This window comes from Perca flavescens, chromosome 20 (assembly GCF_004354835.1).
Source record: "Perca flavescens isolate YP-PL-M2 chromosome 20, PFLA_1.0, whole genome shotgun sequence".
Taxonomy (NCBI): Eukaryota; Metazoa; Chordata; class Actinopteri; order Perciformes; family Percidae; genus Perca; species Perca flavescens.
Window position 1 is genome coordinate 28,481,685 of NC_041350.1, and position 72,089 is coordinate 28,553,773.

General features: G+C 39.9%; 2 protein-coding genes across 2 annotated transcripts; both read left to right on the top strand.

Annotated features, from left to right (window-relative positions):
- Positions 1-1,417: 1,417 nt before the first annotated feature.
- On the top strand, positions 1,418-37,587 carry LOC114546421 (neuroblast differentiation-associated protein AHNAK-like). The gene is made up of 15 exons (XM_028565174.1): positions 1,418-1,475; positions 1,746-1,783; positions 1,834-1,914; positions 3,647-3,664; positions 12,415-12,568; positions 12,842-12,993; positions 13,055-13,502; positions 15,171-16,109; positions 16,215-16,400; positions 16,584-24,311; positions 24,735-27,842; positions 28,185-29,254; positions 33,179-33,337; positions 36,294-36,347; positions 37,375-37,587. Exons 1-15 carry the CDS (start codon positions 1,418-1,420, stop codon positions 37,585-37,587), a joined length of 14,406 nt encoding a protein of 4,801 aa, XP_028420975.1.
- Positions 33,222-48,343, top strand: LOC114546873 (protein LBH). Its single transcript, XM_028565998.1, has 4 exons — positions 33,222-33,400; positions 38,693-38,771; positions 41,056-41,311; positions 47,217-48,343. The coding sequence occupies exons 2-4, from the start codon at positions 38,694-38,696 to the stop codon at positions 47,282-47,284; spliced, it is 402 nt and encodes a 133-aa protein (XP_028421799.1). The 5' UTR covers positions 33,222-33,400; position 38,693; the 3' UTR covers positions 47,285-48,343.
- The last annotated feature ends 23,746 nt before the right edge of the window (positions 48,344-72,089 follow it).

The following is a 72,089-nucleotide window of genomic DNA, read 5'->3' on the forward strand; positions in this document are numbered from 1 at the left end:
ATATATATATATATATATATATATATATATATATATATATATATATATATATATATATAGTTTACTATCACATAAGTCAGGCCGCAAATCATCACGTAGATCCCGTAAATCATCACGTAGATCACTAATTTAGGGCTGTAACTCACTAACTTGCTTCTTAAGCCCATTAACTGAATCCGTTAGTTTACCTAAGTTTACAGAATTACCGAAAATGGTGAAAAATGTTTTCAGAACCCAAAGTAGCCCAAAGTAATGTCTTTGAATAGCTTGTTTAGCCTGTTAGTCTCATTTACAATGATATAAGAGAAAAGCAGCAACATCCTCACATTTTAGAAGCTGGAGCCAGAGAATAATTTCAATTGAATGGTTATAGATATTGTTGTCCATTAGTTTTTTGTTAATCGACATTTCAGCACCATATGAATTGAAGTTGACATTTGTGCAGACGTAAATTACAATATCCAATCACAAGGTAACAATGTAAGACAGACTAACGTAGCATTCTTTTTTTCACTGAGAGGTAACTCACAACCTCAGCAGTTTCATTGCTTTCAGGTTGATTCTTTCGGTATTACCACATTGGCATCTACATGTATTTACAGGTTCCACTGTTTATTTATTTATTTATTTTACATGTGGTCACAGTGCAAACTGGATGTTACTGAGCTATGAACATGCTTATCTTTGTGACTGGATTCACTCTTTCTAGAGGCCAGGATGAATTGCTGTACTTCGACTTGTCAAACACCTGCTTGTCCTGACCTAAACACCAAACTTTATCAACCTCACAGGTCAGCATGTCATGTCATGTACTCAATGTAACATGCTGTTTTAGTTTGATTTCTTTTATGGTTTTCATGCGTTCCCAGCTAAAATCTTCCCTTCCTGTCCACAATGAGCGTCAAATTGAGTCATGGCTCCATGTCAATAAACTGTTTCACCCCCTCCCGTCACTGCTGGAACCAGAAGCTGTCATTGTGATTGTCCTTGTCCGATTAGGCCGATCAATGAGACTGAATGGAAGAGAGAGGAAGAGGAGGAGGAGAAGTAGAAAGGAGAAGAGGGGGAGGGGGGGCAGCTCCTCCCATAATTAAGTTAGCGTGCTGCGCTGGAGGTCTATGTTTACTGGGCAGGCGAGGGAGTTTCCTTCACTCAGCGGACACGTCTGAGCTCAGAGAAGGCAGCAGACAGCTCTCTCACTCTCTCTTCTCTCTCTGGTTATTTCTGCAACTCATCCCTCGCCGCGCTGCGACTAGCGACCTGCACACACACACAGGCTGATCCAGGACGAGCCGTGGGGGGGGGGAGCAACAGCAGCAGCACCACCACCTGCATAACCCTCCACCACCACCCTCCCTCCATCTAAACGGCCCAGGACCTTATCTCTGCTGCTGTCGCTACCACCACCGTTGCCATCATGTGCGACTGTTTCCACCTGGCCTTCCCCAACTGGCACGCCGCCTCCTCGGGGACGGGTGAGCATCGCTCTCTCTGCTCTCTCTGCTCTCTCTGTTCTCTCTGTTCTCTCTGCTCTCTCTCTCTTTTCCCTCTCTCTATGACTTTGTCTGTGCTGTGTTCCCCTGAGAACTTTCCCTGATTCAGCAGCAGAGTTCAGTAGTGCGGTGGAAGAGATTATGTGTGTGTGTGTTTTGGTGACGATGAGCGACAGTGAGTGAGCGTGAGGCGGCTGGTGCTGATGCTGAGTTGTGTCGCTGACCTGCAGTGAGCGCTGGGTGTGTCTGCAGAGTGCAGGGTAGTGTCTGAAGATGTCATCATCGACGATGTCAGGCAGCTCTGCTCTTCTCCTGTTTCACTCCCGCTGTGTGTTTGAAGCAGAGGCTGAAAGGCAAACAGACTCGGTTACTGAGGCAGTTCAGCAAAGCAGAAATAGTGATAGGGGATAACTTCCTGGGGGTAAACATGAAAAAGGCTACTGAAATGTGGGAACATAACCACTCCCCACTTAAAAAAACAAACAGATATAAGGTATAAAGCTGCAGTCTTTATGTGAAAGAGGGACGAGCTACTACCTGTAACCTTGCATCACTTTTATTGTAGTAACCTAAAAAACATTTTTGAAAGTTGCGGATGCTGAAAGATCTAAAAATCTACGCAATGCATATCTTACTGCTTACACTGCTCAGTCTTTCTCTTGGTACATCCCATTTTGAATTTTTCATTATAAACGCAAGGTTGAAGGGAATCAGATAGAAAGTAGTCTGGGAAAATGTATTCTATATTTTTTAATTACATGAAATGGATGTTGATTATCTGCTGACATGATTTAACATCTCTACGACGCAATGTAAACAAACCATATCTAATCACGTATGTGTGCATAGAACATAGTTAGGTAGTTTGTGTGGAACTGATTGCATGCTATATTAGTAATGATGCTTGTCATCTTGAAGTTCTGATGGAAAAAAATGTATGTGTTATTATTTATCACAATGAAAGTTTGAACTGAAATCTGTAAAAAGATATGATTTTAATACACTTTTGCAGACTGGTTTCAAAACATATTTTCTGGAAAAGGTTGCTGTACAGGGGCGTAAATATGGACGGTGCAGGCAGTGCGGTTGAGGCCCGTAGAGGGGGCAGGCCCTCCAAAAGTGTGTTTGGTGGAGAACAGGCCCCCGGGAGTGATTCAGATTGCCACTTCGCCTGTGTTTAAAGAAGAACTCAGGTTAAATTAAAACTGGTGCCATTTGCTATATACGCCCTTGAAAAGACAAACCCATCTCTGTCATATTTTTTTTTTCTGGGGGGGTAAAATTGTCGGTAGAAATCTATAACAAATACGATATATGTGTGTGTGTATATATATATATATATATATATATACTACATAAACTATAAAGAAACACTTTATTAAATAATTCCTTATTTTTTTATATTTTTGTCAATTAGCATACAGATTAGCAATGATCATTGCTGGGTAATATATATGTTGATGTTGTCCAAGGATTTATTCAGTTGTTTGCTTTCAGTGGATGTTTTCCGATACACGTGCAACAACTTTATGTACAAATTAACCTCAAAGGTTTGTGCAGGGTAGGAGTTCTTACCGGGGATGAATAAATCAAACTGTAAAACGAGCCAAAGAAAATCGCTGCGTCACCAACATGACAAGTAGATTAGGCTATATAACGACAGGAGACTCTTAATGGAATTTATAATGTTTCTCACTGAACTGTACCTAGAAGTACCTGGGAGAAAAATACAGTTTGATAAGTGGACATCATTGTATTATATGTCACATCAAAGACATATTGTTGTATATTGTTTTTGCTGATGTTGAGGAAAGGGCTCAGGTTGATGTTTGCTGTAAAAAGGAGGTGAATCTGGTGTCTGGTAAATTATTCTTTTTATAATACTTTGTGTGTTTCTATGTTGCTCCTTTCCATTTCCCACAGTTCTCCTTATTTACCTCTGCAGCTACTTTTAATTAAATCTGCCTGAAGATGGAGAGGTTTGTGTTGCTGTGAGAGGCTCCAGGCAACGCTCAAGGTCAGAGAGAGAGAGAGAGATAAGAGAGAGGGAGAAAGAAAAAGAAAGTGAGAGAAAGACAGAGAGAGATGAGAGAGAGAGAGAGAGAGAGAGAGAGAGAGAGAGAGAGAGAGAGAAAAGTTTAGTTTACTGCTAGGAAGTGAACCAGACAGAGGCTGCTCGGCAGTGGAGCCTAAATCAGCTGATCCTGATCCATTAGGAACCAGTCAGCCTCAGTCACACAGATCCTGCTCTTAAATCAATATCACACCACTTGAATAGTTTATATGTGTAGCTGATGTCACTCAGTGCAGACCGGCTTCAGTAAAAAGATCTGAGCATTTGGTATTGTTTTTAACCTGCTTGGAGCCTCAGGTGGACATTGCTTTTATTTATTTATTTACAGTTCTGACAATGGTTGACCAGCTTGGGTTCTAGGAACTCATATTCAATCAATTTCCATCTGGATTTATATTCTTGTAAGGGAAGACAAGAAACATATTTTAGACTATTATAAGACACTAAGGCCTAGACTAAACGCAGACTAGGGGGACTGGGAGTTACTTGGCATCAGTTGTCAAAAACACAAGTGTATTAAATGAAACTGTGGGTTATCTGGACTCTTTTTACATGGCTGTGGTTGTTGTCAGTTAACAACCTTGGCAGTAATCTGTCAGAACCTTCAATCAACCATATAATCACGATTAAATCTGAGTCACTTGGTGCGCCAGGCATGCCAGGCAAAACAAACATCAAGGAGGGTTTGCAAACTATTTTTTGGTGTAATTGCATGTTGTAGCAATACCGGCAGATTAGGATACGAATTCCAGAGCTGTGATTAACTCTGTGAGGAAACTCGCTGTAAATTGCAGCAGATTGACAAATTGAAGGCATGCGCTTTTGCAGTCTCATGTTCATATAATCCATGCAGAGAATCTAATTCTTTTTTTTTTTTCCTTCACTCAAATCTTATTATAATTTGGATACAAACAAACTGTCATCCAGTAAAAGGATCCTGTGTCTGTCTGTTACACAAAAAAATGAGCAGAATCCATATCTTAGAGCACAAATAATGAACAGCATTACTTTATATTAGTTTAGTAAAGAGGGGAGTTTCAGGGAGCCTTCCAGGTGATTTTCAACAGAAAACACAAACTGGAGCAGAAGGTAGTTACGTAAGAGATGAGCGGAGGAAAATCAACACAATACAGTTAGGCTTTTCTGTCAAGAGTAAATCTACAAAACTGATTTATATTTCTACATATGTCATTTTTTACTTGTAAGATCTTGTGATTTGAATCAATGCCAACACAAGCTTCTATGAGAGGTTCACTGTCACAGCATTGTGTTAGGACAGATGAGTTTAAGTGTCCACATCACTGTTTGCAGTCGCAGTAGTTTATAAGCCTCCTTCTTTGTCCCATCAGCACTGAGGGAGGAGCCACACCCTAATCCAGGGCTGCAGTTGCACCTAAATATGAATCATGCAGGATCTGCACCACAAAAGACTTCAGCATTTCAGTGCTTATACTGTAAATAAGCAAAATATCACCATTAAAGTCAAATTAGAACATCAGGCAGCGGCTTTATGAATATTTACGATATCTAATCGATGATAAGAAAAAACAAGTTAATAGATCTACTATGTGATTTTATTTTTGACAATATTAGTCAGTAGTGAGAGGTGTTATCAGGCCCTCTGCAGCACCCACATGACAAATATTTGAGAAAGGAGTTTCTACATGTGCGGTGCCACTAGTTGGCAGGAATACTGGACATCCGCCTGAATTAACTGGTAAATAACATAAGAAATACATCATCCAGTCCAAGCAGGGCCTGAATCCTTCATAAAGCTCACTGCACACATTGATGCCATGATTCCCTTCTACAGCAGCTGTGTGCTGTAACTGAGACATGGCACATGACAGTTTTCAGCCACTCCGGTTAATTTACAGTAATGAAACTATCTAATTCTGTAGCTGTAAACACACTTTTATACCAGGTTGTGTAAAACAACAACATTTCCTCCGAAACTTGTGGAAAACTTTCTTATGAGATGGTTGGACAGTTGAATGTCAATATCTTCAGAAATACCTCCACGTCTTTCCTTTCTTTTCCACTTAAAAGACCAACCATCATTCAGCAGAGATGGCAAAAGTACTCACTTCCCATACTCAAGTAGAAGTACAGATACTTGTGTTAAACAATATTCTGGTAAAAGTAGAAGTACTGATTTAACTTCTTTACTCAAGTCAAAGTAACAAAGTACAGGCTTGGAAATTTACTTAAAGTATAAAAGTAAAAGTAGCCTTGCAAATGACATTTTTTGTGCAAAACCACCTGGACCACGCTAATGTTACTAGAGTGCAAGCTGAGAAACTTCAGTGGACATGGAAAAAAGGCTCTTCATATGCCATTGCCTACATTTTAAATGGATGCCTGCCAATAGACCTAAAACGTCACATATATGATTATCGTGACAGAGACTGGGACTCCAGGTTAATACGATTCTGACTGAGTAGCAAGATATGAATTCAATTGGGATTGAATATGGCTTCTGGAAAGAAAATAAAGGATAAAATATGAATTACTAAACAGACATTAATTAAGAAGTTCCCCATACTTTTAGAGTTACAATTAACAGACATTCTTGATGCCTACTATGTCAAACATCTCTCTCAGATAAGGCCAAGGATGATTGGGAATGTCTTACTGCTTGTCTGCCGAATCTCTGGGATCTCCGTTTTTCGTCATTTTCAATCATGTTGTCGTCCATACTACTATGTGCTAAAGTTACCGCCATCAAGCCGCTATGATTTGCCGCGAATGAATGCTGCCGAATCTGTCAAGTCACCTTGTAGCGGTGCGTCAAATATTCCCATCCAATTAGACTGAATTTGGTTATTAATAATAACGGTAACTCCACTGAAATGATTTGAAACTAAAGTAACGAGCCAATTTTGTAAAATGTAAGGAGTAGAAAGTACCGATATTCGTGTTAAAAATGTAAGGAGTAAAAGTAAAAAGTCGGCACAAAAATAAATAGTAAAGTAAAAATATCTGAAAAATCTACTAACAAAATATTGGTACTTTGCTTTGGGCTGAATGCTAATATCAGCTGGCTAACATGCTCACATTGACAATGATAAAATGATGCTTTGTGCATGGGTGTGTAAATGAGTTGCAAAATTTTTGTTTAACCAAAGGTTACAAGGTTTTGAGATTAAGGTCGTTTTAATTGTTCCATTTGTAGTTCTTTTGTTATTTTAGTAAAGTAATTAAACAGTCAAAAATGGAGGAGTTGTTTAAGATGGTCTTCCTCCTCATTAATGAATCAAGAAAGCTTAGCAGGGAGTGATATCAATTAATGAGAAATGAATGTAAATATACGGTTATTTTAAGGGATATATGGTGCAATGTCTGTAAACCAAAGTCAACATGAGGACTTAATTCAGTTTGGGATTGAAAGAAGTTCAGGCAAGGTATGACTGCAACCTAAAAGTGTCCCGCCTCCTTTGTCCATCTGAGACTGAACAAATCACTTTTGCCACTTTGGCAGTCACACTCGCACCAGGAATGTTTAAGGGCAGTTTATTTTCACGAGTTAAAGAAAATAACAGCAGCAGGTAGGTGAGTTCTTTGGTTCCACATAATGAGAGGTTTTTGTTTTTGTGACTCCTTTGGGATGAGAAGGTTGGTGCAGGCAGCTGTAGAGACTTCATTATTGTATTTCACAACACGTCTAGACTGTGGTGCGTTCGGAGTTCACAGTGTGAATCTACTTTTCTGTCAGATATATGTTCTCTGATGTTATTTCTGATCCTGTGGTGTCAGGCCAATGTATGTCTACAATGACAGTGCAGGTTGTGTTTCAGGCATATTTTCAGTATCAGAGCTATAATGTCATCTGATAGCTCCTTGAACTCTCTTGAATTATCAACCTTGAGGCAGCAACACACCCTGAAACAGTAGGAGGTTGTTATACAATTAGTCTTTTGCCTTAACAGTCTTCTAACACACTTACACAGGCAGTCAGAGCTCTTCACATGACATACATTAGAGCAGTGGGTGTCTATGTGGTGGTTTGTTGAGAAACTATGCTGCTGCAGTATTGCAAAATTGTTGTGTCACTTTTTAAAAATGCGTTTTAAATAAATATTTAATCCCAAAAAGTTCTGCATCAAATACTTACCAAAAGAGTTTGAAAAGTTTGTTTTCAAATTAATTCACAGAATGTTTGCTATTTTAATACATACAGTTTTGAGACAGAGTTTTGACAGCAATAAATATAAAAAGCTCTTAAATTACTGATAAAATGCTGATTATATCGCAAGCATATTTTTTTCCCTCTAGTAAATTACTTTTTGTGTAACCCTCACTCACTGGCTTCTTATTATTGACATGCTGAGCATACACATGAATATCCAAGCTGTTAGTAACGCTGCATAAGTATTTAGAATTTGTATTTGATGTTTTTTATATTGTTTTTGTTTTAATTGGTCACTGATTAACTTTAATTTTGTAAATGCTTTTGGGAACTCCGTTACTGTGAAAGAATTGAACTACAACTCTTTCTATCCAGCACTGCATGTTATGAGACTTGATGCAAACATTATACATTTTCCTTCAATTTCCTGATTTGAGTTGAGGAGTTTAGTACTTCAGTAAGACTTACAAAGACATCAGTCTTAGTCCGACACCTTATCAGCTGTCCCTCGATACAAAAAGATTAATCAGATGCTTAAAGACCAAAAACATTATTTTATCTGTAAATAATTTGATTCTCCATGTGGAGTGCAACAACATTTATTCAGTATTTATTCCGACAGCATAACATCCGCTAATTGATGGCCTTTTGATGATATGAATTTATTAGCTAATGAGGTTTATAAACCTCAGAAAATGTTTAGCAACACTATTCATCAAGCCTTGATTTAGGCAAACTTTTATATTTGGGAATTTGCTATTTTCTAGCTTAAACAAAAACTACATCCCTAACATCTACTAACAAATGGACTACATCCCTTGGTAGGAATCCTGTTACAATGGCGTAAAGGGGGGGGGGGGGGCACGTTTAAAATGGATTCAAATCAAGTAGAGGTTAGGCATCAGAGCAGGTAATAATAATAATAATGTGAGTAACCATATTCATTTGGAGTCAGACTTTCCCTTTTGGCAGCCTTGAGGGGCTGTGCTGGGAGTCTTATCTGTGGATCAATACAGTGGATCACTTAACAGACGAAGGAGACAGCGTGTCCCTGGGGGAATTATTGCCAGGAAGAACTCTAAATAGGATCATCATCAGCTCCAGTGTCTCTCTGAGCCTCAAAACAACTTTCAGGAGTCAGACTGGGTGAAAGTTTCAGTTTACTGCCTAAAATATAGAAATGCTGATAAACACAAGTGCTGAACTTTTGTTTATTTTTGTGTATTTACATTTTCTGCAAATTCTGTGTTGCATTCCGCTTGATAATTTTTTACAGTGTTCTCTTCATACTTATATAATTTACTACAATAAATCAAGTAATTACATACTTAATATTGTTTAAAAAAAGCTCTACTATTTACTAAAATACTATTATAAAAAGCAGTCGTCAAACCAGATGTTGTTTTGGTATTTATGTTTTGTCTATTTCTGTGTTTTCTTGTGAACAGCTGGTCGAAGGCTGAGAGCACCAGAGCCTGGTACAGAGGACGATTCAGTGAGTGACTTCACTGTGACAGTAAAATTTATATTTTATATTATGTCTGTCTGTTTGATTTCTTCATCAGTCACTAAAGGTTTCAGTCTCAATCAACAGAAAAACAGTATGTTAAAACTGAAAACATGTTATACACATATATATACTAGGGATGTCCCGATCAATTGTCTTTACCTAGTCTGATACGACACTTCTGTGTGTCTGAAACATTCAAATAACAGCTGTAGCCTTCTAAATTTGGCACAGCTTTCCACCCAGTTAATGCAACTTTGGCATAACAAGTTGTTATCACACAATTTGTGAGCCATGTTCTCTGCAGGCGCAGCTACATGATTGTTTTTCAGATGGCTAAAGAACAGAATAAGATGAAAAGTAGTCTGACTAAAAGTGACTCCACAGTCATGATAGCTCTTGAAGAAATGATACAACTGTTTGGGTAAAATGACCATGTGACTGTTTTGATGCTGACTGACCTTGTGTCCACGCAGACATGTGATGAGCCATCTCAGTTCACAGAGAGAGAGAGACCGCGCCCTCAAGGATCGTCTCCCGTCGAGGAGTATCCTGAAAGTGAAAAATACACCGACAGTGACAAAGAGGTACAGAGCATCAAGACACCACTATGTTACACAGACCAAACAAACCAGCTTACAGGGAGAAATCAGGTCAAGGCAATAAATCAGAGAATGTGTTTACATGCTCTTCAATAACCTGGATATGCACTAAAATATAAAAATGATTAAGAAACCAGGTTTCTCCAACAAATATCACTGACTTTCTCTCAACTGGTTAATTAAATACTTGTAAGCCCACTGGGTCATTCAATAGTCTATTTGGGATTCAACAGTCTATGTTTGTTTAGGCCGTAAACAAATGAAGTTAGAAAAAGAAGCTTGTGAGCAAAAGAAGCAAGCTTGTGTATTCGGCTCATTAATGCTAACACATACTGTAACTATTGGTGTCCTGAAATCAAATTTTAAGAAGCATCTGTAATGACTATAACAAAGTGAAACTGATTGGATTGTATCAGTGTCTGGTCCACATGAAACTCTGCTCACACACGCAAATTCTACTATTAGTTTATAATAATGGTAACTATACAAAAGTCACTAGAAATGTCCCATTGTATTCTTGAATACCCCAAACTGTGTTTTATTGAATGCTCTTTACTAAATGTATATAGGGCCCACCCACTGGGGACAATTAAAACATACGTCGCGATTACTGTCACGTCGTAATCACAATGTGTACACATGGTGGTGTAAACAGATGTATGTGTAATTAAGCTTGGTATCTTGCTGTGTTTGGCTGCTACCTTAAAAACTAAAACTTTGATAGAGGAAAACGTTTTGTTGCTGGCTCTTTTGCTTTCTTCACAAGCTTAAAGCAGCTGCAGCCTCAGAGGAAACATGGAGCTGGGCAGTGGAGGGGATTTTCTGATGCCTGAACTGTTCCATCAATTTAATAATTTGTTCTCCCAAATTAAGGTGTTATTAAATTATCACCTTTCATCCATTTATTATTTCCCCATCACTCTCACAATGGAGAGCTTGTATGTCGTACAAACTTCATTTATTTTGATCTTGGCTCTGTATTTGTGCCCAGTCAACACAGTGTGGTGTAAGATGGACTCTCTGTTTTTGTTGTTGCATATATAATATTAATTCAGACTCTAGCTAGCTACTGCCATGTATGAATGCATGTCTACAGTGTATTACACGGTGGCTGACAGGGGCAAACGCCCTGCAATTTAAGAAAACACATGCAAATAGACCAAACACAAGCAAATTAAGAAAACATCTACATTAATTTGACAAAGCAGAATTTAGTAAACACGCTGCAAATACACACAACACAACCAAATACATAAACACGATGCAAAATGAAAAGCACACAAACCCCGAAAACAAATGCAACAGAAAAACGCTGCATCCAGTTTACACAACGGAGGCGAGGTTATGTCAGAGAGAGTGGATCATTTTCCTTCAAGTGTTCTACTTTTCAGTAACATATATGGGCTAACTAGTGTTAGCTAACAAGCTCTTGTAGAAGTCAGTCTCTTAACACGGTAGCTATGTTAACCTGTTGCTCTTTTATAATACTTAAAAAAAAAAAGACTAGGGCCAAAAATGAACCTGCATGTTTTTTTTGTCGCCTCTTTGCTACACATTTCTTCCCGTTTCCAAAACAAACCTCTCTCAATTCAGTTCAATTTTTTCAATTCAAGGGGCTTTATTTGGCATGAAGATTTCAATAAAAAAAGCATCAGACAAAACACAATAAACAGTTATATGAAAATGTACACAATATTAGGATGGGTTTATATCATTTTATAAGAATTATCTGTAGGGCTGGGCGATATGGAGAAAATCAATTATCACGATATCGATACCGCAATGATATTGTAGTGTTGACTATTGGTGCTTTCACAAAATATTTACACAATGAGATTTTTGATAAATAATCATCAGAAAATTTGGATATAATGACTAAGTGGGTAAAGGCAAATAATAAAACTGGTAAGTTAAGAAAATGAAATAACTTTACTGTAATGCAGCCTTTAAAACCAGGAAAAGACAACACTTATGCCATATTACGATATCCAAAATCTAAGACGATATCTAGTCTCATATCACGATATCGATATAATATCGATATATTGCCAAGCTCTAATTGTCTGGCAAATATAAAAACAAGTTATTAAGCCATATGAAATTGATAATGAATCTCTCTCTCTCTCTCTTTTATTTATGTATTTGGTGTTGTTGTGTGTATTTGCAGCGTGTTTGCTAAATGCTGCGCATGTGTTGTCAAATTTATGAAGATGTTTTCTTAATTAGCTTGTGTTTGGTCTATTCTACGTTTTCCCCTGTCGGCCACCGTAGTATAAACCTTCCCTCTCAGTACAAAAACTTTTAAAGCGTGTTGATGAAATATACGTCACCTTTTCTGTTTGAATAAGGTGGAAACTCTTTTTTTTTTTTTGTGAAGCAGAGCATGACCCACACCACAAAAGTGGGAGTGGAAAGAAAATTAAAAAGTCTGGGCTTGGGTCCATGTTTGAAAAACGCTCAACTCCAAAGATGAGTAAACTCAAGGTGAGACATTCCCACCTTCTCCTCTCTGTACTATATATGTGAATCCCTTTAGGCTTTGTTGCAGCAGAAAACAGCACAGCTAAAGGTAAAATTATTTTTTCCTGTCTATTTTAATGTGTTGGCAGGAGGTTCACAGCCCTGAGTCTGGACTGATAGTGAAAACAGCCAAAGATGGATGTGCAGAGGGTCTTGTTTATGGTGGAGGGGGGAAAGAGGGAATATTCATTAAAGAAGTGGTACCAGAGTCACCTGCCTCAAAAAGTCTGAAACTAAAAGAAGGTAAACTAGCAGCTGGAAATGATTAACAATTATAGTGAAATTTCTTTCCGAAGCTACTAACTGATACATTGGTACTTTTACATATTTTGTTTAGGTTTTCAAATACCATTACAAATGTATACTACTAACACACACACAAGTTGCAAAGTCTAATGACTAATCATACTGTATGTGTTATTTTCATGTTTATTGATATAATTACCCTTTATCAGACAGACCCTGAAAGCCTTCTTATCTGTGTGCTTCTGAAATATTTTGCTCTTGTTTACGCAGGTGATCAGATTCTGAGCGCCACTGTATATTTTGACAACGTGTCATATGAGGATGCCATTCAGATTCTGGAGCACGCTCAGGCTTACAGAGTGAAGCTCTGCTTGAAACGCAAACCAGACATCACAGACACTGAAACAGCCATTGAATCTGACGTCATCCCTGTAACTATTTTCAAGTTGTCAGACTCTTTGTGATTTCAAAAAAGCATTGAAGATAAAACTGACATTTCATATTTCTGTTGCTCAACAGGAGGAAGACGTCTATGATCCAGAAATGAGGGAGCAAGGAAAAACCAAAAGGCGTGGTGATGCCCGCTTTTCATGGCCTAAGTTTCCCTCCTTTGGAAAAGGAAAGAAGTCCCGCTTTACAAGGTCTCACAGCACCTCAGAGGCTGATGAGCAAAGAAAGCTTGAGCTTAGCCCCACCACAAGTGACACAGAGTCACCTATAAAATCTCAAGATGCTCTCAAAGGCAAGAAGAAACATAAAATAAAGCTCTCTGTTCTAACAAAGAGAGGCCGCATAAGTTCATCTGAAGACCAGGACACAGACGCACCAACATCTGCGCAGATGGTTTCACCTGAGTGCCTTGAAAGCCCCTCAGGAGAAACACCTCAAATCTATGCGACAGAGGATCTGAAAGTAGTGGAAGACTTAAGACGTGAGCAAAATTATCAAAAACTGACTGAACCTCAAACTGTTCAACACAAGGTGGAACTCATCACTATAGATAGCACTTTGAAAACAGAAGATCTAACCGTGGCTCTGGCAGGTCAAGGTAGCCCCTCTGGTATCAAGTCCCCTGATGGCAAGAAAAAGAAGAAAGAGCGGTCTGAATTAAAAATGAAAATTTTGGGAAAGGATAAATCACACAAGAAAGATGCAAAAGCAAAATCGTCACCAAAAAGGCTGAAAACTCTGGGGGCAAGTATTGAAATAGCAGACCAACCTGGAAATGAAAAATCAGATGTCATCCCAAGTTTTAAGTCACAAACAAAAATACAGGGGGATCAACTTGAACTTAATGCCAATACCCAAATAATCAGCAGTGAGAGTTCAAGGGTAATCTCAGCCAAATCAGGGACAACACAGATGGAAATGAGTGTACCAAAGGTGGAACTTGAAATATCTGATGTTGCATTGATACGCCAATCTCCACAGAAGGGTGAAGAAAAAACAAAGAAAGGCAAGGACGTTAAACAAAAACCAGAAACAAAGACAGGTCCAACATTCAAACTGCCTAAAATAGGCTTTAGTGACATGGCCACTGAGGAAACAATCCCAAAAATGAATGTCAATTTTGAAGAATGTACACCTAAAATTGAGCAGTTTACAACTGAGGGTACAGAAGTGAAAGAAGATCCTTATGAGCGACTGTCAAAAAGCAGTCTTTCCAAAACAGAACTTCCTAAACGTGAAGACATTGTGATTCCAGGTATGGAGGACATGTCTAGGAGGACCACAGCCAAAGGAATTAAAGAGCCTAAAGCTGTTTTTACAGGACATTATGAAGACATTCAAGCTGAAACTGTACAACTGCCATTTGATGTTGACAGTGTGAAAGAGGCTGTTTCAAAATTGCCTGGATTTAAGCTGCCTAAGGTTGACATGAGTGGAGTGCCTATTCCTGAAGAAATTACTGTAATAGATGCAAATGCACAAAGAATATCAGTGAAAACACCCACTAAAACAAAACATGATGCACACTTCAGTAAGTTAGACATAACTGCCTCTCCAGAAATCTCAAAGACAAAAGTCAAACTACCAAAGATCACATCTGCTGATTTAACCTCAGAGGAGCTTTTAATGGAGAGCAAAGTAGATTTAAAAAAACCTGAAAAGGAATACAAAACTGAGCCAAAACAAAGCGACAAAGAACATATTATAATACCTGGAAAAGAAAGTGTTCAAGTAGCCGCCATTTTTCAGACACAAGAAACACAAGGCACAGAGGGCATTAAATCGGAATATGAATCCGCAATAACACTCAAATCAAGGAAGGCAAAGATAACAATGACAAGCTTTGGGATTGCAAAACCAGACATAAGAATCCCTGACATTGGAATTGCCTTGCCAAAACAAAAGCATAAAGGTGACAATGTAAAAGGAGAAAGGACTATATTTCTCGAAGACGAAGACATGTCAAGGACTGAAACAAGGAACAAGATTGGAGAAGTCGTATCAGAGGTCAAAATACCAGAAATTGAAAGCATTGAATACATTGATTCAGTAGATGGTTCACCAGACAAAAAGGATGGTGGCGTTGGTTTGACAGGTTTTGGTGTTAATCTTGATGCTGCAAGCCCAAAGTCTGACATCTCCTTTCCAGAGATCAGAGGTGAAGTAAAAGGTGTTGAATACAAAGAGCACACATTCAAACTGCCTGAATTTGGAGCAGTGACTGAGAACATCAGTATAAATGTCCCTGATGCAGAAAAGGATAAAAACATTGATGGGGCAGATATAAGAACACTTGAAAGAGAGGGAAAAAGTGGCAAGTTTAAAATGCCAACTCTCAGCATCTCTATGCCAAAGGTTAAAGGACCTGAAATTGATTTAAGCCTATCAGAAAAAGATGTAGAGCTCACATTACCAGAAGAAAAAGCTGAGGTTGACCTCCCAGACATTCCTGAGGTTGAGGTTACTCTTGGAAATGTAGATGTTTCTATTCCAAAGAAAATGATGGATGTCAAAAAGCCTGAACTGAATGTCAAACCTTGGCAGACTGTAGGTGAACTTGAGGGACAAGGAAGCAAGTTCAAGGAGCCCAAGTTTGGAATTAAAATGCCTAAATTAAAAGGACCTGAATTTGATTTAAGCTTATCAAAGAAAGATGTAGATGTCAGACTACCAGAGGTTAAATCTGAAGTCAAACTCCCAGAGACCCCTAAAATTGATGCCAGTTTTGGAAAAGCAGAGGTTTTGATTCCAGAAGCAAAGGTGGAAGTTAAAAAACCTGAGGTGAAAATCAAACCTTTGCACACTGACGTTGAACTTGAAAGACAAGGAGGCAAGTTCCAAATGCCAAAGTTTGGAATCATGATGCCAAAAGTAAAAGGACCTGAAATTGATTTGAGCTTATCAAAGAAAGGCGTAGGTGTCACACTACCAGAGGCTAAAGCTGAAGTCAAACTCCCAGAAGCCCCAGAGATTGATGCGACTCTTGGAAAGATAAATGTTTCCATTCCAAAGCAAAAGATGGAAGTTGAAAAACCTGAATTGGAAATCAAACCTCTGAGGACTGAAGGGGAACTTGATGGACAAGGAGGCAAGCTTAAAATGCCAAAACTTGGTGTAAAAATGCCAAAAATTAAAGGGCCTGAATTTAATTTAAGCTTATCAAATAAAGATGTAGATGTCCCATTACCTGAAGCTAAAGCAGAGGTCAAACCTCCTGATGTTGAACAAACAGAACATGGAATTAAAGTAGATGTCAAAGCTCCAGAGACTGCAGTTTACCAACAGGATGTTGAAGGATCATCATCAAAATTTAAGATGCCGACATTTAAACTACCAACATTTGGAGTTGGTACTCCAAATGTCTCTGTGGAAGCACATGATATGGACAAAGACATTAAAGCTGACATTAATAAGCATGTGGTTAATATTGAAGCACCCAGCATTGACGTTAAGGGTCCTTCAATTGATACAAAGGCTATAGGAACTGATCATGAGGGGATAGGAAGCAAGTTTAAAATGCCACATCTTGGATTCTCTATGCCTAAAGTCAAAGGACCTCAACTTAATATAAGTTCATCAAAGAAAGATGTAGATGTCACACTACCAGAGGCCGGTGCTGAAGTCAAACTCCCAGAAACCCCTAAAACTGATGCCAGTCTTGGAAAAGCAGAAGTTTTGTTTCAAGAGGCAAAGATGGAAGTTAAAAAACCTGAAGTGAAAATCAAACCTTTGCACACTGATGTTGAATTTGAAGGACAAGGAGACACATTTCAAATGCCAAAGTTTGGAATCACAATGCCAAAGGTAAAAGGACCTGAAATTCACTTTAGCTTATCAAAGAAAGATGTAGATTTGACACTACCAGAAGCCAAAGCTGATGTAAAAGTCCCTGAAGTTGAACTAAACGAACCCTCTGCTAAAGTGGAAATTAAAGCTCCTGAAATAAAAGTTACAGAAAAAGATACAGAAGGATCACCATCGAAATTTAAGATGCCGACATTCAAACTACCAAAATTTGGAGTTGGTACTCCAGACATTTCTGTAGAAGTATCTGATATGGACAAAGATGTCAAAACCGATGGAGCTGATATTAAAATTCCTGAAGACGCTCTTGCAGTTGACATTGCAGCACCCAGCATTGACATTGAAGGCCCATCAATAGATATTAAAACTACAGGAACTGAACATGAAGGAAAGGGAAGCAAGTTCAAACTGCCAAGTCTCGGTTTTTCTGGACCTCAAATCAAACGGCCTGACATTGATTTAAGCCTATCAAAGAAAGATGTAGATGGGACTTTACCAGTAGCTAAAGCTGATGTCAAATTCCCTGACGTTCACACTGAAGCACCCAGCATTGACATTGAGGGCCTATCAACAGATAGGAAAACTACAGGAATTGAAGAGGATGGGAAAGGAAGCTTTAAAATGCCACATCTTAGTTTCTCCATGCCAAAAGTCAAGGGACCTAACATGGATTTTAGCCTTTCAAACAAAGACGTAGATGTCAAATTAACAGAGACAAAACCTGATGTCAAACTTCCAGAGGTTGATCTTGGAAAAGTGGATGTTTCAATTCCAGAGGCTAAGATGGAGGTTAAAAAACCTGAAGTGGAAAAACAGTTCATGCAGACTAAAGGTGAGCTTGATGGAAAGGGAGAAAAGTTCGAAATGCCAAAGTTTGGAATCAAAATGCCAAAATTAAAAGAGCCAGAATTTGACTTGAGCTTAACAAAGAGAGATATTGATATCCCACTACCAGAGACAAAGGTTGAGGTCAAACACACAGATGCCCCTAAAATTGATGTCAGTCTTGGAAAAGCAGAAGTTTTGATTCCAGAGGCTAAGGCCAAAGTTGAAGAAGCAGAGCTGGACGTTAAACCTTTGCAGACAGAAGTTAAAGGACAAGGAAGCGAGTTGAAAATGCCAAAGTTTGGAATGTCCATGCCACAGGTAAAAGGACCTGAATTTCATCTTGGCTTATCAAAGAAAGATATAGATGTCAGAATACCAGAAGCAAAAGCAGATGTCAACTTCCCTGATATTGAACTAAAAAAACCTTCTGCCGAAGTAGAAATGAAAGCTCCTGTGATTGAGGTTTTAGCTAAAGATACAGAAGGATCACCTTCAAAATTCAAAATGCCAAATCTCAGTTTCTCTATGCCTAAAGTAAAAGGGCCTGATGTAGATGTAAGCTTATCAAAGAAAGACACAGATATCACATTACCAGGGACTAAAGCTGAGATCAAACTCCCAGAGACCCCTAAAATTGATGCCAGTCTTGGAAAAGCAGAGGTTTTGATTACAGAGGCAAAGATGGAGGATAGAAAAACTGAAATGGAAATAAAACCTTTGCAAACTGGCATTGACATTGAAGGACATGGAGGCAAGTTTCAAATGCCAAAGTTTGGAATCAAAATGCCAAAAGTAAAAGGACCTGAAATTGATTTAAGCTTCCCCAAGAAAGATGTAGATGTAACACTACCAGAGGCTAAAGCTGATGTTGAACTCCCAGAAGCTTCTAAAATTGCTGTGGATATGAAACCATCAGAGTGTGAAGCAGAAATTGATGGACAAGGAGGCAAGTTCAAAATACCAAAGTTTGGAATCTCAATGCATAAAGTGAAAGGACCTGATTTTGATTCCAGCTTATCAAAGAAAGATGCAGACATCACACTCCCAGAGGCCAAAGCCGAAGTCAATCTCCCCGATGTTGAACTCAAAGAACCTTCTGCTAAAGTGGAAATTAAAGCTCCTGATATTGAAACTCAATTAAGCAGTGTGAAAGGATCACCATCAAAATTTAAATTGCCAACATTCAAATTCCCAAAATTTGGAGCTGCCACTCCAAATGTCAGCGCTAAACTACCTGATATAGACACAGAAATCAAAATTGATGGAGCTGACATGCACATATCTGTGCCACACACAGATGTTGATGTACCAGAAGTTAAAGCAGAGGTCCATCTGCCAGAGGTTGAAGTCAAAAAGCCTTCAGGCAGTGTTGTGATAGAGCAACAGCAAGGTGTTGAGGTTGATGCCAAACTGAAAAAAACAAGGTTTTCACTGCCCAGATTTTCTTTTTCAAAACCAAGTGTTAAGTCCCCAGAAGTTGATGCCAGACTTCAGGATGCAAAAGTTGCAATTCCAGAGGGAAAGGTGGAAGTGAATGTTTTGATTCCAGAGGCTAAGGCCAAAGTTGAAGAAGCTGAGCTGGATGTTAAACCTTTGCAGACAGAAGTTAAAGGACAAGGAAGCGAGTTGAAAATGCCAAAGTTTGGAATGTCCATGCCAAAGGTAAAAGGACCTGAATTTCATCTTGGCTTATCAAAGAAAGATATAGATGTCAGAATACCAGAAGCAAAAGCAGATGTCAACTTCCCTGATGTTGAACTAAAACAACCTTCTGCCGAAGTAGAAATGAAAGCTCCTGTGATTGAGGTTTTAGCTAAAGATACAGAAGGATCACCTTCAAAATTCAAAATGCCAAATTTCAGTTTCTCTATGCCTAAAGTAAAAGGGCCTGATGTAGATGTAAGCTTATCAAAGAAAGACACAGATATCACACTACCAGGGACTAAAGCTGAGCTCAAACTCCCAGAGACCCCTAAAATTGATGCCAGTCTTGGAAAAGCAGAGATTTTGATTCCAGAGGAAAGGGTGGAGGTTAAAAAACCTGAAGTGAAAATCAAACCTTTGCACACTGACGTTGAACTTGAAGGACACAGAGGCAAGTTTCAAATGCCAAAGTTTGGAATCAAAATGCCAAAAGTAAAAGGACCTGAAATTGATTTAAGCTTCCCCAAGAATGATGTAGATGTAACACTACCAGAGGCTAAAGCTGATGTTGAACTCCCAGAAGCTTCTAAAATTGCTGTGGATATGAAACCATCAGAGTGTGAAGCAGAAATTGATGGGCAAGGAGGCAAGTTCAAAATGCCAAAGTTTGGAATCTCAATGCCAAAAGTGAAAGGACCTGAAATTGATTTCAGCTTATCAAAGAAAGATGTAGACCTCACACTACCAGACGCCAAAGCTGAAGTCAATCTCCCTGATGTTGAACTCAAAGAACCTTCTGCTGAAGTGGAAATTAAAGCTCCTGATATTGAAGCTCAATTAAGCAGTGTAAAAGGATCACCATCAAAATTTCAACTGCCAACATTCAAATTTCCTAAATTTGGAATTGCAACTCCAAATGTCAGCACTGAACTACCTAATATAGACACAGAAATCAAAATTGATGGAGCTGACATGCACATATCTGTGCCACACACAGATGTTGATGTACCAGAAGTTAAAGCAGAGGTCCATCTGCCAGAGGTTGAAGTCAAAAAACCTTCAGGAAGTGTTGTGATAGAGCAACAGCAAGGTGTTGAGGTTGATGCCAAACTGAAAAAAACAAGGTTTTCACTGCCCAGATTTTCTTTTTCAAAACCAAGTGTTAAGTCCCCAGAAGTTGATGCCAGTCTTCAGGATGCAAAAGTGGCAATTCCAGAGGGAAAGGTGGAAGTGAATGTTTTGATTCCAGAGGCTAAGGCCAAAGTTGAAGAAGCTGAGCTGGACGTTAAACCTTTGCAGACAGAAGTTAAAGGACAAGGAAGCGAGTTCAAAATGCCAAAGTTTGGAATGTCCATGCCAAAGGTAAAAGGACCTGAATTTCATCTTGGCTTATCAAAGAAAGATATAGATGTCAGAATACCAGAAGCAAAAGCAGATGTCAACTTCCCTGATGTTGAACTAAAACAACCTTCTGCCGAAGTAGAAATGAAAGCTCCTGTGATTGAGGTTTCAGCTAAAGATACAGAAGGATCACCTTCAAAATTCAAAATGCCAAATTTCAGTTTCTCTCTGCCTAAAGTAAAAGGGCCTGATGTAGATGTAGGTTTATCAGAGAAAGACACAGATATCACACTACCAGGGACTAAAGCTGAGCTCAAACTCCCAGAGACCCCTAAAATTGATGCCAGTCTTGGAAAAGCAGAGGTTTTGATTCCAGAGGAAAGGGTGGAGGTTAAAAAACCTGAAGTGAAAATCAAACCTTTGCACACTGATGTTGAACTTGAAGGACACAGAGGCAAGTTTCAAATGCCAAAGTTTGGAATCAAAATGCCAAAAGTAAAAGGACCTGAAATTGATTTAAGCTTCCCCAAGAAAGATGTAGATGTAACACTACCAGAGGCTAAAGCTGATGTTGAACTCCAAGAAGCTTCTAAAATTGCTGTGGATATGAAACCATCAGAGTGTGAAGCAGAAATTGATGGGCAAGGAGGCAAGTTCAAAATGCCAAAGTTTGGAATCTCAATGCCAAAAATGAAAGGACCTGAAATTGATTTCAGCTTATCAAAGAAAGATGTAGACCTCACACTACCAGACGCCAAAGCTGAAGTCAATCTCCCTGATGTTGAACTCAAAGAACCTTCTGCTGAAGTGGAAATTAAAGCTCCTGATATTGAAGCTCAATTAAGCAGTGTAAAAGGATCACCATCAAAATTTCAACTGCCAACATTCAAATTTCCTAAATTTGGAATTGCAACTCCAAATGTCAGCACTGAACTACCTAATATAGACACAGAAATCAAAATTGATGGAGCTGACATGCACATATCTGTGCCACACACAGATGTTGATGTACCAGAAGTTAAAGCAGAGGTCCATCTGCCAGAGGTTGAAGTCAAAAAACCTTCAGGCAGTGTTGTGATAGAGCAACAGCAAGGTGTTGAGGTTGATGCCAAACTGAAAAAAACAAGGTTTTCACTGCCCAGATTTTCTTTTTCAAAACCAAGTGTTAAGTCCCCAGAAGTTGATGCCAGTCTTCAGGATGCAAAAGTTGCAATTCCAGAGGGAAAGGTGGAAGTGAATGTTTTGATTCCAGAGGCTAAGGCCAAAGTTGAAGAAGCTGAGCTGGACGTTAAACCTTTGCAGACAGAAGTTAAAGGAGAAGGAAGCGAGTTGAAAATGCCAAAGTTTGGAATGTCCATGCCAAAGGTAAAGGGACCTGAATTTCATCTTGGCTTATCAAAGAAAGATATAGATGTCAGAATACCAGAAGCAAAAGCAGATGTCAACTTCCCTGATGTTGAACTAAAACAATCTTCTGCCGAAGTAGAAATGAAAGCTCCTGTGATTGAGGTTTTAGCTAAAGATACAGAAGGATCACCTTCAAAATTCAAAATGCCAAATCTCAGTTTCTCTATGCCTAAAGTAAAAGGGCCTGATGTAGATGTAAGCTTATCAAAGAAAGACACAGATATCACATTACCAGGGACTAAAGCTGAGCTCAAACTCCCAGAGACCCCTAAAATTGATGCCAGTCTTGGAAAAGCAGAGGTTTTGATTCCAGAGGAAAGGCTGGAGGTTAAAAAACCTGAAGTGAAAATCAAACCTTTGCACACTGACGTTGAACTTGAAGGACACAGAGGCAAGTTTCAAATGCCAAAGTTTGGAATCAAAATGCCAAAAGTAAAAGGACCTGAAATTGATTTAAGCTTCCCCAAGAAAGATGTAGATGCAACACTACCAGAGGCTAAAGCTGATGTTGAACTCCCAGAAGCTTCTAAAATTGCTGTGGATATGAAACCATCAGAGTGTGAAGCAGAAATTGATGGGCAAGGAGGCAAGTTCAAAATGCCAAAGTTTGGAATCTCAATGCCAAAAGTGAAAGGACCTGAAATTGATTTCAGCTTATCAAAGAAAGATGTAGACTTCACACTACCAGACACCAAAGCTGAAGTCAATCTCCCTGATGTTGAACTCAAAGAACCTTCTGCTAAAGTGGAAATTAAAGCTCCTGATACTGAAGCTCAATTAAGCAGTGTAAAAGGATCACCATCAAAATTTCAATTGCCAACATTCAAATTTCCTAAATTTGGAGCTGCAACTCCAAATGTCAGCACTGAACTACCTGATATAGACACAGAAATCAAAATTGATGGAGCTGACATGCACATGTCTGTGCCACACACAGATGTTGATGTACCAGAAGTTAAAGCAGAGGTCCATCTGCCAGAGGTTGAAGTCAAAAAGCCTTCAGGCAGTGTTGTGATAGAGCAACAGCAAGGTGTTGAGGTTGATGCCAAACTGAAAAAAACAAGGTTTTCACTGCCCAGATTTTCTTTTTCAAAAACAAGTGTTAAGGTCACAGAAGTTGATGCCAGTCTTCAGGATGCAAATGTTGCAATTCCAGAAGGAGAGGTGGAAGTGAAAGGAACGGAAGTGGATATGAAACTACCAGACTATGAAGCAGAAGTTGACGGGCAAGGAAGTAGGTTTAAAATGCCAAAGTTTGCCATCTCAATGCCAAAGATTAAAGGGCCTGAAATTGATTTGAGCTTATCAAAGAAAGATGTAGATGTCACACTTCCAGAAGCCAAAGCTGAAGTTCAACTTTCAGATGTCAAAATAAAACAACCTGCAGTGGAAATTAAAGCTCCTGAGATTGAAGCTCATACAGGTAATACTGAAGGATCACCGTCAAAACTTAAAATGCCAACATTCACATTACCCATATTTGGAGCTGCTACTCCAAAGGTCATTGAGGAAGTACCTGATGTGGACAAAGATATTAAAATTGAGGGAGCTAAAGTGGATGTCACTGCACCCAGCATTGACACTGAAGGCCTATCTGTAGATGTGAAAGCTAAAGGAAGTGAATTTGAAGGATCAGGAAGCAAGTTTAAAATGCCAAAGTTTGGCATCTCAATGCCCAAGGTAAAAGGGCCTGAAATTGATTTAAGTTTATCAAAGAAAGATGTAGATGTCCCATTACCAGAAGCTAAAGCTAAAATCGAACTTCCCAATGTTGCAGTCAAAGAGTCTGAAGTGGAAATTAAATCTCCTGAGATAAAGGTTGCAGCAAAGGGTTCAGAAGGATCACCATCAAAATTTAAAATGCCGACATTCAAATTACCAAAATTTGGAGTTGGTACTCCAAGTGCCACCGTAGATGTGCCCGATACAGACAGAGACGTCAAAACCAATGGAGCTGACATTAAAATTCCTGAAGAGGTTCTTGCAGTTGACATTGCAGCACCCAGCATTGACACTGAAGGCCCATCAATAGATATTAAAACTACAGGAACTGAACATGAAGGAAAAGGAAGCATGTTTAAACTGCCAAGTCTTGGTTTTTCTGGGCCTCAAATCAAACGGCCTGACATTGATTTAGACTTATCAAAGATAGTTGTAGATGTGACTCTACCAGAAGCCAAAGCTGGAGTCAAACTCCCTCATGTTGAAGTAAAAGAATCTTCTGCCAAAGTAGAAATCAAAGCTCCTGGAATTGATGTTCAGACAAGTAATGTTGAAGGATCACCATCCAAATTAAAAATGCCAACACTCACATTACCCAAAGAGTCTGATGGTTCAATTTCAGTCTCACAGGCACCAATGATAGAGGGTGATGGCAAATTGAGAAAGACAAGCTGGACATTGCCAAGATTTTCATTTTCAAAAACAAACGTTAAAGCCTCTGAGGCTGATGTCAACCTTGATGTCCCAAAAGTAGACAATGCATCACTAGAGGCCAAAACAGACATACAACTTCCAGATATTGATACCAAAGAATCCTCAGGTACTTCAATAGAGGGCGCACCCACTACAGACCTTGATGCCAAATTGAAAAAGCCAAGGTTTTCATTACCCAAATTTTCATTTTCAAAGCAAAGTTCAAAAGAGTCTAAAGATGATGTCAGTCTCTCAGATAATGTTTCTCTTCCAGAAGGAAATGTGGAAGTCAAACAACCTGAAGTGGAGCTTAAGCCACCAGAAGGTGATGTAGAATTAGAGGGGCAGGAAAGCAAGTTTAAAATGCCACTGTTTGGCTTCTCAACGCCCAAAGTAAAAGGGCCTGAAATTGATTTGAGTTTATCAAAGAAAGATGTAGATGTCAAACTCCCAAAAGCCAAAGCTGAAGTTCAATTTCCAGATGTCAAAATAAAACAACAGTCTGCTACAGTGGAAATTAAAGCTCCTGAGATTGAAGCTCAAACAGGTGATGTTGAAGGATCACAATCAAAACTTAAAATGCCAACATTCACATTACCCAAATTTGGAGCTGCTACTCCAAAGGTCAGTGTGGAAGAACTTGATGTGGACAAAGACATTAAAATTGATGGAGCTACAGTGGATGTCAATGCACCCAGCATTGACACTAAAGGCCTATCTGTAGATGTGAAAGCTAAAGGAAGTGAAATTGAAGGATCAGGAAGCAAGTTTAAAATGCCAAAGTTTGGCATCTCCATGCCCAAGGTAAAAGGGCCAGAAATCGATTTGAGCTTATCAAAGAAAGATGTAGATGTCAAACTCCCAGAAGCCAAAGCTGAAGTTCAACTTCCGGATGTCAAAATAAAACAACCGTCTGCTACAGTGGAAATTAAAGCTCCTGAGATTGAAGCTCAAACAGGTAATGTTGAAGGATCACCATCAAAACTTAAAATGCCAACATTCACATTACCCAAATTTGGAGCTGCTACTCCAAAGGTCAGTGTGGAAGTACCTGATGTGGACAAAGACATTAAAATTGATGGAGCTACAGTGGACGCCACTGCACCCAGCATTGACACTAAAGGCCTATCTGTAGATGTGAAAGCTAAAGGAAGTGAATTTGAAGGATCAGGAAGCAAGTTTAAAATGCCAAAGTTTGGCATCTCCATGCCCAAGGTAAAAGGGCCAGAAATCGATTTGAGCTTATCAAAGAAAGATGTAGATGTCAAACTCCCAGAAGCCAAAGCTGAAGTTCAACTTCCGGATGTCAAAATAAAACAACCGTCTGCTACAGTGGAAATTAAAGTTCCTGAGATTGAAGCTCAAACAGGTAATGTTGAAGGATCACCATCAAAACTTAAAATGCCAACATTCACATTACCCAAATTTGGAGCTGCTACTCCAAAGGTCAGTGTGGAAGTACCTGATGTGGACAAAGACATTAAAATTGATGGAGCTACAGTGGATGTCACTGCACCCAGCATTGACACTAAAGGCCTATCTGTAGATGTGAAAGCTAAAGGAAGTGAATTTGAAGGATCAGGAAGCAAGTTTAAAATGCCAAAGTTTGGCATCTCCATGCCCAAGGTAAAAGGGCCAGAAATCGATTTGAGCTTATCAAAGAAAGATGTAGATGTCAAACTCCCAGAAGCCAAAGCTGAAGTTCAACTTCCGGATGTCAAAATAAAACAACCGTCTGCTACAGTGGAAATTAAAGCTCCTGAGATTGAAGCTCAAACAGGTAATGTTGAAGGATCACCATCAAAACTTAAAATGCCAACATTCACATTACCCAAATTTGGAGCTGCTACTCCAAAGGTCAGTGTGGAAGTACCTGATGTGGACAAAGACATTAAAATTGATGGAGCTACAGTGGACGTCACTGCACCCAGCATTGACACTAAAGGCCTATCTGTAGATGTGAAAGCTAAAGGAAGTGAATTTGAAGGATCAGGAAGCAAGTTTAAAATGCCAAAGTTTGGCATCTCCATGCCCAAGGTAAAAGGGCCAGAAATCGATTTGAGCTTATCAAAGAAAGATGTAGATGTCAAACTCCCAGAAGCCAAAGCTGAAGTTCAACTTCCGGATGTCAAAATAAAACAACCGTCTGCTACAGTGGAAATTAAAGTTCCTGAGATTGAAGCTCAAACAGGTAATGTTGAAGGATCACCATCAAAACTTAAAATGCCAACATTCACATTACCCAAATTTGGAGCTGCTACTCCAAAGGTCAGTGTGGAAGTACCTGATGTGGACAAAGACATTAAAATTGATGGAGCTACAGTGGATGTCACTGCACCCAGCATTGACACTAAAGGCCTATCTGTAGATGTGAAAGCTAAAGGAAGTGAATTTGAAGGATCAGGAAGCAAGTTTAAAATGCCAAAGTTTGGCATCTCCATGCCCAAGGTAAAAGGGCCAGAAATCGATTTGAGCTTATCAAAGAAAGATGTAGATGTCAAACTCCCAGAAGCCAAAGCTGAAGTTCAACTTCCGGATGTCAAAATAAAACAACCGTCTGCTACAGTGGAAATTAAAGTTCCTGAGATTGAAGCTCAAACAGGTAATGTTGAAGGATCACCATCAAAACTTAAAATGCCAACATTCACATTACCCAAATTTGGAGCTGCTACTCCAAAGGTCAGTGTGGAAGTACCTGATGTGGACAAAGACATTAAAATTGATGGAGCTACAGTGGATGTCACTGCACCCAGCATTGACACTAAAGGCCTATCTGTAGATGTGAAAGCTAAAGGAAGTGAATTTGAAGGATCAGGAAGCAAGTTTAAAATGCCAAAGTTTGGCATCTCAATGCCCAAGGTAAAAGGGCCAGAAATCGATTTGAGCTTATCAAAGAAAGATGTAGATGTCAAACTCCCAGAAGCCAAAGCTGAAGTTCAACTTCCGGATGTCAAAATAAAACAACCGTCTGCTACAGTGGAAATTAAAGTTCCTGAGATTGAAGCTCAAACAGGTAATGTTGAAGGATCACCATCAAAACTTAAAATGCCAACATTCACATTACCCAAATTTGGAGCTGCTACTCCAAAGGTCAGTGTGGAAGTACCTGATGTGGACAAAGACATTAAAATTGATGGAGCTACAGTGGATGTCACTGCACCCAGCATTGACACTAAAGGCCTATCTGTAGATGTGAAAGCTAAAGGAAGTGAAATTGAAGGATCAGGAAGCAAGTTTAAAATGCCAAAGTTTGGCATCTCAATGCCCAAGGTAAAAGGGCCAGAAATCGATTTGAGTTTATCAAAGAAAGATGTAGATGTCAAACTCCCAGAAGCCAAATCTGAAATCAAACTGCCCAATGTTGAAGTCAAAGAATCTGAAGGTGCTATTTTAATACCAGATGCACCAACAGTTGATGTTGAAAACAAGTTGAAACGACCAAACTGGTCATTTCCAAAATTTTCATTTTCAAGGACAGGTGGGAAAGCCCCTGATGCGGATGTAAACCTTGAAACACCCAAAGTTGATGTTGCATCACCAGAGGCCAAAGCAGAAGTCCAAGGGCTTTCAGGGGCTATTTCAATGGAAGAGCCACCTACTGCAGAACTTAATGAAAACTTGAAAAAAAAAACATTTACACTACCCAGATTTTCTTTTTCAAAGTCAAGTGTTAAAGAACCTGAAGTCAGTGCTGAGCTTCCAGATGTTGATGTTTCTCTTCCAGAAAGAGAAGTGATAGTGAAGCAACCTGAAATTAAAATGAAAGCTCCTGAGCTTGAAGCTGAAAATGATGGACAAGAAAGCAAGTTTAAATTGCCAAAGTACGGTATTGCACTACCAAAAGCAAAAGGACCTGAACAAGATGTAAATGCATCACAGAAAGATGTAGGCATCACACTGCCAGAAGTTAAAGCAGAGGTCAAACTCCCTGAAATTGAAGTCAAAGAATCTTCAGCTAGTGTGGAAATGAAAGCTTCCGAGTCTGAAGCTAAGTCAAAAGGTGTTGGAGGATCAACACTGAAATTTAAAATGCCAACATTGAAAATGCCCAAATTTGGAGTTGCAACCTATGATGTCACAGCAGGAGCACCCGATGCAGACAAAGTTGCTGAAACGGATGGAGCTAAACTAAAGGAGGATGTTACTGTCAATGTCAAAGGTCCAAGTGTTGATATTAAAACGGATGTGTCTAAAGAAGCAATAACAGGTTCTGAAACGCTGAAGACTGAGACTGAAAGTGTTGATATTGGGTCTCCAAGTAAATTCAAACTACCATCATTTAAAATGCCAAAGCTGAGTTTCTCAAGACCCAACCCTGAAGATGAACATGTGCCTGTTGACACAGAATGCAAAGATCAGGTGGAAATGGAAGTCGAGCCAAAAGGAGAGAGTAAATCAGCAAAAGTGACTTTGACATCATTTGGTGAGATCCTCAAGAATATTGATGTTGAATTTGATGTTCCAAAAACAGAAGAAAATCTTGAAACATCAAAGGATGTTCATGAAACAGATAAAACCAGTGGAAAGCAGTTAGAGGCAAAAGAAAAGGAAACTACTACCAAAAGTCCTGAGAGGACAGGTTGGTTTAAATTCCCCAAGTTTGGACTGTCCTCCCCATCAGAACCTGCCAAGATTTCTGAAAAAGACACGCATAAGGATGAAAAGACCCCAGTAGAGGGAACAGTTGAGGAAATAAGCCCCACCTTTTCAGTCCAGTCATCAGACGCCTTTGCTGATATTAGCTCTGCGATGACAAGTGAGCATGTTGGCCTGTCCTTATCTTCTCCAACCAAGGTAACTGTCAAATACTCTGAACCTAACGCTGCTACAGGACTTGGAGAGATGCACAGTAACATTATTACTTCCACCACAAGAACTGAGCTCATCTCGGTTGAGCCCAACTTGCCTGAGAAAATCACCATTCTGTCATCTGGAGTTTCATCTTCATCAGAAGACACGCTCAGACTGGAATCAGGAAAAATACATGTCATTACATCAAATATACAAGCCACCCCAGAGGCACAGCGTGCCAAGCTACTAACTGCTGTCCAAATCCAATCAGCTGAAGGCCTTCCCCTAGAATCAGAGGCTAACGAAGCTGCATCGTGGACTGTCGAGGATTCACAAAGCAGCAAGAAAACGGTCTTCGAGAGGCATTTAGTTAGGGAAACATCAACTGAAAGAAGTGAAAGCAAAGAAACAATTGTAATAACTAAACAAATCACAAGTATGTTTGACTCTTCTGAGCCCATCTTAGGTGAGACAGCTTCATCCATTCAACGACTGAGAGAGTCTGTGCACTCTGACAAAATGAGGTTCTTTGATGGAGCCGACAAGTGAAATAACTTGATGTGAATTATGTCTAAATTTACAATTCCTCATTATCCAGCCTCAGTGGCTGGTGGGTTTCTGAATGTCACTGTGACAGAGAGGTGAGATAGAAAACAGGTTGGCAACTGGAAAGATTGTTTGCAAGTTTAACTTACCAATCACAGGAAACAGTCAGTTAGTGTTCAGGTGTTAACTTCAATCTCTGGTTGCATGTTGTTGACCTATGAAGAGATGGATTAATGTAGGCTAATGTAGGCTAGTTCACTGACAATGTGATTCACTTGGTAATAAACTGTGTAACTCAGTGCCCTTACTGCAAATCCTGACAGGACTTCACCAAATATCCTTGCTTATTGTGGTACAGAACTAAAGTAAGCCATGTATTTTGCTTATCAAAACTTATATTTCTTGTTTCATAGTTTTTATGTACAACAAAAGTGATCCAACTTACTTGTGCTCTTATTTATCAGATGATAATCAGAAGTGCTTTTGATTTTAAAATGCTTATTTGAACAAGACTGTTGCAAAAATCAATTAATGTTACTGACATTCCGAAATATGTTTACAATAATTTCGCTATTAAGTTGACATTAGAGAGCACTTACAACACAATTGGGCAGTATATGACAGAAAATGAATATGTACATGTATCACCGGAATATTCTTGTTGCTGCAAAAGAAAATGTAAAGAAACAATAACAATACAAAGCTGAAATGAAATGCTTATGACCAAACAAAGCAAGTGTACTGCTGCAACTATATTTTGTATTCATATTTTTGCTTAGAACCTAATTTGCTACAGTAAAAATATATCAACAGTATGTTTCAATATCAGTGTACAAACTGGCTGTGTAAATAGCTTTTAATGATCTCTGGATTTGATTACTGCTCCTCTTTGAATTATGATGCAATGTGTTTGCAAATCTATACACAATAAATAAATATTATTATATGTAAACCTGTGGCTGAAGCTGAGAAGTTATGTTCTGGCAGCAATTCATCCGTTTCCTGTTTATTCTGTTGCATTTGATTTACTGAAATAGGTCAAATGTCAGTTTACCAAATTTATACCAGTGGTGGAAGGTAACTACATTTTACATTACTAAGTATGAGGTACTTGAGTATTGCCACTGAATGCTACATTATATTTCTAGTCCACTAGCTACATTTTAGAGGCAAATATTGTACTTTTTTTTACTTCAGTTAATTTATTTTTAAATGCTTTAATTACTAGTTACTTTGCAAAATTAAACTATTAATACAAAATAAAAATCAACTAATGACTTAAAATACATTTTTATAGATTACATTTTATAAAAAAAAATGTAAATTAGCCCCACCTTTACCAGCTACAATAATAAAATGAACACATTTATGAATCAATAATTATAATCCAATAATATAATGTGTATTATTCTGAAATGGGTCATTCTGCATCATGAGTACTTTTACTAATTTATTTTTTTAACCTTTATTTATCCAGGTAAGTCGATTGACAACAATTTCTCATTTGCAACAATGACTTGTCACATTCACACAGTTGCACATTCATACCTGGAAGCTGCCTAGTTACAACCACTGATCTGCTGGCCACTGAGCAGCTCCACTGGAGCCGTTGGAGTTAAGGGCCTTGCTCAAGGGCACCTCAGTGGTGGTGATGAGGGAGGGGGACAAGCGCTGCTCTTTCACTTTCCCCACCCAGATTTTATCCTGCCGGTCTGGAGATTGAACCGGCGACCTCCATGGTCCCAAGCTCGCTTCCGTAACCCCCTACAAATACTACCACTCCCACAATTATATTTTGATGCTTATAGTTTTGTACTTAAGTAAGATTTTGAATGCCTAGCTACTTGTAACAGAGTAAAGTAAAGATCAGAGATCTTCTTCCACCGCTGCTGACAGTAGCCACTCTGCTTTATGAGTAATGTTACTTGGACTGGGAAACTCTCTTAAATATAAAATAATGTTTTACCATAAATGCAAAAAAATAGATGAAGAAATAAATAAATGGTGATGAATAATTAAAAGTAACGTTACATTTCTCAACGTTAGGTTATCATCTCATGACTAAGTTAACGCTAAGTTACACAAAATGGTCATAGGAAGTATTAATACACATAACGTTACAGTATTTGGACACTAGAGGGAGACACAGCTCACAAGTATAGTGTTTATATATTTGTACTAGGTCTGTAACGATTAGAAAAAGGCAAATTATCTGTAGCTACAACACAGTGAAACCTCTGTGTGTTAGCTAGCTAGCTAGCTAGCTTAATGGTAGCAAAGTAACATATTTCATTGCTATTAGTTTGTTGCTGTTAGCATTATAGAATCATTGACTAACTTTACTTAAATGTTCTAAAATTCAACAGGCTTATAAAGAGAGACGACATATTCGTGTGTCTCAAGTTCCAGGGTATACAATGTGGCAGGTTACCTGACAGATTCAGCTAACGTTAATATAAGTGCGAAACGTCGGCAAATTTAAAATCATCAACGGCTGCTCGGTTCACCTCTGATTAGGTGCTGCCAGAGCCATAGAGATATTCTCTATCACTCTGGGTGCTGCCTTAAAGTGCTCTTCGTAAATTCCCCAATTCAAGAATAACCTTTGGCTACTTGTTCTGCCAATTCAATTAAAATTGAAGCTACAACAAGTTTTCTAATGGCTTTGGTTTTATCAAGGAAAGAGATGAATGAAGAGAATGTGCTCACCGCTTACCAAATACAGATTCAGAGTTTAATCAGTTAATTGTCTTAATTTAGCCTGGTAAACCCAAATGCATCACAGTTGCATTGCACATTAGTTGTAGCTTAGCTTTCCTTCAAATTAAAAACACACTTTGTCAGTTAGGATGGTCTTGCAATGCGAGACTAGTAAATTGGCAACCCCAGTAAATCAACCATCCGTGTATAAGCCCCAGCTCTACCAGCTGCAACATTAAATGAACATATTAATGCATCAATAATTATAATCCAGTTATATAATATAAATTATTCTGAAATGGGCCATTCTTCATAAAGAGTACTTGCTTTAAGTATTTTGAATGCAGAAGTTGTACTTGCATATTATATACCATCTAGGCTCACATTTAGCCTACCAACTGCAATCTATATAATAATTATGATCCAATAATATAATATAATGGGCCATTCTACAAAATGAGTAGGCTACTTTTACATCCTTCTTAAAGTAGGCAATATTTTGTAGGCTACTGTTACTTAGGCCTTTTGAATGGAGTACTTTGACTTGTAACAGAGTACTTCTGTAGCGTGGCATTGCTTCTTTTACTTGTGTAATATATCTGAGTAGTAGCACTTCCACCTGTGACAACACGCACACATCGGACGCACTCTCCCCCTCGTAAATTCCAACGTTTCCGACAGTCCTTGAACGCAGCACCGGCCGCGCAGTCTCTGTACACTTCGACACGAGGGGCAACTTCACCGGGAGCCTCCCGCGCCCTCCTCCTGTCGCCCACAATAGCCCGCATCATCACCAGCATCATCATCACTATCCTCATCATCCTCCTCATCAGCATCAGTGTGATGAAGCAGCGGAGGACGGAGACCTTCCTGCTCTGAGACACTGGACCAGCCCGCAGACAGGTAAGGCTACGGAGCTTTTCTTCTACAACCACTCTGGAAAACAATCATTCATTTCAAAACACGCAACTAAAATCCGCTTCTGTTCGGTTTTTATAAAACTAACTGAATGAGTGATGACTTTCATTTAAACTGCACCACAGAGGTTTAGGGAAATTCATCGAACCGTTTTCTGGTGATGCTCAGTGTGTGGGGTCTGTGGGTAAAAAGCACAGACCTGTCTGTAAAAGAGTAGCAGCTGTGTTTTAGAGCTACACACTGCTATTTAAATCTATTTATAGAATCTGCTACCTGCAGTAAACTGGCTACCTGTTGTGTGTGCCATGCAGGTAAATCTGAGCTAACTGCACAGTGTGGACATTTATTAATCATGGGCTATATTATGTCATATAAAAATGCATAAAACTAAGGGTTTTGCACCATTGGAGTTGAAAAATAAAATAAAAAATAGAATAGGAAATGTGAATTTGGGCAAAACAGAGCAGTGGAACATTTCAGAATTGAGGGTATCACTATATTTGGACATGGATTTCATTTATATTCCATGTCCTTGGGCTTTAAAAACTTACTGGGTTTATCGGAGGAAGCTGCAATTGAGGAGGTGGTGCTGGCTCTGATTCAGCAGCAGAATTGGAAAATAAAAATGTTTGAAGTGCAGCTGGGGTGATAAGAGGAGAGAGAGAGAGAGAGAGAGAGAGAGAGAGAGAGAGAGAGAGAGAGAGAGAGAGAGAGAGAGAGTACAGCGGTCGTTCTAGTGAAACATATTGGCATCAATATCCTTTATCTGCAAATAAATTAAATATGGGAATGGAACTGATAGTTAACAGCTCTGGAGAGGATGCACATTTTGGAAATCCGCTGCTCCTTTAAGTGGACCGTCTCCACCATGATGAATCTCATGATGGACAGAAGAAGAGGAGGCATTTTAATCTGTGAGGTCACACCAGATGCACATCTTTCATCTGAAAAAAAAAAACGAATTTTAAATGGAAATGAGACTGCAAGGAGAATTCTTTTTGTTGAGATTTTGGCGTGCTTCGTGAGGAAATGAGCTTTTTCTTTTTTAGGTGCAAGTATCTGGCTTCAAACTCAAAGTCTGTGATGCTGCAGTACATCAAGGTGCTTCTGTTATTTATTAGCCTATACAATCAGAAAACGTAAAATGTCCTAAAACCCAACAGGATGTCTTCAGATGTTGCGTTTTGTAGAATATTCAGATTATTATCAATAAGACAACTTAGAAACTGGTATTTGGTCATTTTAGCTTGAGAAAAGACTTTAACGATAAATCTATTTCTGATTAATATTCTGATCTATTATTTGTCATTTCAGCCCTAGTTGATTTACAGCAGACGTTTAGTTTTTTTTACTAAATTATTAAAGTGCTTTTGCAAGTTTTTGAAAAGATACAACAGATGTTAATGAAGAATAATGGTGCGGAAACAACGGTTTGATTCATCAATTCGTCAATCAGCAGAGAAGTTAATAACTCAAACATTTGCTGGTTGCAGCTTTTTCGTTATACATTTAATACATTTCCATTTGTTGACTATTATAACAATAAATCAGCAATTTTAACACATTGGATGTAATTCTTGCAGTGGTGGGTTAGGGTGGAATGTAACTAAGTACAGTTGCTCAAGGACTGCACTTACCGTAGAATTTTGAGGTACCTTTTACTCCACTACCCTTCAGCGAGAAATATGGTACTTTTTTACTTCACTGCATTTATCTGCCAGCTTTACTTACTTTGTACATTAAGATTTAACAAAAATATGACCAGCCATCCTGCTGCATGACGACTTTTACTTTATATTCTTTAAGTAGCCTACATTCTGCTGATACTTATGGTTTTGAATGCATTTTACAATTTTCTATTACTTTCACTTGAGTAAAATATCTGAATAGATCTTCCAAAAGTAATGAAAAAATTTGAACCTTAAAGGTTACCTTGCACGGACGGCAGCTGGATTCTTGCGAAATCACGAGATAACATGAGAATTGCGGGATCACATATCACGCCAAAATCCATCTTCTCAGGCTTCAAGTTCATGTGTTTGTGTCCGAACAGGAGCGGGCCAAACCAATCGGTGTCTGTAGCTGCCAGTGAGGAGCTGCCGGCAGCTACAGGCGTGGTTTAGGTGTGTGTAGTCTCGCATTGCCAGACCTTTCTCCACAGCGCTGCGGAGGAAGGTCTGGCTAGTCCACACAGCATTCCGGGGAGGGAGAAAAACGTGCTCTGGTTTATTGGCATTTCTTTAAACCAATCACAATCGTCTTAAACTGTGCTAAGCACCGAGTGGAGCCACGGTGCCTCTGCAAAATAGCCTCGGGAAGGAACTTGTTTTGGTGGAACATGTGTACGTTCAAAAGTTGTTTTAGTCGTGCAACAGAAAACTCAGATTGGACAGATAGTCTAGCTGCCAACACAAAGAAATAAGAAGGTAATGGATATCCGGCCCGAAAAGAGTGAAATCCGGCTGAATTTCCGGCAGCACCGGAGCAATCCCGGAAGTGGAACGTCGTGGATATAGACTAAGGTGTGTGTGACGAACGCTCGTCCAAAACAACAATGGCGGAGAGGATAGACAGATGGTTCATCCAATCACCTGACAGGTATTCTTTTGAAAGTGCTTTCCCAAACCAATCCAATGACAGCGTCTCAGATGGTTCTGAAACCATGGGCTCGTCAGGTAACCTTCAAGTTACCCGGTAGAGGTTTTCACCACTAGTGGCGCTATGGAGCAATGTTGGTTAATGTGCAAAGAAGTGCAGCAATTGCGCCAACAAAGGCAATGAAGAAGAAGACTGCTAGAAAGCAAAGATGTACGTCAACAATAGGGGTGGGCGGGGGGAATCGATACGGCAGAATATTTTCTGTGGCAATACTGAATCACGCCAAGTATCAATCTATTATTATATATGTGTTGGTCAGTTTGTCTGCTTGACAATCCCATTTTGCAGCAATACAATTGAAGTGAGATGAACAAACAGAGATAAAACAGATTGCAGAGTCGACAAAGTTTCCTTTTGGGGACATAATTTGAAATTGGGAAAAATTTGAAGTTGGAATAAAGGTATAATTACATATCTGTGTTGTGTGAGTTAAGGATCAATTTCAGTTGTTCAATTGATTCACTGCTTCAATTGAGCAACATCTAATACATCAAGGACTGAGGAGTCTTCACTGCCCTGTTCCCACGGGACCGGTATTACCAGGGGGAGCTCGTGGGATTTAGTAATGACTGTCTGTGTTTAGTGTGCCGCATTCCCACGGGGTAAGCAGAGTCTGTATTTCACTTGAATTTACTGACATTATCCCACACATATGATGCCAAGGCTCTGTAGAAACGCAGCCAACATGACCCTAAATCACAAAGATGCACAGATTCACACGGGACTAATATTATCATACAACCTCTGTTTGGCGAAATATGGTAGGTAATTACTGACATGGCAGATTTGCACATGGATTAAGATCACAGACCATCTCCGTAATTATTACAAAGTACGAGAGGTCCCCAGGTAATACTAGTCCAGCGTGAATAGGGCTGTAGGTGGGATTTACTTTAACACAAGTAAAATCCGAAATAAAACAGGGCTCCAGCGTAAAATAGTTAGTTTAAAGAATGAAGAATTTTACCCTGTGCTCAATTCAACTCAAGGCCTATCATGGACGTATTACATTGCAAATGCACAACGCAAGATATCATGTTTGGAACCACCAGTTATGCAGCTAAAAATGTAAAGAGTCCTGACATTTCATTCTTCTGTTGAGGCAGAAGTGAAGCGGCTTCCCGCGGACTAAACCGGCAGACGTTACCACAGTTGTTCAGGCCTAATGGCTCTAAATAAGACCGTATTACTATTCAGCTGGAGAGAAAAGGAAGAAAGAAAAAGCATGAGAGAAGCTTCACGTCTGGCATCAACGTTTTAAATTCTTGTGTCTGTTCTGCTTCGGTGAATGCACTTCTCAGAGATCAGACGGCGATCATGTGCCGAGCGCCTCTTCTCCAGTTGCTACCTCCGTGAGACCGGCCGGACTGACCGCACACATTCCCTCCAGAGGAACAATACCGGCCTCTGACGAGGAAATAAAGGCTGCATTGTCTCCGCGCTGCTCACGACAAAGGGAGCAGAAGCAATCTGAGGTTTCACAGAGAAAGTCTCACAACAGCAACCAGTCCTGACGGCGGTAATTGCTGCGTAGCGCCACACATGAATACCCCCCAAAATCAGCCCTCGGGCCTCGCTTGTGCATCCAGGCAAAGGGCACTACTCAGACAATCAGAGGCATACTATCTCAAACGCTCGTACCCATGGCAACAGCAAACTGCGGGTCGGATTGTATTAAAAGTGTTTCTGATAACTTGTCACGTGTGAAGTCTAGTGAGCCGGTCCTGTTGGCTGGTTTTTAAAGAGGCAATAATGTTTGTAGTAATATTGGTCCTGATATATAAGAAAAATAATGGATGAGGTGGAGGTGAAGGACCCCCATGATGGCACACTGTGGCATGGCGTCTCCTCTGCTGAGACTCTGGTCATAACATAGTCAAAGCAGCTGTAATCTTTATTTTAAAATGTTCAGTTTGTAAGCTACAGAGAATTATCAGCCGAATCTGCAGCTCCTCTTGGCTTTAAGGAGTTTTATAGTGAGTTTCAGCTCATTTTTTAGCTGTCTGACCCACACAGTACTATCCTATATTATCTCATCAATGCGCCAGCAAAGGCAGTGAAGTAGTAGATCGCAAGCTCGTAAAGATTATCAGAAACAATGCAGGTTTTATGTTCAGAATGTTCAAAACGTCGACGCCGCAAATGTTACTTGAGGACGGAAATGCACGCAGCACAATTTTCAGAGCGCAAGGAGCCACACTGTGAGTTTAAATGAGAAACGCAGAATGTAGCCTAAACAAACGTTTGTCCACAGGGCACCTTTCATTAAAAATTATTTGGGTTGCTAAAATGTGCCAAAACGATGCATGGGAGATTGTACAGAATCCAAAAACAATACTTTCATACAAAATGTCATCAGTGTTTTAATGTGTGATGTATGATGTTTAAATTAGAAAAATATTGTACAAATGTAGTAGTGAAGAAGACTAAGAAGTAGTCATAGTTCTTGGTAGTTTCTCTCCTGATATTGGAACGGTAATTAGAAAGTATTACTGTAAGGAATGATACCCCGGTCACATCAGCCAACTCATGCCAAAAGAAGCCAAAGGAAACCGAGCAGACACACAGAGTGGAGACAGTCGATTGATTGGTGATCAGCAGCATTTGGTTTCCTTCCAGGATGACTGAGGTGATGAACTCTCTGGAGCCCGGTACAGAGGACTTCAGCGGGGGTGGAGCAGGAGCAGATCAGGCCGCAGTATCCTTCCAGGTGTGTGTGTGTGCGTGTGTGTATGTGTGTTTGTTGCAGTCTTGTCTCATTGGAGTAGACAGCACACAGTGGTGAGTCGCAGGAGTAAAATGTGGGTTGACGTGACGAAGGTAATGATGTGGACTCAGTCCTGCTGGGAGCAAATGCAGTGTTCGAATTATACTGCGAGCTTCGGGAGGGGTGGTAGAGCTATTGCGACTGGTGACGTCACTCTCCGTTTTATATAGGCTTACACACATGAGAACCACTAATCTATATGCGAAATTCCCTGAATATTGGCTTAGTTTCACCAAGATACGGACAATATTTGCTTGAACTACCTAGCTAGACTAGGACTTCATTAGGGCTGTGCTCGATTGAAGAAATTCTTAGTCGACTAACTCATTCAATTGTATCGACTAATCGGTTAGTTGATTTAATCGACAGATCTGTAAATCTGAGTTTCTCCGCAAAGAGTCATGTAAAAGCACCACTTTAATTATTGTGTTTACCAGAGATGTGCTCGTACGTTTCTTGGAAATAAGTCATTCAGCATGAAAAAAAGCATCAAACATGACTAATAGACTAAAGAAATCTTAGTTGACTAAGACCAAAACGACAGATTAGTCGACTAATCGACTAAAAGGGAGCAGCACTAGACTTCATTATAGATGAGAGTAACACTATGAGCAACCAAATTAAGAAAGTTTCTGAAAACCTGTTTAGGTTGATGAGCTGCTCGTAACATTTACCACAAAGCACAGCGCATGATGATATACATGGCAGTCAAAACCATAAGCAGAGATTCAAGTTGATTCAGCCACTTACTCTTAATTTTCGCTGACACATCAGCGCCTGTGCCCGTACCCGGTACGTACGTTTTGACAGCTAGTGAAGTGATATCTGATTTGATTTATTTTGGATTTGACAAACAACATAATCCAAAGGATAGCATGTTATTTCCAACATGGTCCTTGGTGTTAGAACATGTAACACATAACAAAGACCTATTGCAGGACAAAGATAATAACATATAATACAGATCATCATCATATATATATATAAAACAAAGAACCAACGTACCAGAGAAATGGTACAGCCCAATGGTGGGTGAGGGTTTGAAAATTGTATTTCATTAGATTATTTTCTGAATGGTTGGTATGTGATGGTAATACTGCATTTAAATACATACAATTTGGGATTGGCTAACATTATAAAAACTTTATTTTTTTTTTTTTTTATAAAATTTTTTTTTTGTATTTTCAAGTCTAATCTAGGGGGGTCGGGGTCTGTTTCCCATTCAAATATAGCAATTCAAATGCAGTTAAAACAATGTTTATAGGTAACTTAGACAGCTAAATAATGTACAGTTTTCCACAAAATTTTTAAATCGAGTAGACCTCTTTATGTCTCTTGTCCTGTAAATAACCAGGGTTGGTATGTATATATACATACATACATATATAACATAATTGATCAAAATGTTCATGCTCATATTAACCATTTCAATATCAGTTGTCAATGTATATTATATCAGCTAAGAGTGTAATATAATGTATAGGAATTCTGTTAAATTTGAAACAAAGTGAATAACAAAACATAAAAAATATAAACCTGCCAGTGCACTTTTCATGGAAATCTCTCTCTTGGAATAACAGAAGAAATGAAACACGCAGTTTGTTAACATTCAAGCATTTTCACTTTCACTTAAAACAGTAACTATATTCTTTTTTTTACTTATTTAAAGTTTTTATGAATACTATCCTTAATAGCATATATTAATATTGCTAAACTAGCATAGGTATATAGTATATACGTGTTTTTGCTTGTTTCAGCATGATAGTGTTAGATATAATGAATATCGAGTAGTCGTAATTATGACGAGGTGTGCATGAACTGTTTTGACAGAAGTAATGCAGCTCTGGCATGTCACCTTTGGAGGCCTGCTATTGGCTGCTTGATGAAAGGCATTTTGGAAAGACCTAATTGTAGTTTTACAAGATGTAGCACCAATGAATCACGCTTTGCTAAATGTTTCTTTCAGCTTCTTTATACAAAGCTTCTAAGTCCCAGATTTATACATCCTAACTAGACCAAGGATGTGAATATTTTGATATTTTGATATCTGATTAGAAAATAGAAAAGCTTATGCACATTTTCAAGTCCAGCTGCAAATCTTTCATCTGATACACAGTTTTCCTAATCCGATTTTTACCGCATTGTTGTTCTTCCACATGTTATGAATAATGATGTTCATAACCCTCCAGTTAAACCTTACATAAGCTTTAAACAGATCTTCCCGGATACCCATGAAAGATATCCAAAGCTGTCCAAGAGGCTTCCCTCCATCGTGGTCGAGCCGATGGATGGAGCCGAGGTAGAGAGCGGCGAGCTCCGCTGGCCGCCGGACGAACCGAGCTCTCCGGACGGCCAAACGGAGAGGCCGAGTGCAGACGAACAAACGGAGAGGCAGAGTGCGGACGAACAAACGGAGAGGCAGAGTGCAGACGAACAAACGGAGAGGCAGAGTGCAGACGAACAAACTGCAGGTGAGGAGGAGGGGGAGGTCACTGAGAGGTTGTTTTATTTGGTGTGATGCCACAGTGGAAAGGTTCCTTTCTGTTATTCATTTATTATTGACCCAGGGCACAAGTACTCAGATCCTTTACTTAAAGCTGTAAAATATAGCCTACTGTAGTGAGTATCACTTCATGATTCAAAGTTGGCCCCTCTGCGTCCTGCATCACCCATGCCATGGATGTATTATAAGGCCTGGATCCTACGTTCATGGTGGAGCCCAGTTCATTCCTGTGAGAGTTGCTCGCCTGGTGTATACGCCAAAAAGATTTCTATGCGTCCAGGTTCAGTTCCGTGGTATGCAGCCCACTGAATATGCGCAGTAGTGTTTCATTGTGGTGATTTCACAGTTCTAAAAGCTTTAGTGCGTAACTTTTTCATATTATTGAACGTCCGTTACATTGAAGCCATTGCCAAATGAGTTGCTACAAAGCTAATTAAGACTATCAGCTCCAAACAACTCTCTCTGGATTTCTCAGCAGGGCTATGTTCAGAAAATGGTGTCGTCCGGCGACTTTTGCGCACAGAAACTCGAGTGAAGATAATGACCTCTTCTGAAGAGTCCATCATGTTCTTTTTTCTTCTTCTTGGTTACAAGTAACTGTGTGGAGGAGGGGTGGGGGTGGTGCAACAGCAGCGGTGTTGTAATGACTTAGAATTCCTCATGGGGGAGGCAGTACTACGTACTATAGCTTTAAGTAGATTTTTCTCGGCTCGAGGGAAGTTTTTCAAATATAAAAAGTCCATGGATTAAAAATTGAGAATAGAAATGGTCACAATCGACACAAGGTGTCATGGCAGCAGTTTTACAAACGTCTCTTTTACAATGCAATACCACTGGACACTGGACAAAATCAGCGGAAAGGCTGTGCGCTGTTCCTGGGGGCCTGACATCCCGCTGTCGGGTATTCTAATTCGCCATAATACCCAGCTGGCTCTACATGATCCCTTACATACATAGCATTTTACTGTTGCAGCTGCTCGAGGCGGAGCTAGTTTTAAGTGCTTCATATACAGTTGGTAAGTTTGGTCCAGAGGCTCCAAACCTTGGCGTCGGGCCCCTCCAAAGGGTCACCTGATAAATTGGGGTTGTTGAACGAGGTTGTGAGATAAATAATGGGGGAGGGACTAATAACAATTTTGTATTTACTTTTGAAGCTGTTGGTGAAATATTGAATCATTTGACCTCTTTAGGCTTCCAATATTTATTTAAAGGTCCAATATGTAATATTTGTACTGTAATAAATCCAAAAATGACACCAGTGCCTTATCAGATATTAAGGACACATGTTAAACTGAAATACTATCTTTTCTGACAACAATGCTAATGTCAGTATTTTTTCTTTTTGAAATTTACATTCCGTGACGGAATTTATGTTTTGATCTGTGTGTTCTTATCAACGGCCCAGTTTGACAGGCAGGCCGGGTTGCCAGATATACCTGTAAAAACGTAAACCCAGCGCGCTACAGCTGTAACGGTAGTACAGCCATGAAAGCAGCAAACAAACGAACAGGATCAACGGAGATAGATTCTACATGACATAAAAAAAAGAAAACAGCATGTTTCTAACAGTTGCGTGACCAGAGACGTAACAACCCCCTGGTAAATATTGGAGATGTATTTGAAAGATGGAGACAGCTTATGGTGCGTTCTTTTTGTCTTGTAATCGCGACTAGTAGCTTGAGTGTGACGTCAAATCCATGTCGGAAATTGAGTAACCGTGGGTTGTTGCGTTCTTTTTGTCACACAATACTACGAGTCGGAGAAAAGATGCATTTTTGTAACATTTTTAGTAACATTTAGGATTCTATTCACCCAGTTATTGACATATTACACACATATATTTCACAGTTTGATACATGAAAATTACGTTTTGATTAACATTAACGTTCGGCTACTGCTCTGCTTTCTGCTCAAGGCTCGGCTTAAGCCGTTGTTGTCATATAGCAACCGAGCGTCTCTAGCCAATTTCAGCTGCACAAGCTACAAAATAACTAATCAGGCGGTATTTAACTCCTAATAAGACTGTAGCAACATGCCTATAGGTAGCAGTATACAGTGCTATGTGTACCACTTCTTCATTTGGTTACAACAAAGACAAAAGTGCTTAAAATTGTAGAAAACCACAATGTTTACTACGTGTGATGCACGACGTAGCCATCTTTGAAAGTGAACTCGGGGTCCTCTGAGTTCAGACGACTTGACGAGTTGTATATACGACCTCGGTGGCGTTCTTTTTGCAACTTCCGGTTCGTAACTCCGGAAAACAACTCGTAAATCGACTTCGGTGGACAAAAAGAACGCACCATTAGATCCCAAAAGGACGCAGAGTTGGCTTATTTTCTCCTGAACAGGTAAGCATTAGCTTCAGGCTAATTTATCACAGCTACTAGGGATGGGCATTTTTTTGTCATTTCAACATTTGTGTACTCACATTGAATTATATAGCTAGAGTACCCGAGTTGGTTACTCGCAAAAACAATTGAGACATAGCCAGTAAAGTGATCCCGACTGGTCCTGGCTAACGCCGCCATGCTAACCCTGCTAACGTTACCGGAGGAAGCAGCCCATGGCTGTTTACAACGTGTAGTTTAGCGGCTGGAGCCGACAACGGTGAGTTATTTTAAGCCACGAGAGGGGGGCTGTAAATCGGAAAGAGAGGACTGTGAGTTTGCAGTGTGTTTAGCGATTGTTGCCGTAATTCTAAGCCAATGAAGTGTGTTCCGTCGGCAAGGTAGTGGTACTTTTAGCGTTTCGTATTGTAATTCTAAGCCGAGGAAGTGTGCCTGACTGGCGTGTGGAGAGGACAGTGAGGTTGTTGTGTTTTTAGCGGTACATATTGTAATTTTAAGCCGAAAAAGTGTGTCTGTCAGTTGGTTACAGAGCTCCGCGTGAGCACAGGCTTTTATGACTGTCAATATAGCCAGCGTGCTGTGGAGTAATGTCTGGTTATGTGAGAAAAGCGTCTAGCAACGTTGTTGTGAATGCTGCGGTCTCAGCCTGGCCACCCCCGTGAACTTCGAGTCTGGGCAGGAGGGGGCGGGGGAAACGACTCTCCAGTATTTTGAATTGGTAGTGCAGTAACTATTTTAACCGCTAGCCGCCAGTATTACACACAATATTACATATTGCACCTTTAAAAGAATCCATCTGACAGGTTTAGAGGGGAAATGATCCTTTGGTGGAACTGACAACAACTGATAGTCATCTGAAATATGACAAGGAGCCCCAACTACACACTGATTTAAAAAAAAAAAAAAAAAAAGCTCACAAGCCAGAACAGTTGTGAGTCACTGGTTTAATTTTGAACACTGTATTTTTTATTTAAAATCACAATACAGTAACTAATAAATATAGCCGTCAAATAATTGTAGTGCAGTGAAAAGTACAATATTTTCCTCTGAAATGTAGTGGGTAGTCAAAATTATACTTAAGTAGAGTACTTGAGTAAATGTATTTAGTTACTTCCCCCCCCCCCCGACTGGTTTCATACAGTCATGCAAGCAGCTGTTGAGTGTCTCTCCAAACATGAGGAGCTTCGTCACCGTCAGAAATAACAAGAACATACATCCGTCTCTTTAAACCCATAAAAGGTTACTTCCTGTAATTACTTCTTTGCGCTAGCGACACACTTCATTCTCACCTGAATGAAGGACGAAAGTATAGTGATATACTGCGGCACAGAAATCTGATGATATGCATGACTGAGATGAAAAATGAATTGTAAAATTGAGTCAGTCGCTGCTGGAGTCGTACAGCTCGGGATTAACGCGATTCTCCACTCAGGGGGACTCATTAGAGGGAACACACTTTTTAGCTCAGTCCATGCCATCCAGTGTGGATCAGCAGCTTTCCTTGAACTTGATCAGCATTCACGCTGCTTCTGAGGACCACGTGATGCTGTGTAATGCAGCTGAACAGCAGCATTCACCACATTTGATACATAGATTTGGGGTTTGTTGCCAACAAAGCTGTAAGAGAATATCAGTTGAATTCAAACTCATTTTAAAAGGCCCATCCTAGCTAGATAGTTTTTGTTATTTTTCCAGGGTTTCCCCCAGTGTACTGCAAGCCTGGTGGCCCACCGGGCCTAAGTTGCCCCCACCCGGGGGGCAACTTACTTTTTTTAATCTACAATTACAGTGAGGCTACTTGATTGGAAACTTTGACGTAGTCATATTTTCAAATCTTGCTTAGCTTTTAGCACTGACTTAAAGGTGCAGTAGGTAAGATTTATAAAACTAACTTTCTGTCATATTTGCTGACACTGACCCTATGTTCCAGTAGAACTACATGAAGCAGGTCATTTAAAAAAAAAAAAATCCGGCTCCTCTGGCACCACCTACAGCCTGTAGTGGGATTTGCAAAAATCCACAGCTCCCTGTTCAGATGCACCAATCAGGGCCAGGGGGGGTGTCTAACTGCGTGTCAATCACTGCTCATGCACATGCATTCATTCTCCCTTGTGGGGGGAGGGGATTAGGAGACCGTTTTGGGCCTTAGTGGAAAAAGTGAAGTGAAAAAATGTTTGGCTAGGTCCTGGATCTTCGCAATCCTACCTACGGCACCTTAAATGTTGGTCCCTATTGAATCTGTCTTATAGCTTTTTAAAAGTCCATATTTCTGTTTTCACCGAAACTTTTTGGCTCTACATTAATGCTGCCATCAGTGTTGTGACAGGCCCCAGAGGAACCCTCCTCCAAAATAAAGACACTTGCCACTGGGCTAAACAACTTTTCTGGGGGAAACACTGTTTTCTATTCAGTTTGAGCTTATTAAGGATCTGGGGCCTTTTTAATTAAAGTTGCAAAATGAGATTATTTCCTCTCCTATTGATTCTTACACAATAAACTAACCAGAACCAACTGCATACAATGACCACTGTGCATGAGCATGCAGGAGCCCTGTAGTCACTCAGAAATATAACTACAATTTGAAAGCGACAATCATTTAAAAGAAATGTGTTGCCACTGTTTCTTGTATACTCGTAAATGGCTCCTGATTTTCAGATCCATCAGAAATAAGACGATGAAAAGACAAGAATGTTAAAGCTTGAAAACACTTGTGTGTAGCATATTTAAAGTATTTAGTGTACAGGGATCACAGTACAGCTTACTTACTTTCCCTCTAGCGCCGACATGAGGTTCCATTAGTGGTTTTGAGTGAAATGTGTCAACATCAATTGAATGGATTACTGTGAAATTTAGTACAGACATTCATGTTCCCCTCAGGATCAACTTTGGTGATCAACAACACTTCTAATTTGTCTAATGCTTTGGTTTATGACCAAATACCTGCAAAAGTATTGTCAGCCTCAGCTGTACTAATTGGCAAATGTTACCATGCTAACCAAGACATTCTCACTCCCATCGCGTCAAATATGGGCGCTTGGGCATGTGCATTTGGCGTTGTAAAGTCTCCTTTAGTGTCATATTTAGACATGCTTGGTCATCACTTTTGATGCTCTGGGTCGGGACGTACGTTTAACTGACATACGGCGCAAGAACGGGACAGTTAGCTTTAGGAAAAGGTCGCGGGTGGGGTACCGTTGTCGCTCTTAATATTGCGTCATCTCAAAGCGCCACGGAGCTACTGCTCTGCCCGGTGCGTCCCGTACACACACTGAATGGTGCTTTTTCTATCTATAATCTATTTTTATAGCATCTCTGTGTCCGAGTACAGTCTCACAGAGCTGCTGGCATGGCTGCAGAGTCTTGTTTTTGTGTTGTTGAATGTGCAGACTACCGTAACACAAGTCCTGTTAAAGTACCTGCAGTGGTAGTTGGATCCGGAGAAGGGTTTCGAACTCAGCTTCATATCTCGTTGAAAGATTGGGGAATGATCCACCATCTGCATGTCTGTTTTTTATTCTCCAGATGAGGACCAGTCGAATGTCGACGCGGACCAAGAGGCTTCAGGGGCGGAGATTCAGGACTCGAACTGAACAAACGCTCCTCCTGCGTAATCCACTGTGAGTGTGTTACTGTGAGTGTGTCCAGACTCGGATGGATGAAAAGGAGTCCATTAGAAGAGCACGTTGCATTGATAGAAAGATCACGGAGACATTTTAGAGAGGGTAGAGAAACAGATTTCCAAACCCCAGCTCACGGGCTTGGATCCAGAGTCATGTTAAATACATTTACAGAAGGTGTTTAGGTTTTTTCGTGCACGCTTCTTCCTCTGACGGAGGAGGTTATTCTGACACATGTAAGATTATAAAGATGATTGAAGGGATCACATTCCAGTTTGCCTTTTGGCTACTTTCATTTCACGAGAAGCTGCCTTGAAATGAAGAAAATATACTCTTGGCAGAAGACAAAGTTTTTAATGTCAGAATTCAAGCACCTATTCTCCAGTTTAAATATTTGAGGGTTTTGTCGTCTAATAAGACTGTTGTCATATTTCCAGCTTTGTGATTTTGATGTTTTTAATTTGAATAAACAAAATGTTCTCTCTCTGGCTCCAAGCCCTCATCGTCCACGATATCATCTGGTCTGGACAGATGTTTCTAAATGCTGTCTTAAGTATTTAGCTCATGTGTGCCATATTACTACTACTACTTATGGTAGCTACTGTATTTTGTGCACAGTTTTTACAATAACTCTAGACGTAAATGACATCACTGTATGGTAAGTGCTGACTATGTAGTTTTGGTGATGCTTGGTCTCACTAGTCACTTTGTAATAATAGCTAGGATGTTTTAAAGAACAGTGTTTGATGAAGAACACCTTCATCGCTTTATTCGATGTTATTAAGACACATTATTTAATAAATTATAATATGTCGTCTTCATACAGTTGGTGTTAAAGAGAATGTAATTGTGTTCTGTTTTACTTATTGGAGCAATATGTTCACAGGACTTTTAAAGGCAGTCAATTTTGTTACAGAAGTTAAAAATAACCAGTATATTTTAGATGTGTGTCGCTTGTCACAGACATGATATTTTTTAAATTATTGGAAGCCTAAAATATTGCACAAGTAATAAACCTTTTCAAAATTCTTAAACTGCTCTTTCATTTACTGTCCCTGTGGTTTGTGATGGTCAAAGGGAAGGTAAGGTTTACTCTGACTGGTTGGGATTCCTGTATTCAAAAACTGCCTACTATACTAGGGCTACATACTGATTTGGTCCAAATGTAGCGTATAGCAAGCAGTATGCAAACAAAAGCTATGCAGTTAATTCAATTTTTCCGATTTTGGCTCCTAACAATCACAAAAACAATGTAATCGAGAAAAACTATTTTGCACATTACAGTTTTTCAAGTAAACTCTTAATTATCTTGTGTTCTGAAGAACAGCCAATAGTCAGCGAGGTCCTGTTTGTGGTATCTGGTAGCATTTCAAAATCAGCGCGAGTGAAGATGGCAGAGGAAAAGAAACAGTAGTTTGGTGAGCAACAAGGGGACAACCAATTCCACTGTCTGGTAAAGGTTCGGATTTGAAGTCAACAAATAATCATATTAAAGGTCCCATGACATGGTGCTCTTTGGATGCTTTTATATAGACCTTAGTCGTCCCCTAAAACTGTATCTGAAGTCTCTTTTATATAGACCTTAGTGGTCCCTAATACTGTATCTGAAGTCTCTTTTATATAAACCTTAGTGGTCCCTAATACTGTATCTGAAGTCTCTTATATATAGGCCTTAATGGTCCCCTAATACTGTATCTGAAGTCTCTTTTATATAGACCTTAGTGGTCCCCTAATACTGTATCTGAAGTCTCTTATATATAGACCTTACTGGTCCCCTAATACTGTATCTGAAGTCTCTTTTATATAGGCCTTAGTGGTCCCCTAATACTGTATCTGAAGTCTCTTTTATATAGACCTTAGTGGTCCCCTAATACTGTATCTGAAGTCTCTTTTATATAGGCCTTAGTGGTCCCCTAATACTGTATCTGAAGTCTCTTTTATATAGACCTTAGTGGTCCCCTAATACTGTATCTGAAGTCTCTTTTATATAGGCCTTAGTGGTCCCCTAATACTGTATCTGAAGTCTCTTTTATATAGGCCTTAGTGGTCCCCTAAGACTGTATCGGAAGTCTCTTTTATATAGGCCTTAGTGGTCCCCTAATACTGTATCTGAAGTCTCTTTTATATAGGCCTTAGTGGTCCCCTAATACTGTATCTGAAGTCTCTTTTATATAGACCTTAGTGGTCCCCTAATACTGTATCTGAAGTCTCTTTTATATAGACCTTAGTGGTCCCCTAATACTGTATCTGAAGTCTCTTTTATATAGACCTTAGTGGTACCCTAATACTGTATCTGAAGTCTCTTTTATATAGACCTTAGTGGTCCCCTAATACTGTATCTGAAGTCTCTTTTATATAGACCTTAGTGGTCCCCTAATACTGTATCTGAAGTCTCTTTTATACCTTAGTGGTCCCCTAATACTGTATCTGAAGTCTCTTTCCCAAAATTCAGCCTTGGTGCAGAATTACAGCCACTAGAGCCAGTCCCACAATGAGCTTTCCTTAGGATGTGCCATTTCTGTGTCTGTAGCTATTGAGGAGGAGAGGGGGGGGGCAAGGTGGAAGGTGGGGGTGTGGCCTTGACCAAATGCCACTTTGCTCGTTTCAAAGCCATGATGTCTCTCTCTCTCTCTCTCATGGGTGGGCCAAATTCTCTGGGTGGGCAAAGCAGAGAAAGGGGAGGTAACCTTGCTCCTTATGACCTCATAAGGAGAACATTCCAGATCGGCCCATCTGAGCTTTCATTTTCTCAAAGGCAGAGCAGGATACCCAGGGCTCGGTTTACACCTATCACCATTTCCAGCCGCAGGGGGACCATAGGCAGGCTGGGGGAACTCATATTAAGGTACAAAAAACCCTCATAAAGTGAAATTTTCATGCCATGGGACCTTTAAATAATCATAATTTAATTATTGACCAAAATAATTGTGATTATGATTTTTTTTCCATAATCGAGCAGCCCTAGGACCAGTCTACCTCGCGGACTATGTCCCACAATGCAAAGCGCTGGAACGGTCACAACAAGCCGTGCAATTGCTTACTTTCGCTTTCCAAAACTGGAAAGCGGCCAAGCCTGGCCTAGCATACTTAAAAAAACATCCTGCAAAAATCAGATAAGAAAAGAGTTGAAATACAGATACACACTACATGTAGCATATACGAGGGACACTTGAAGGTGCCGTAGGTATGATTGTGAAGATCCAGGACTTAGCCAAAAAATGTGAACATCGACAACTTCTCAGTCCCTCCCCCCTTTTCCACTAAAACGGTCTCCTAAGCCCCTCCCCCCACAAGGGAGAATGAATGCATTTGCATGAGCAGTGATTGACACGCAGTTAGACACCCCCCTGGCCCTGATTGGTGGATCTGAACAGGGAGTGTTTTTTTTTTGCAAATCCCACTACAGGCTGTAGGTGGTGCCAGAGGAGCTTCATCTACTGGAACAAAGGGTCAGTTTCAGCAAATATGACAGAAAGTTAGTTTCATAAGGCTTACCTACTGCACCTTTAATGGTGATGCACACGGCTAGAACAAGCTAGTTGTTGCCATGGTTTGGGAAGTTATTAAAGACGTCTGTCTGTACAGTAGGTGGGGTTGGAAAATTAGCTAAATTGCAATTTTTTTTTTGGTGGGACAACAACAATACCAGGACCACCGTACTCAAGGGAGAGGAGCTTCTGCTTTATACTGATGCTGAGACACATCTGGATCCAACCATGTTATCTAGAAATGAAGTGACTTTTGATCACTAGGGGAAAGAAAAACTAAGTTGTAGTAAGAAAAACATCTGCTGATCAAGTGTTGAAGTCCAAGTGAGATGAAAATGATTTTTTATTAATTGTAGTGAAATAAAAACCACAATATTTCCCTCTGAAATGTAATGGAGTAGAAGTGAAAGTACAGTACTTGAGTAAATGTACTTAGTTACATTCCACCACTGGAAACCTCTGCTTTAATGCACTGTAAGGATAAAAACATCCACCAAATAAATGACCAACAATGATTGATTTACAAGATTGATATAAAGAACTAACTAGATATATGTAGATATTATTTATTGCACTGTTTCATTGAAAGTATTTTCCCTTGTAAAAAGAAAGATACAGCCCTACAGTATGTCTCTTCCTCTAGCTTTTCAGTGAAGGAAGCTCAGGTGTGTTTCTCCCCCTCTGTGCTGGAGGCTGCACCATGAATCCAAACTCTGTTCTTATTTTAGTTTCTGATTTATGTTTCCTGCTTCACAGTTATTATTCAAGGGAAGTAAACCCCAACATCTGCTGTTGCCACTGCTGCATGTCACGTCATGGAAGGAAAGATTCAACGGATGCTTGTTGGATGCCCTCAATCTTCATTGCTCTCATCACTCTATAGAGGCTGATTTATATCTGAATATTCTGGCATTTTCAGACTGTTTTGGTCAGATAAAACATGCAATTTCAAGACATTACCTTGGTTTTTTTGGGGGAAATTGTGATGCACAGTTTTTACTGTTTTATGACATTTTAAAGACTCTATCAAAAAAATAATCAACAGATTAATCGTTAGTGAAAATAATTGTTAGTTCCAGCCACAGTTAAGAATGTTTTGAATTGTTTAATTTTCGCCCCACAGGTTTGACAACACTCAATTTCAAGGGCAAGACGTGCTTCAAGTCAGCCTGTTCTCATGAACAATGCGATCGAAAAGCTACAAAAAGTTAAGCACTGTGATTCGTATTATTTTTTTTGTTGTTGTTGTTGCCGTATGTACCACATTGACTGCTGCTGTATAAGAACATGGCTGGCCGCGTAAGGAGGTGAATGGTTGGGTGTTAAAACAAAGGACTTTCAAGCCAGGGAAAAGGTTTGGGAGTTCGCTTCCCGAAAAAAAAAAAAAGACTTTCACTCAGGAAATGCGTGTTCCTTGCGAGTATTTTAATCCAAACCACGATCTTTTCCTAAACTTAGCTTACTTACTACTTATCTCAGGTAACTGAACCACCAACTACCGCTAACCTGACAGAGCACCACGCGGCTGAAAAACATCTACTAACCGACGAGCTGTGACGGAGGTCTGTAGCCGGCGGCAGGAAGCTCTGTATTGGCTTAAAGGTCCCATGACATGGTGCTCTTTGGATGCTTTTATATAGACCTTAGTGGTCCCTATCTGAAGTCTCTTTTATATAGACCTTAGTGGTCCCCTAATACTGTATCTGAAGTCTCTTTTATATAGGCCTTAGTGGTCCCCTAATACTGTATCTGAAGTCTCTTTTATATAGACATATTAATGTTAAAAAACATATTAATATTAATGTTAAAAAACTTCATAAAGTGAAATTTTCATGCCATGGGACCTTTAAAGAACTAGCAACTGCCGCTCGCCGTCACGGAGCTCTGTAGCCAATGTCACGTCTTCACACTGGCGCCTTTGCACTGGCACTTAAAACTACACCACTGAAAGCGTCAGAAGCCAGTAGCAAAAAAATGGCGGAGAGACTAGAACGACTCATTCTGTCAGTGTCCGATTGTCCAATTCTCTATGACCTCTCACCTGAGGGCTATGGAGATGTAAACAGAAAGGCTGCTGCGTGGAGAAAAGTTGCCCAGGATGTTGATATAGCGGTATAATGTCAATAGTTTGATGTCTGTTGCTAACCAACTTAGCCATAGCAGGTATCCTATGCATTGTTTCTGCACGGAGGAACTTTTCTTATACTCTGAAATCATTATTTATTTTATTAAAAGGTATGGAATTCAGGTTTGTTTATCAGTACCATAGCAACGCTAACTTCTGCTCGGATTGTTGGATAGGAACCATCCGTTGCCTGTCGTACGAGTTCAACTTTTTTAAAGTGCCCATATTATGAAAAAAAACACTTTTTTTCTGGGATTCGGGGTGTTATTTTGTGTCTCTGGTGCTTCCGCATGCATACAAACTTTGGTTTTTGAATGTAACCTGCCTTCAGTCTCTGGGTGACCTGTTCAAAATCTGCAGGGTTTTCTACGTCACTAGCCGAAACGAGATGCCTAACTGTTAGCATGCTAGCGCTAGCATGCTAGCTTGTTCTCAATGGCAAAACACTGCTAGCCTACAACACACACAAATTCACCCTAATCTACAAAATAAATTGTGTAGAACTACTTCCATGTCCCTGTTCTGCAGGTATTCCCTGCAAAGTGTGAAGTGCTCCCTCGTTTAGAAGAAGTCTCCTGGCTAATCCTGCCTTGTACTGACCGAAGTTGGAGAAACCGCTAGCTAGCTGATCAGATCCTTACCTAGCTACTGCACATGTGCAACTGACAACAAAGATGTTACAGCAGTTGAGATGTCTCACTCTGTAGCTAAAACAGAGACCTGAACACACAGGGTGAAAAGAGGACCTGCAGTACAACAAAAATATGGTGTTTTTTGAAAATGAAACCATGTAAACCTATTCTGATACAATCTCAAATTAAAATGATGAACCTGAAAATGAGCATAATATGGGCGCTTTAACGCATCCGGATGACCAACGGACCCAATTTTTTCCGCACTGCACTCGTTCGCATTGGTTCGAATGCATTTGCGTGCGGTATGCGAATCTCCATAGGAAATGAATGACTTCCGGTCGTTTCGCAGCCGTATCTACTGTGCCAATGTGAAGGCGGCGTTAGTGTGCATAACTTTTCGTACAATGTCATACGAACCCGTTTATGAGAATGCGTTGAGTTGACTTTTTGAAAATGCAATAATTTTAACCGCTGAGGCAATTAAAATTGCTTTGAACATGCAATTTGACAAATGCAACTAAGAAAAGTTGCATGTAAATATGATAAATAGGAGCTGATGTTTTGCAGTTTCAAGGCATCAAGCCATCTCAGTGTCTCGTCCTTCCTTCTGCCTTGTATAAACACACTCAGACCAACAGTAACATGCGGCGCTCTCCCACGTACACTTTGTTAGCGCGTTGAGGCTGATACACTGTTAAAGGTCAGCTCGGTGTCTTGATCCAGACTGCGAGATGGATGGCGCGAATCTCCATCTTATTTCTTTCATGCCTCGTACGTCTCTCTGGATCTGACCTTTTTTCGAGTGACAACCTTGTGAAGAGCACTTCATCGGAGCAAGCGGGGTCACCCCTGGGAAAATGAAGGGCTGCGGGGAGCGAGGCTACGAGGGAGGGTGTAGGGTGGGGGGTGGGGGTGGGGATGCAGTGTCAATTATGTCTCAAATGTCACAAGCTGTTCTTCAGAGGAAGGAAGGACTTTGCACTCATGTCTCCTCTTAAGCACGGCTCGCTGTCTCGCTCTTCTCTCTCCTCTTGAATTCTTCGCTTTTATGACTTCCTTTGCTTTTTTCACATTCTTTCTGTCTTCCCATTTCTTCCCTTCTTCTTTTCCTTTTACCTTCTCTCTTCTCTCCTTTTTACGCACTTCTCTTTTCTTCCTACTGTCAGTCCCTTTTACCCTTCTTGTCAACTTCTTCCACAGTTCTTTCTTCCCCTCTTCTTCTCTCCCTCTTTCATTGATTCCGTTTATACTTCACGCTGTCGTCCTTTTTATTTATTTTTTCCTTCCTCCTTCTTCTCTTCTTTCTTCCTTCCTTTCCTTTTCTTTGCCTACTTCTATTATTCCTTCCTTCTGTCTTTAAGTTATTTTCTCACTTCCTTTCCTTTCCCTTTTCTTGTGCACTTCCTTTTATTACCTCATTCCTTTCTTATATTCCTTTCTATATCTCCTGCACTCTGTCCATTCTTCTATCCTTTTCTAAACAGTTGTTTTTCCTCCTCTTTTCCTTCTTCCCCTCTTCTAACTTTATTGCTTTTTCTTTTTTTAATCTTATTCTGTATTCCCTTTCTCCTTTACTTCTTTTTTCCTTTGATTTGTTCCTTGCTTTTATTTCTCCCCTTTTCTTTCCTTGTTTTGCATTCCTTCCTTCCTCCCTTATTTCCTTCCTCCATCTATCTACTGTATCTATCTATCTATCTATCTATCTATCTATCTATCTATCTATCTATCTATCTATCTATCTATCTATCTATCTTACTACATATATATTCATTCTTTGTATTTTACTGCTTTAAATCTCTAAAACAAACGCTACATTTTTCCTGGATGTTAACTAACCCAATCTCAAATAAATAAGCATTATTATGCTCGGCTGTGTCTCCTCTGGCTGCTCTCCTGTTTATTATGTAGAATTCATTAATGTTGGATTCAGAACAAAGACCACAGGGACCATGCCAGCGGCCACTTGTAAATCGATGTATTTAAAAGTACCTTTTAACACAGCCATTAGAGCCGCTGAGTGTTGTGAGGGAGTTGTGTTTTGATGATGTCAAAGTGTGTGCTGTGCCAGGACTTTCATCTCCCACTCCTGCTGGCTTCAAACGGGTCTTTCAGATGTGTCCCTGATAGGCTAAAGCAGCCCGCCGCTGTCCCCCACAAATCCTAATCTGGCTGTCAAACATATCATAGACAAAACAAGCTGCAACAAATTAGGGCTGGAAATCCCAATTTTTATCACGATACGATATTATATTGATTCTTTGCACAACGATACAATTTTTGCTGATATCACAGAGTCTGCCATGATTCGGGGGCCTACGATGGATATGAAACAATATTTCATTAATGCCCATTTCCACTATCAGACTCATTTCCTTTTCCATCCTGACCAGAATACAGTTGAGACATTGCACTTATTTTTCTTAACATATCTTAGGCTGTTCATCATGTGTTTTGTGGCAACACATTCATTACATTCATAAAAAGAAATACAGCGCTTGGTCATTCACGCTAAAAGTGCGTCCTGCATTTTACGAGTTGGGAGTGAGAATGGGTTGGTTATGTAAATAGATTGTTCATTATGTACTTGTCCCCCTTTACACTAAAATAAAGGGACACATTTTTTTTTTTAAACCTTTATTTATCCAGGTAAATTGTTTGAGAACAACTTCTCATTTACAAACATGACCTGGCAAATTAAGAGTTATTAATCGGTTATTATGCGTTAGTTGAGATCAAATTGGGCTCTATGTGGCCCATAAACTAAAATGCATTTGACATCCCTGGGTTCAACTGTAATCAAGCATGTTATTCTTCTAAATTAATCTTCTGGTTGAATAATGCATGTCTTGTGTACATGTTGAGACTTGAAGTGTTGAATCAAGCATAGGTGTAATTTATGGGGGGAGGGGGAGGGGGATGGGATACATGAAGTTGGGGTAATGAAGTCAAAGAGTTTAAATGCTGTGGCAAGCAATGTTTTGAACGTGCAGACATTTTTGAACAATTCATTAATTAAAAAATACAAATATTTACATGAATAAAGACATTTGCCTGCAGAAAAGGCAGGTTGCAGAGAAATTCACCAGGAAGGCAGGAAATGAAGCGGGCGATGCTTAAAACTTCCTGGGGAATGACCACCAGACAACACGGTTATAATTTGTCCCCTCAATGTCGAAACAAACTTTCTCGTTAGACAGGTGGAAATCTCAACTCCCTCCCCCTCCCCCCACCAATGTTGAACCCAAAGTTACACCCTTGAAATCAAGTGAATCAAATGAAATGTTTCAAAACTGATCGAAGGTGTCATTACATAGAACCGATGCTAAAAAAAGGAGACTCCTTGAGAGGCCGATGTGCTGAAACCCAGCCTGAATCTGATGAGACACTTAAATGTGCATTGGCTTAATGAGAAAGCAGCGAGATACACAGCGTGTTTGATTGTCTGAAGAGCCCTTACTGTGTGGACGGCAGCCAGCGAGGAGCTCCGTCTCCTCTGAGGCCTCTCAGCCTTTCAGTTGGACACTGGTGTGAAAAAACACCGCCGCACTGGACTCATCATGGCCGCCGAGCACAGCGCTGTCACTGGCAATGTCGAGCAGCGAGCCGACTTAAACATTCAGCTGCCAGCTTGTAGCTGCCGGTGTTGTAAACGTCTGGGTGACTTTGAGTGGAAAGTGTGTTCGAAGAGCTCGGCTAACATGCAGCGTTGTGTGGAAGCACAGTTAGAGCCACTTGTGTTGTTAACTCACAGTAATAAAACAGTATCTTTGGCTGTGTCTCAAACCGCCTACCTGCACACTTCAAACACTTAGTTTGAAGCACATACTAAAAACTCCTGGGTTATTTCTTCAACCCAGTTTCTGGGTTATTTGTGTTGGGTTAAAATTATGGGTTATTTTTTCAGAGAGTAACCATTTTCTGGGTTATATAGAGCTAATATTTTGACCCAATTCCTGGGTTGTTTGGGTTTCTGGGTTATTTTTCAAAGAGTAACCCATGTTCTGGGTTATAGGGTTGGCTTTCTCTCTCTCTCTCTCTCTCTCTCTCTCTCTCTCTCTCTCTCTATATATATATATATATATATATATAATGTAATTGTATTGTTTGGTTATTTTAACCCAACATTTGGGTCAAGTATTTAACCCAGAAGTTGGGTCAAAAAGAATAACCCAATTTTCTGGGTTGAAATAACCCAGAAATTAGTTGGTCCCTTTTTAACCCAGGAGTTTTTAGTGTGTATATAGTGTAGATAATGCAAAAAGTACCCGGATGACCTCCTAAAAACGGTCAAAAAGTTCAGTGTGATGACGACAGCGCTGCCAAGCCATTAGTAAACATTGCAAGATGGCTACGGATGAACGTCAGTTGTTTGAAACAGCTTTACAATGAACGAGTTAGACTTGGCTTTTTATATTAATATATATATATATATATTAATCGTTCCTTTGCAAGAAGGACGTTTTCGCTGTTCTGCTACTAGCTACTGCTGCTTGGCGTCACGGAGCTCTGTAGCGGCTTAACGCTGTACAGCTAGCAACTGCTGCTCTGTAGTGGCTTAATGCTATACAGCTAGCAACTGCTGCTCTGTAGTGGCTTAATGCTATACAACTAGCAACTGCTGCTCTGTAGCATGGAGCTCTGTAGTGGCTTAACGCTGTACAGCTAGCAACTGCTGCTCTGTAGTGGCTTAATGCTATACAGCTAGCAACTGCTGCTCTGTAGTGGCTTAATGCTATACAACTAGCAACTGCTGCTCTGTAGCATGGAGCTCTGTAGTGGCTTAACGCTATACAGCTAGCAACTGCTGCTCTGTAGCGTCTTAACGCTATACAGCTAGCAACTGCTGCTCTGTAGTGGCTTAATGCTATACAGCTAGCAACTGCTGCTCTGTAGCATGGAGCTCTGTAGTGGCGTAATGCTATACAGCTAGTAACTGCTGCTCTGTAGCGGCTTAATGCTATACAGCTAGCAACTGCTGCTCTGTAGTGGCTTAATGCTATACAGCTAGCAACTGCTGCTCTTTAGTGGTTTAATGGTATACAGCTAGCAACTGCTGCTCTGTAGCATGGAGCTCTGTAGTGGCTTAACGCTATACAGCTAGCAACTGCTGCTCTGTAGCGGCTTAACACTATACAGCTAGCAACTGCTGCTCTGTAGTGGCTTAATGCTATACAGCTAGCAACTGCTGCTCTGTAGCATGGAACTCTGTAGTGGCTTAACGCTATACAGCTAGAAACTGCTGCTCTGTAGTGGCTTAATGCTATACTGCTAGCAACTGTAGCCGATGTCACGTGACCAGCCGGCAGCCTCCTAGTTTTTGTATGATATCATATGTTTTAGAGTGGATAACAATTAACAATTAACAGTTAACAATAGTATTCTTTAAAGCAACACAATGTAATGTTCAACAATATCAGAATCTATTTTCTTTGCAAATAAGTGTTCACAAATATCCAAACCTTGAAATTAAATAAAAGAATAACTTAAAGTATAAAATAAAATGAAATAAAAAAGTAAATGTAATGTATTGCACTTTGAATAATATTTCATATTAATTTCTATTCCCTTTCAATAATAAAAGGCATAATGGGTCACTAGGAACATTTGGGAATATAAAGTGAGTATATTGTAACTAATCTCATCATGTTTGCTTGTTCACACAGCAGCTTTTTACAAAGCTTTCTGATAAAGTCAGGCAGAGCTAATATACATATATATATATATATATATATATTTTATATAATAATATCACAATTTATTTGTTGTCTATACTGTGTATAATTGATCTGAATGTGCTAAGTAAAGCTATCACATGAATGTAGTGGAGTAAAGAGTATAATATTTGACTCTGAGATGTTATGCAACAGAAGGATAAAGTAGCAGAAAATGGAAATACTCAAGTAAAGTACAAGTTCCTCAAAATTGTACTGCATTTTTGCCACTGACAAGAACACAGTGGTTTGTAGTCAGTTTGGTTCAGTTGGTTTCTCCACTGAGAGTTCAGGTACAGAAACGTAGGATGAAATCAGAAGTACTGTTGCCATGGTTACCCAGCTGCAGGTTAATATCACCCCTTTTGTTAGCGAGCGAGATTAAGAGTGCTGGTTCAACTGTTAGACCAAAACTCTGACAGCTGCCAGCCAATCAGATTCTCAGAGGCCATGTTACAAAGCAGCGGTACGTCACATTTAACTGCATTTTAAACAACAGTTTTAAAATCCTTCAGAAACCAGGTCATGGGTGTATGAAAAAGTTTTGATCTCCATCAACTGAAAGAAAATATAAACAGAGCTCCATCAAACTACTATAATATTGATCTCACGGTAATAATTTCAATGCTGTCTGTATCTCTCTTTCCTTTCAGAGTGGGGTATGAAACCACGATCCCATCCAGAGAGCCAGCAGATATGCATATTATTCATTATTACACAACCAGCTTGTCATTCAGCTTTGGTACACAGTTCAGTGAAGAGCGCCTCTTCATTTGTTGTGGGAATAATGTTCCACTCAAACATGCGGCACAGCACAGGGTTACTCTAGTAACCTTTTCTATGAAAAGTAAATGTCACCTTAATCAATTTTAGATGGGGCGGCTCTGCAGGTGGAGCCTGGAGCCGGTTGGGAGGGGGAAAGGAGGTTGATGTGAGCTGCTGCTGACGCGAGTGCTTCTGCCTACTGTCTATGGTTTCATAAAGGCTCGCTGAGGTAAACAGCCCTGAGGCTTAAAGAGCCCAAATCTCTGCTGAGAAGAGCTGTGAACAGTTTGTATGACAGACAACAGAGTGCAATGTGTCTTTATTTTATCAATGTTGTCCAGTGGTGGGACAAGTTCCTTAGGTCTTTTACTTACAGTAAAGATGTTTTCAATAACAAAAGATGAAGAAAATCCAACTGTCTTTGTTCGTTTTATTAAATTCAAGCAGAAATACTACTTTCAGAAAACATCAGAGTGCAGTGTGAAAGAGTCATCAATATAATTGCTCGCGAGCAGGACAGCTGGTTTCACTACACCGTTTAGGGTGCAGTGAAAAAGCTCTCAAAGTACATGCAGAAAGTCAAGGTCAAGTCAAGGTCAAGGTGAACTTTATTATCCCACAAGGGGAAATTCATGTGGTCATTCATTTTGCACTCTTGTCACAACATATTCTCTAAACATGTAGACACCCCAGACAAACCAATAAACATGTATATAACAAAAAAGTAACAGTACAATGGGAATGACAATAACAGAAGTCAACACTCACAATACAAAAAATAAACAATACTACAGAAATGACGAAGAAAATCAACTCTCATCTGTCTAAAAACTCCTTCTTGCAAAAGAACAATTCAAGCGCCGTCTTCTGTTCCTCTTTTAGATACTGGTGTTCATCTGTAGCCATCTAGCAATGTTTACTAATGACTTGGTTGTCATCTGTTTAGCTCGCCTATGGCCCGCCTATATCAGATACACCGATGTGATTGGTGCAGCTCGGCTGCAAGGCCATAGTTAATGAGCATCATTACTGAATGCCAGAGTGACTCGCTGACCTAATTCAGTGAGTGATGCGAGTGATGCGTGTTAAGGACAAAACTCAGGAGCAGCACCACTCATTTCACATACTTGAAGAAGGTTCGGGAAACCTTGATGGATTTAATGAACACACAATTGAGGAAAGGTAGGCAGTACAGTTTAACCACAATGTGTTATCGTGTCGTGCCGTCCCAACTCTCTGATCTGCATCAAAATATACTTGAAGTACCAAAAGTAAAAGAACTTATTCGTGCACTGTTCTTCTTGTTTTCTGTTGCACAACTAAAACCACTTTTGAACGTACACCAAAACAAGTTCCTTCTATTTTGCAGCAGGTGGCAGCGCTCCGCAATTAGAGCGGCCCAAGACAATTGTGATTGGTTTAAAGAGATGCCAATAAACCAGAACACGTTTTTCTCTCATCCCGGAATGCTGTGTAGACTCGGCAGACCCTCCTCCGCAGCGCTGCGGAGGAAGGTCTGCCAATGCGAGACTATCAAAACGGTGACTCGAGTCGACTCCAGTCCAAGTCACCAAGCCTCAAGTCCACATCTCTGAATACTGGGTATAGTTTGATGTGGTGAGGAAGAACATTTCTTTAGTATTAAATGTTGTTGGGTTTCGATTTAATATCATTTTGCTCAGCGGTCCGGATTCTCCCTCTGGGAACATTTAAATTCAAATGTTGGCTCAGTGGAGGGTGTTGGCAAAGGCCTGTGATGACGAGTGCAAAATTCCGCTCACGCAAAACAGTTTTCTACTCTTTTCATTCTCTTTGTTTTTCTGTCTGTGTCTGCTGCATTATACGGTTTAATACAGCAACAATTTCACCTGGACAACGAACACGAGAAGGCAGACAACAGGAGGGAGCGTAATCATCGAGCAGCAGTGTTATTTTTCTCTTTTGGGAGTAGCAGAGAAACAAAACAAAGTCCTGCAGACGGAGCTTCTGTCGCCGTTGTGCATGATGATGCCCCAGTTTATATGATCTCTGAAAACACTTTGAAACAGCAGCTGAAAACTCACCTATTTAAACTGGCCTTGTCTGTTTTTTGGTTTGATTTGTAACAATTTTACTCTTGTGAAGCACTTTATGGCTTTGTTCTGTAAAAGTTGCTTTATTAAATAAACGTATTCTTATTATTAATAACATTTATTGACTGAAGATGTCTGTGTTTCTGGCTAAGTCAGACCATGTCAGTTAAAAGCAGATCCAAAGGGGGGTGGGACTAAGTAAAGACTGAGACCAGAGCCAGCTAAGTCCTTTTCATATTTGGTAATATTGCATGCAAATATTATAGCACAATACATATAATATAAAGTGCAGTCAAGATTAATATTATAAATATAAACTAATGATGGTTTCATATAGCCTTAGCCATGTGTTTATTACTGTAACCATGGCGAAGTAGTAATCTTAACTCCATAACCATGATCTTTCCCTAAACCTAACCAAAACTTATTCATAGTGTCACATCATAAAACAGATTTATCTTTCAACATTTGCTTGAGGGCATGATGTATAAATTATGTTTTTGTCGTCTAATTTGGAGGATTTGTTGTATACAATTTACTGTATATTAAAGCTGCAATGTGATAAGATTGTCTGTGTCAGACGTGTTCTCACTTCCTGGAAACACTCCGTGTGGTTTTGTGGAGGGGTGGCGCCTGGGTAGAGCGTGCAGGAGGCAGGACATGATAACACCGCGGCCACGTAATTTGGTCAGAAACAACCGAGTCTCTTGCCGTTCATTTAAATAGTCTGAAAATGTCGGCGTTGGCCCGTACCGACAAAAGATTCTGGATCTTGTCGTCTCTCCAGCTGCACATTTTTTGTTGCTGTCTTGTGTGTAATGTAAAGACTTTGTACTTGGGAGCTGCCAGTGTAAAGACCGTTTAATGTCCGGTCCAACTGACTCAGACATTTGCCTTCTCACATACAGCTCCTTTGGGTAATCTATAGAGAAGTACAGGGTTGCAATGCTTGTGTGAAAGGCACTTTAGAGAATGCACATTTGCACATTTGTACTGTATTTATTCACGTCCCACCTCTGTTGATTTTACCTATAAAATGCTTCAGTCATAGAGAAAAGATGCAGGAGCAGGGAAAAGACATTTACAAAGCTATGCTCTTAATGCAATGGGTCATTTAGGTCAAGTAAATACCATCCGATTGAAATTTATCTGCTCCTCATTTTTTGCTCGTTGACCTGCTCAGAGCCCCGGAGATCCAACAGGCCACGGAGAGCCTCGGGACTTCTTTAGGCTGAACTGAGTCTCTGCATCTCTGGTTCGTCCACATCACGACAGAGAGCTGATGAGAGCTGCATGCATTATTTAAAGTCCAGCCAACTCCCAGGATCCTAGCATTTGAATCTGCAGCCTCTCATAACCCCCTCTGCAGGGCTCATGCTACTGTTCCTTCCCCCCCGGTCGTACTGACAGAGAGACGACGAGATGTTTTTTTTAAAAGTTAAAGGGATACGCCACCGTTTGTTGAAATAGGGCTTATCACGGTCTCCCTTAGCTGTAGATAGGTGGGCCAACACATTTTTTGTGCATGCATTGTTTTAGTCCTGGGCAACACCGGCAGCGCCGCTACTAGTTAGCTTAGCGTAGTGAATGGAATCCTATGTTGCCGGTTAGCATGTTGTGAGTAAAAGTGAGCCAACAAAAGACAAAAAAACAACCTAATGACTTGCACTGAGACTAAAAATACGTTGGCCCACCTATCTACAGCCAGGGTAGACCGTGATAAGCCCTATTTCAACAAACGGTGGCGTATCCCTTTAACTCTGGTGTTGATTTCATCTTTTTTGTTGGTATCAAGAAATTCCCCAACAATACTACATTTATGCTAGTGTTGTCTGTGCAGCCAACATTAGCTTATATATCAACCCAATCTTACGGCAGTAAAACATGCTCTGGTTTATTGGCATTTCTTTAAGCCAATCACAAAGCAGAAAGCATAAATCCACCGGAGTTTGGAAAGCCAACACAAAGAAAGAGGAAGGTAACGGACATCCGGACGAAAATAATGAAATCACAGAGTAATCCCAGAAGTGAAACATTGCGGACGTAGACTAGTTTGAAATTGACAGGTCACTTTCATTAACATTGCGAGATAGGCCACGGCCTCGGCTGAGGTCTGCGCTCTCCGAGTGCCCTTTTAGTCATTATTATTATTACTATAATCAGGGAATGTTAAAAAGCTTTTAGGGTATTTAACCATAACTGTCTTCCTGTTTCATTCTGTGTGTATGTCATGCTTGTTTTTTTTGGTAAACCCAACAGAAAGGACACAACTCTTGCAACCGATTCTTTCAAAAGGAATGCGGCAACGAGTTTGATAAAAAATATATAGTGGAGCTGTGTGACCTGCTGCTTCCAATGCTTCACCATTTATCTCTTTTCCTCCGGAAAGAATCCTTGCACTGACAACAAAATGTGACATTTAGCACTGATGCTGACATCGCATTCAACTTGACATATGTACAAAAATATCTTGACGTGATGTCATTGTTGTCTCCTTTAAAAACACGAATAAAACAAATACAACTAAATGGATCCAGGAAAACAGAGCACATCACCAATACCTGTTATTTGGCCATATAGGATGACACATTGAAAACACATAATATCCCTGAAATAATACAGTAGGCTGCAGGTATGCCTTCACTTGCCTTTAGGCGGCTTATAGGGAAGCAGTTATGCACGACATTCCTACAGTATTATTCCAGAGCAGTAGGGACTACTACTTCCCCTCAACATTTACATAATGAGCTGAGCCACATCTATTAGTTAGGAAGCTGGATGAGCTGAATGTTTACCGTCTCCTTATGTCAATCAGGGGAGACTTCGTTGCAGATATGCAAAGATTTATTGTACATGTGCATAATAAGAAATGTACCGAGTCTTTGGGGATTAGACTCCATCGTTAAAAATATTTTAAAGGGGTAGAGAAGCCAGACATATTCCCCCCCGATGGAGCCTAGACACTGGTGATGGCAGAGAGGGAACCCGGAGAGGGAACCCGGAGAGGGAACCCGGAGAGGGAACCCGGAGACCGAACGAAGGACCTGTCTACCAGAAAGGGACTCCGGTTACAGTGGTTGATGATGCCCGGAGGTGGAAGGGGAGGAGGAGGGCTGCACTTTGCCTGAAAAGACAGCCGATAGCAAGGAGAGATGACATTTAAAGCAGGAAGTCATGCTAGGGCTTTGGATCCTGAATTTCATGGCCAATTCTGTTCGGTTACTGAAAAGTGAACGCCTCTTAACAGCTGAATAGTTTTAGGGAGATTAGGTGATTGAAGTTATTTATATTAAGTCTTCCTGAAAGAATTTGTGCTGAGCTTGATTAGACGGTGCCACTAGTTTCTGTTTAAGTGTTAATGGTACTCTCATGTAGGTGTGTTAGTTCACCTGTCCTTTTTACTTTATACACTAATAATTGTAGAAGCCCCCACCCCAATATCTACATCCATTAAATCCTCAGAGGATACTGCCGTCTTAGCTTTAATGAAGGACCGCAATATTTGAGTATATTATTTGGAAATACAAAGATCTGTAGCATTATGAGAACCATCTGGTCTTGAATGTTAAAAAGACCAGCCTGGTTTGACCAAATACAGTTGTTGCTTTTTGTCCACTTCATTTTAAAATGTGCAATACGACATCTGAAGACAGTATTTAAAGTTGTAACCTGATATCTAATAATAATTGCACATTCTAACGTGGATGGGTCATTAATCAGGCTCTGCGAGACAAACACTAAATACTCTTAAATCTTTTTATTTAAATTAGTTTCATTAGCATGATTCCTTGAGTCCATGTAAACATACAGAGAAGAGAACACATAGATCATGTGTATCCTGTAATAACCCCCCCCTAGCGGCAGCTTATGGTTCCTCCCCTGGTGGCGTCCATATGGCGGCAGAGCCAGCCAGGTGTGTTATTGAGCTCGCAGCATCAGCATCGCAGTTATCACCCTGCAGTCATTCAGTGAGCTCCAGATCACCAGATATGATGTTTTCATATATATTTTTTTTAAATATTTAAGTTATTTAACTCTACGTTGCTTATATTTATTCTGGGCTTGATTTCCTGAACACATAACCTTTTTCATTTAAACAGCTTTTCTTATGACGCAACTTCACAAATTTGTATTATTGTAAATTAGGTGTGAATGTGTTTGTAAAGTTGTAAATTCTGATGTTTTGAACCTAACTTGCATTGAATATTTATTTTTTAAGCTACCTGCCCAGGGACTACGGGCGGGAAAATAGCAATTGTGCTACAACCTGGTGCAATGCATCTCTCCTTGTTCTTATACAAGGTTCATGTTTAATTGTGCTTTGTCCCTGTTAAAGTAAAAGTTACATTAAAATGTAATCACACCGTCATATCTGGAAGCTGCCCAGTGCAACTGCAGCACAGGCTCCGTTTGAGGGCATCTCAGCCCCAGCTAAAGGAAGAAAAAGCATTATTTTCTGTCTCAGGTTTTCCCACATCTTCTCCTTCACTCTTTCCTTTTACCTTGCCGAAGACTCTGCCGTCAGATTTTCCTGTTTGAACTCGTCCTCTCTCCATTTTGATTTTCTTCAATATTTCAGCTTTTGCGCAGCTAATTCATCCAAATATCTATGACTGGAGCCCCGAAAATCTCACCAACCGCCCTGTTCTCTAACATCAAAGCCAGGTTTTTACATTAGTGCTCATTGCATCATATTGTGCAGCAAAAAAAAATAAAAAAATGCTAACACTTTTGTGCTCATCCTGGATTTGACTTCAGTGTCACAGGAAATCAAGCTTTGTCTGCAAACTTGAAAGTAACAGTCTTCGCCCAGACATAAAAATTGAGGTGATTTAAAGCTTTCATTTTCTGTCTCGTATTTCTTCTAAAAAAGAGACTGTTTGTTGTGACAGAACAAAGAGGCACTAAAGCTCTCACAGGAGCTCAGCTGCTCATTCTGTATGCTGTATGCAATCATGCTGTCATTTTCATCTCAACGCCACGACGCGCGGGGATTACGCAGAAAGATAGATCATAGAAGACTACGGCTGCACCATTTTACAAATATAGATATTATTACACCTGCGCCCATCTCTGTGCCCATGGGCGTGCTGGTCTTACAGGGAGGTGTGTTCAGGTGCATTCTGGGCGTATTGCTATCTTGAGGCAGCGGGAAGTGATCGTGCCATTGACAAAAACCTGGTCTAAAGTCAATAACTCATTATAACTTATTATTATTAGATAATTATTTTATTTCACAAAAAATCAGCCTGACACATTGACAAAAAAGTCCCTAGAATAAAGAATAAAGTTGTCAACCACTAAACAGAAAACAGGAAAGAAGGAATGAATGAAAAAGGAAAGAGGATCTGGGACACGAAACGTCACTTTGATTACATAAATGAAGGTGAAGGTGTGGAGTGGGATGCATGTTTGATTAACAGAGCGTCTTACATTTGAATTACAGTTTTTTACAATCCCTTTGGCACTAATTTCAGAACCTTGACGTCGTTTTTCGAAACTCTAGACACAAAACTCACAACCAATGATCAAAATACAAATTTTTTCAAAACTCTAACACTTGTTTCAGTTGCTTGGATACAATACACATAAAGCTAAGATCATTTGTTCATTTAACAAAGATCACCTGTTCAATATGACACGACTTAACATCACTGCACTACTATTTCAAAAAACAATTCACACATTACATTTCAGATGAGTTGTATGGAAACAAATAAACATCATCATGATCATGAAAGTTTCAAGATACCGAGATTCATTGTCACCAATTAGCGTGGAGCATGAACCAATTAGAATACAGTCTATGGATGTAATATTTCATCATCATTCTTTACTGTAATGTACTAATGTTTATCAGACACTATTTCAACAGTGTCAAACAGTGTCAAAGTCTCAAAGACTTTTTATAGTATTGACAGTACTGCACGCATGCATGCAGGCCCTTGGAATTGCTTGTCCAATTCTGCCTAGTCGTTACTGAGGATTGAGATATATGCTTTATATATAATGTATATATACATATACATATATACTCGTACCACGTTGTTGGCCATGCCCGAAGGTTTTTTCCAAAATGTTTGGCTAATTGCGATGTAGATGAGAACCTGTGGCCAAATCCACAAGACAAAGTTGATGAAGATGTAGAAGTACCGTAATCACTTCTTTGTTTTGCTTTTTACAGTAAAAGTAAGTTGAGGAACACTGCATTTAATGTTTTACAGTACTGTCTTTTCTTTCTATTTTGTAGCAAATTATTTTTGCTTTGATTCAAATAAACCTATGTTGGAATCGTACTGTATTGTTTTTCATCAATACATTTCAAGTTATGGTCAATGACACCACTGTGTCTGTAGTATTCTCTCTACTACTGCAGTACTTTTACAGGGATGTATTTACATCTAGTACCATGATAAAACATGTATCAGCTATTTTTTTACAACAATATTTAATGATTGTACGAACGATGACCCAGTGAAACTATGGGTAGCTTGTGTGTGGGTGATCTAAAGTAACGTTTAAATGGTATTTCACAATAAGTTAGTTTTTTGAACCAATGATTGTGCAAGTGCAAGATTTCTTTAAAGATATGAATGCAAAATGCAATGTTTTGAACATTAGACAGCCTGTGTTACAAGGGATGACTGTTTTGAGTTTTGTGTCTAACGTCAAGGTTCTGAAATTATTAGCGAAGTGAACTGTAAAATTCACTTAAAATGTACCTAAGAAGTGTCCTAATCATGGGCATCTGTTATGCTCAAGATAGTCTTGGGGAAACAACAACAAACGTCGAGCCAGCAAACTACACGCCTGAAAATGTCAAGTTTTGAAGAAAGTTTAAATTCTGCAACAAGGCAAGCCTGCTTGGTTCTTTCGGGGAATGATTGTAAGCTAATTTAAATAGCTCACGTTGCTGTATTGTGTCAACAGTTAACTTCATTTATGTAATATTGTATGTGGCGTTTTCTTTTGGGGGGGTTTTAAATGATCTTTTAAATTGATAACAAATATGGTTGTCAGCAGCACAATAAGATACCAAAGTTAAAAAGGTAATAACATGTGTGTGTGTGCGTGTGTGTGTGTGTGTGTGTGTGTTCGGTGTGTGTCTGTGTGTGTATATGTGTGTATACAGTTGTGTGTGTTGTGTGTGCATGCTTGTGTGTGTGTGTGCGTGTGTGTGTGTGTCAGAGAGAGAAAGTGACTCTGACAGCCCGTCTCACAGCTGGGATACCGGGTCCTCAGGAGTGGGGCGATCAAGCCACGGGGTGCAGGTTATTTTGGGAACCACAGAGGATGAAGCGCTTATTTTCACCGCCATACAAACCCAACAACCCCTCCTCCTCCTCCTCCAGCCTCCCGCTGTCTGACAGCTCCCTCTGTTAATTTGCACAACCTCAATTAGCCTTTAGCGGGGAGAAAAAAGGAAGTGGTCAGAAAAAATCCTTTAAAAGGGTCTATTCGGGGGAGATAAAAACACATCTGAGACTGAAGGTGCGTTTGATGTTTTCACCACGCAGCAGCGAGCCAGTTCAACCTCTAAACTCGGAATCTTTGAAAGCAGACCTGTGATGTCAAACGCCACTCTCATTGAATACGTGAAACATAGAAGCAGGATATACATATTCATATAGGCCAGATATGCTATTTATTGCTCGCAGACAAGACGCTTTTTCAATCAAATAGATTTAACAGGTGGAAAAGCCAAAGTCCCTTGGTGATTTCACCTATTAAAGGTTTTCATTATCACAGCTGTGACATTATATAGATTGTGCAAATTGGGTTGAGCCAGGACATGAACACGGTGTCAGATTTCCTGTTATTCCTGAGCCGTTGTGGATCTTAGCTTAGACGTCTCTCTCCTACTGAGCCTAGCAGGGGTTTCATTTCTGATGGAAAGAGGTGTCTAAATGTGACACTTGGTGTTATTTTTAGTCTGAAATACATGGATATTTTGGTAGTCCTTTAGGCATACCAGAATTATTAAAGGACAAAGCGGGCAATATTCTGTGTTTTGTCAACAAATCCCATGAAAAGACCAAAACCAACATTCTGTCTTTTAAGACTTTCTAAAGCTGATTTGTTACTGCCTAGGGCCTACATCTTTTAAAACAGCTCACAAATGTTTATTTTCATTTAAAAAAAAGGCTCAGTAATTTCCTACAACAGCTGGTCTCTTTATTCTTAAGCAAATGTTCAGCAAAGAATTGATTTGATGGGGGACTATTTTCAGTTGTGGATTAATACATGTGGTGCTCTATTGAGTTACTGGCAGCAGTACGGTGTGGGACTGACTCTAAATAATGTCAATAAACAGTGTGAAAGTAGGGAACTGTTTGCTAAGTATTAACAAAGCACCTTCATACATCAGTGTATTTCACTGCCTCCGACTGTACAAGCCACTAATCAGCATCAGATCATATAAGCATATGTAATATATATAGGCCTATGTATGTAAAAAGTAAAATAAATGTAGTGGAGTAAAAAGTACAATATTTCTCTCTGAAATGTAGTGGAGTAGAAAAGAAATTAGGATAGAATGGAAATGCTCAAGTAAAATACAAGTGTGTTGTAATTGTGCTTAAGTATATATCATACTACAGCAAATGTACTTTAATGCACTCATAACAAGTCATTTCAAGTAACAATTTATCTTAACTTGCATCCCATCTGATAAACACACATCGGCCATTATTAAACACATGAGTGACTGACAACTTGCTAATGTATGACATAATGTAACCCTAAGCCTTATTAATTTGCCTCGTGCTTCCATGTAAGTCTGTTTTACTGACAACACTTTATGCTGCAACTCGGGAACAACACATGACAAAGCTCCTTAAGGTTGATTTATTCTCTGGAAAAGGCAGCTGATAGTGTGTGTGTGCGTGTGCGTGCGCGTGCGTGTGTGTGCATGTGCGTGTGTGTTGAGGGAGGATTTAATGGTGGAAATGAAGATAGAGGTTGATGTTTTTGTGATCGGGGCATTAGTAGCCATCTGCGACCTTTCTCTGTAAAGAAAGCCCACAGCTCGGGATTCAGTGGGGGTTATTGTGTGTGTGTGTGTGTGTGTGTGTGTGAAAACTCTTTTGACAACATGGTGAGCAGCACAGGAACTGTTTATCGCCACAAATTGTACCTCCAGTTCCTTTCATTCAGTCTTTCCCTTGTAGCTCTCTGCTGATCAGTTTTAGTTAATGCAACAAACCTAGCTAATGGCACTTTCTCACCAACAAGTCCTCCAAACCATAAAACCATGTAGGTTGTTCCTAGCCTCTAAAACGACCCACAGGAGCGTTTCATAAATTAACGCCACTAGCGGTGGCAGGAAATATGATCCACAGGAGCGTTTATTCAGCCCTAGAAAAACTCACCGTTTACTTCAAACAGGACTGGAACCCCAGTCTCCTGGGTGAAACTTCTGTGTTTGTTTCTTATTGTTATGTACACAGGCAGAACGTGACTAAGAGCCCTATTTTAACGATCTAAGCACACGGCGTGAAGCGCCTGGCGCAGGTGCGTTTAGGGCGTGCTAGTTTGATGGCGAAAAAAAGGGTCTGTGTGCCGGTCATCTCCCCATCCCCATTCCCTTTAAAAGCCAGGCGCGTTTGGACCTTGGCGCATTGCTGTTATGATGGAGGATTTGCACCGTAATATTTTTATTTGTAATCTTTGGAATGTGTGTATGCTGCTGCGCTTCCTGTGTGTGTGTGTGTGTGTGTGTGTGTGTGTGTGTGTGTGTGTAACAAGCATAGTGTGCACGCTGTGCACAAGCCTAGGCGCATTTTACTAATTTGCTGTTAAAATAACAATGAATGAGTTATTGACTTTAGACCAGGTTTTTGTCAACGGCACGATCACTTCCCGCTGCCTCAAGATAGCAATACGCCCAGAATGCACCTGAACACACCTCCCTGTAAGACCAGCACTTATTGTAGGTGATTTTAATATCCATGTGGACATTGACAATGATAGCCTTAGTACT

Excerpts from the sequence above, each read along its gene's own strand:
- LOC114546421 (XM_028565174.1), top strand. The coding sequence starts at position 1,418 with ATGTGCGACTGTTTCCACCTGGCCTTCCCCAACTGGCACGCCGCCTCC. Across the intron at positions 13,503-15,170 it reads AGTAGTGGAAGACTTAAGAC|AGATCAGAGGTGAAGTAAAA; the intron begins GTGAGCAAAATT and ends TCTCCTTTCCAG. Across the intron at positions 16,110-16,214 it reads GGAACTTGATGGACAAGGAG|CTAAAGCAGAGGTCAAACCT; the intron begins GCAAGCTTAAAA and ends CATTACCTGAAG.
- LOC114546873 (XM_028565998.1), top strand. The coding sequence starts at position 38,694 with ATGACTGAGGTGATGAACTCTCTGGAGCCCGGTACAGAGGACTTCAGC. Across the intron at positions 38,772-41,055 it reads CAGGAGCAGATCAGGCCGCA|ATCTTCCCGGATACCCATGA; the intron begins GTATCCTTCCAG and ends AGCTTTAAACAG. Across the intron at positions 41,312-47,216 it reads TGCAGACGAACAAACTGCAG|ATGAGGACCAGTCGAATGTC; the intron begins GTGAGGAGGAGG and ends TTTATTCTCCAG.